Source organism: Molossus molossus, unplaced genomic scaffold (genome assembly GCF_014108415.1).
Source record: "Molossus molossus isolate mMolMol1 unplaced genomic scaffold, mMolMol1.p scaffold_m16_p_2, whole genome shotgun sequence".
In the NCBI taxonomy this organism is placed as follows: domain Eukaryota; kingdom Metazoa; phylum Chordata; class Mammalia; order Chiroptera; family Molossidae; genus Molossus; species Molossus molossus.
The window spans coordinates 136,700,623-136,761,759 of record NW_023425355.1 but is presented as its reverse complement, the minus strand read 5'-3'; the positions used below and the strand labels follow the sequence as shown (position 1 = coordinate 136,761,759).

Sequence of the window (61,137 nt, the reverse complement as noted above, 5' to 3'; positions counted from 1 at the left end):
CCCTTGTAGCCATCCTTCTACTCAGTGTTTCTATGAATTTATTTTTTTTCTTCCTATAGTCCATATTTGTGATATCATACACTTTGACTTTCCCTGTCTGGCTAATTTTACTTAGCATAACGCCCTCCAGGGATATGCATGTTGTCACAAATCTGCTTAGTCTTTGAAGGGTAGTTTTGCCAGGTATGTAGTTCATGGTTAAGATTTCATGTCTTTCCATACTTAAAAATATTTTTGTAAAATTTGGTGAAAGGTCAAACTAGTTTGCAAAGAGCCCCAAAACAACAAATGATGCACTTTTCTTGGAAAACAGCAGTAGCCAACACATTACCTCAGTATGTTGCTGTACTCGTCCAAGTTTCGGTGGGTTTGAAATGATACTTATGAGCGATTGCACTCTTAATCTAAATTTATCAATACTCTTATTGAAAATATAGTGGAAGCTTTTTCTAATTCAGATTTTTATTTTCAACTATATTTAGCTACAACTGTAGTTATAATAAATGGTAAGAAAAATTCTGTATTCTCATTACCCAAATTTTCCCATTCACATGAACTTGCAAAATGGTAGAAATTTATCACCATTGAGATAAATGACATGACACCCTCCAGGTATTGTTGCGATATCCCCACTTTCACTTGTGTTAATGTGTGTATTTAGTTCTGTACAAGTTTATCACATGTCCTCTACCACAGGCAAGATCCCAAACAGTTCCTTCAGCACCATCATCCCTGATATTGCTTTTTTATTAAAAAAAACAACAACTTACCTACCTGTGGATAAAATTTCCTACCAACTCCTTTTTTCTGGCCTGACTCTAGCTGCCGGTAACAATAAATCTGTTTCCAAGATTTATAATTTCTCTCTTTATCAGTATTATATAAATGGGATCCTGTGGTGTTTAAGATGGGCTTCTTTCCTTAAGTGTAATTCCCTGTGTATCATTTGTTCCTTCTTTTTTATTGTTGAAGAGTATTTCATGGTGTGGATGTTCCATTGTATATTAATCTCTTCACCTTTTCAAAGCCTCTGGGTTTCCTGTTTTTAGCTGTTAGTGGTAAAGCTGCTAATAATACCGTTTAAAATTTTTAATCTTGCTTCATTTCATTTATTTTACACTTTCACACAGTTTTCATTTTTCTGTGATAAGTGAACAACAATGCAATTTTTGGTCCTTTGGTGATGTCATCCTTGTTTTTATATTAGAAACTGACACGCTACTTTCAAGTATGGTTTTATAATTTTCCATTCATACCAACAATGTATGAGTGGACCAGTTTCTCTGTATACATATTTGTATGCTTTTCTATGTTCTTTGTCCTTCTTGATGCTCTGTAATATTTTTCTATTGGATCTTTCTGTTTTAAGATGTTCCTTTAGCTATTTTAAAACATGAATCAGTTAGTCACAAATACTTCGGTTTTTCTTTTGTCTATAAACATCTTTATTTTGGCTTTATTACTAAAGGATAGTTTCATTGGCTATAAAATACGTGGTTTCAGATTCTTCTTATGTTATTTGCATAATGTTTACTTTATAGAAGTGAACAAAGCACATACCAATGTGGAAAATAACACTCAGATGATGAGAAACGCACAGATCTTGGGAAATAACACTGATGGACGACATATTCCACGAGTCCTCACCCTGCCTGGCTTTGGTGAGTTTGAAAGGATATATAAAACAAAAAGCACTGTTTGATGCACATTCATTAATATCCTTAGTTTAAGTTAGTGGTAGCTTTTTTTATTTAGTTTCAATTAAAATTAAATAATTAAAAATTAAAAGGTTTATTTTGAGTAAATTTTAACTGCACATGCAATTGTAAGAAATAATACAGAGAGATGTTCTTCTGTACACTTTACCCCAGTGGTAATATAGTGTAAAACTATGGTACAGTAACAGTGATAACATATTGTAAAACTGGAGCACCATGCCACAAACAGGATATTGACATTGATGCAATCCACAGATTGTATTGAGTTTTCTTCAGTTTAATTGTTGTGATTTCTGTGTTTAATTGTTGTGATTTCTGTGCATGGATTTAGATCTATTGGATTTAGTCATATGACTAGGTTTGATTTCCACCACCACAGTGAAGATACAGAAGATTTTCATTTTCATTAGATTGTGTCATTTGCCCTTTTATAACTACATCCACCTCAGCATTAGTGGCATGCATAAGTAGTTCTTTCTTTTATATTGTTAAGGACTGTTCCATGGTATGGAAGTACCACAATTTGTCTATTGGTACTTCCCGTGTTCAGTTTTACAAGGAAAATTATGATGATAGTTCATGTATAGGTTTTTGTGTAAACATAAGTCTCAATTTCTCTTAGGTAAATGCCGAAGAGTATAGATACTTGGTTATACGGTAAAAGCATGTTTACTGTTACAAGAAACTGCCAACAGCATCCCAGAGAGGCTGCCTGTCCCACTTTGTTTTCCAGCCAGCAATGTATGAGTTTGAGTTAGCCTAATTTCACCATTTGTAAGAACTTGCAGAACGGTAGAAATGTTTCACCATTAAGATAAATGACATTACACCATCCAGATTTTGTTGAGATATGTCCAGTTTCACTTGTATTGATATATGTATTCAATTCTATACAATTTTAGCACAAGTCTACCACAGGCAATCCCCCAAACAGTTCCATCAGCACCATGACCCCCAATATTGCTTATTTATAAGCACATCTACCTCCCTATGGCTGACATTCTTCCCCACTCCTATCCCATCTTCTGTCTATGGCTGCAGGTAACAATTCTGTTCCCTAGATTTGTAGCATGTCTCTTCAGGATTATTATATAAATAGAATCCTGTGGTATTTGACATAGGCTTCTTTCCCTTAGTGTAATTTCCTGCAGACTCATGCATGTTATTGTATCACTTGTTTCATCTTTTTAATTGCTGATGTGTATTTCACGTATGGATGTTCCATGGTATATTTATCTGGTCACTTTATCTAAACTTCTGCATTTCCCGTTTTGGGCTGTGAGGGGTAAAGATTCTAATAATACTTGTTCATAGTTTTTAATCTTGCTTCCTTTCATTCATCACACTTTCACACAGTTTTCATTTTTGTGGGTGAATATCCAAGAGTGCAGTTTCTGGTCCTTTGCTGATGATGTGTTTAGTTTTCAATCAGAAACTGAAAAGTGCTTTCCCTTGTGCATTTACCATTTTCCATTTCCAGCAGCAATGTGTGAGTAGACCAGTTTCTCTGTATGCATATTTGTACTCTTTCCTACGTTCTTTGTCCTTGATTCTCCATATTTTTTTCTATTATATCTTTCAGATTCAAGATCTTCCTTTAGCTCTTTTAAAACGTGAATCAGTAGTGACAGATACTTTTGGTTTCCTTTTGTGTGTAAACATCTTTATTTTGGCTTCATTACTGAAGGATAGTTTCATTGGATATAGAATATGAGGTTTCTCTTCTTACATAATTTGAATAATGTTTTCCTTATAGAAGTGGACAAATCTCAGACCAACCGGGAAAAGAACACTCAGATGATGAAAAACCCACAAGTCTTGGGGAAAAACACGGGTGGACGAGCTATTCCAAGTGTCTTCACCCTTTCTGGCGTTGGTGAGTTTGAAATGATACATATTACAAATAACACTGTTTGATGTACATTCATTAATACAAGTAGTTTGAGTTTGTTGTAGCTTTTCCTAATTAAAATAAAATTCTTAAAAAATAAAAGTTTTGCCCTGGCTGGTTTGGCTCAGTGGTTGGAGTGTCGGCCTGCAGACCAGAGAATCCTGGGTTTGGTTCCCACTACGGGCATGGACAAAAAAAAAGTTTTATTTTGAGTAGATGTTAACTGCACATGCAATTGTAAGAAACAATACAGAGAGATCTGTACAGCTTCCCCAGTTTCCCCAGTGATAAAATATTGTAAAACTATAGCACAATATCCCAAGCATGATATTGACATTGATGCAATCCACAGATTTTATTGAGATTTCTCCAGTTTAATATGTGTGTATGGGTTTACTTCTGTTGGATTTTATCACATGAGTAGGTTTATTTTCTACTGCCACAGTCAAGATACAGAAGATTGTCATCCTCATAAGGATGTGCCTTTTGCCTTTTTATAACTACATTTTATTCAGTGTAAGTCTGTGGAAATGCATCTGACTTGTGGCATGCTTAAGTAGTTCTTTCTTTTATATTGTTGAGGACTAGTCCATTATATGGATGGACCACAATGTATGTACTTGTTAACTGTTGATGAAGATCTTCAGTTATTCCAGTGTTCAGTATTATAAATAAAAGTGCTATGACAATTCATATATAGGTGTGTGTGTAAATTAAGTTTTCAGTTATTTTAGGTAAATACCCAAGAATACAGATGCTTGGTTATGTGGTGATAGCATATTTAGTGTTATGAGAATCTGCCATCAGTATTCCAGAGAGGCTGTCCCATTTTGCTTTTCTGCCAGAGATGCATCAGTATGAGTTAGCCATTTTCTAGACCTCCATGTCCCTGCTTCTTTCATTGTTCCATCTTCCTCTTTGATGCTGCAAGATTTATTCTTTCATTGTTCTCTGATCCTATTTTAGTTTTTAGTATTTGATTTTTCCCATCACTTTTTTTGAAATCCTCACTCAAGGATATTTTTCCACTGATTTTCAGATGGAGTAGGAGGGAGGGAGGGAGGGGAGGGGGGGGAGAGAGAGAGAGAGAGAGAGAGAGAGAGAGAGAGAGAGAAACATCGATGTGAGAGAGACACATTGATTGGTTGCCTTCCAAAGGACCCTGACCAGTTTGGACCATGGGCCAACGTTCTAACCGCTGAGCCAAACTGGCCAGGGCTATTTTTCTCATCACTTTTTATGCACTTTATGCCCTCTGCCACTACCTTCAATCACTACTATGTTGTCCGTGTCCATTAGTTCTCTACTTATTTTTTCTTTTGGCTCAATCCCTTCACCCCCAACCCCTTCCTCACAGATCTGTCGGCCTGCTGTGTTTCTGTGAGTATGTCTCTATTTTGCTCGGATTCAGTTTTTTTTTGTTTGTTTGTTTGTTTTTTTATCCTCACCCGAGGATATTTTTCCATTTTTTGTACAGATAGAGTGGGAGGGAGAGAGAGGAAGGGAGAGAGAGAGAGAAACATCGACGTGAAGGGACACATCGTGTGGCTGCCACCCGCACGACCAACCAGGGCCGGGGACAAACTGCAACCGAAGTACGTGCCCTTAGCGGGAACCGAACCCGGGTCTCTCCGGACCGCAGGCCAACACTCTAACCGCTGAGCCAAACTGGCCAGGGCGCTCGGATTCAGTTTTTAATCATATTTTATGTATGAGTGAAATCATGGTACTGGTCATTTTCTGCCTGGCTTATTTCACTTAACATGATATTCTCCACATCCATCTCTGCTCCTTTTTATAGCAGAATAGTATTCTATTGTGTAAACGTAACCCAGCTTTTCAATCCAGTCATCTATTGATGTACACTTGGGCTGTTTCCTGATCTTGGCTATTGTCAATAATGTTGTTGTGAACATAGTGGTACATAAGGTTTCTTGAATTAGTGTCTTGGGTCCCTTTGGATAAATTTTTGGAAGAGTAATGAGAGGGTCATAAGGCAGTTCCATTTTTAATTTTTTTATATTACTCCATACTGTTTTCCACAGTGGCTGCACCAATCTGCCTCCCACCAACAGTGAATGATGATTCTTTTTTCCCCATATCCTCACCAACACTTGTTTTTTGTTGAATATTTGATGATAGCCATACTGACAAGAGTGAAGTGATATCTAATTTTGGTTTTGATTAATATTCCTCTGATAATCCTTTCATATGTCTATTGGCTATCTGTATCTTCTCTTTGGGGAAGTGTCTTTTCAGGTCTTTTGCCCATTTTTTAATTGGGTTGTTTGTTTTTTGGTGTTGGGTCATCATTCTTTTCTGATGAGAGATATTCCTCTAGCCATTCTCAAGTGTAAACTGCCTGATGACATATATATTTAGCATTTCTTTATAGGAGAATGTCTTCATTTAATCTTTATTCTGTTTTTTAAAACAGTTTTAATGCTAATTTCTATTTTCAGCTTTATTGAGATATAGTTGACAAAATTATAATAAATTTATAGTATACAATGTGATGATTTGATATACACTTACATTGTGAAAGGAGTCTCACCAATGAGTTTAGTTATCACATTCATTTCCCCTATTTACCTTTTTATGTTTTGTGGTGAGCACACTAAAGTAATACTCTAAGCTAACTTCAATTATACAATCTTGCATTATCAGCTATAGTCACCTTGTCAACTGAGCTTAGTCACTTTTCAACTGACAGTTTTTACCCTTTTACCATCCTCCTCCTATTTTCTCATTTCCCAGCCCCTGATAGCCATCATTCTACTTTGTGTTTCTATGAATTTAACTTTTTTTTACATTCCACATATGTGATATCATACAGTATTCGTGTTTCTTTGTCTGGCTTATTTTACTTAGCATAATGCCTTCCAGGTCCATCCATATTGTCACAAATCTGCTTGGTCTTTGAAGGATAGTTTTGCCAGGTATGGAATTCATGGTTGAGATTTCTTGTCTTTCCATACTTGAAAATATTTATGGAAATGTTGGTGGAAGGTCAAACTAGGTTAGCAAAATCCCAGAGACAACAAATGGTCCACATTTCTTGGAAAACAATAGTAGCCAACACATTACCTCAGTATGATGCTGTATTCCAACAAGTTTTGGTGGGTGTAAAATGATACTTATCACAGGTTGCACACTTAATCTAGATATAACAACATTCTTAGTGAAAAGATAGTGGCAGCTTTTTCTAATTAAGAATTTTATTTTAAACAATATTTAGCTGCACTTGCAGTTGTAATAAATGATACAGAAATTCTGTGTTCCCATTACCCAAATTTCCCCAATCCTACGAACTTGCAAAATGGTAGAAATTTATCATCATTAAGATAAATGACAGGACACCCTCTAGATATTGCTGAGATATCCCCAGCTTCACTTGTGTTAATGTGTGTATTTAGTTCTATACAATTTTATCACATCCTCTACCACCGGCAAGCCCCAAAAGATCCATCAGCACCATGACCTCTCATTATGCTCTTTCATAAGCACTGCCACCTCCCTTCAGTTGACATTTTTCCCTACTCCTATCTCCTGCCCTGTCTCTGGCTGCTGGTTACAGCAATTAGGTTCCCCAGATTTACTGTTTTGTCCTTTCAGCATTGTTATATAAATGGAATCCTGTGGTATTTGACGTAGGATTATTTCCCTTAGTGTAATTTCCTGCAGACTCATGCACATCATTGTGAATATAACTTGTTTTTTGTTTTTTTTTTTTTTGTTTTTTTTTAATTGCTGCGATGTACTTCAAGGTATGGATGTACCATGATATATTTATCTGTTCACTTTTTTCAAAACTTCTGGGTTTCCTGTTTTGGGCTGTGAGGGGTAAAGCTTCTAATAATACTTTGTTCATAGTTTTTAATCTTGCTTCATTTCATTCATCACACTTTCACACAGTTTTTATTTTTCTGGGGTGAATGCCCAAGAGTGCATTTTCTGGTCCTTTGCTGGTGTGTTCAGTTTTTGATCAGAAACTGAAAAGCACTTTCCCTTGTGCCTTTACCATTTTCCATTCCCAGAGCAATGTATGAGTGCACCAGTTCTCTGTATACATATTTTTACTGTTTTCTATATTCTTTTTCCTTCTTCATGCTCCAGAATTTTTTCTATTATCCTTTCTATTTCAACATATTTCTTTGGTAATTTTAAAGCATGAATCATTTAGTGACAAATACTTTTGGTTTCCCTTCTCTGCAAACATCTTTATTTTGGCTTCATTACTGAAGGATAGTTTTACTGGATATAGAATATGAGGTTTGAGCCACATCTTACATCAATTGAGCAATATTTTCCTTATAGAAGTGGAGAAAGCGCACACCAACATGGGAAAGAACACTCAGATGATGAAAAACCTAAAGGTCTTGGGAAGTAACACTGGTGGACGAGATATTCCAGGTGTCCTCACCCATTCTGGCATTGGTGAGTTTGAAATGATACATATTACAAAAAGCACTGTTTGATGTACATTCATTAATACCCTTATTTTGAGCTAGTGGTAGCTGTTTGTAATTCAAATAAATTAAAATTAAATAATCAAAATTAAAAGTTTTATTTTGAGTAAATTTTAACTGCACATGCAGTTGTAAGAAACAATACAGACAGATTGCAGTTTACGGAGCTTCCCCCGCTGAAAACCTATTGTAAAACTATAGCACAATACCACAAGCAGGATATTGAAATTGATGCAATCCACAGATTTTATTGAGATTTCTCCAGTTTAATTGTAGTGATCCGTATGTATGGGTTTATTTCTGTTGGATTTGGACACATAGGTAGATTTGATTTCCTCCACAACAGTCAAGATACAGAAGATGTCCATTCCCATAAGGAGATGTCATTTTCCTTTTTATAACTACACCTTCTTCTGCATAAGTTCCTGGATATGCATCTGACTTGTGGCATGAATTAGTTCTTTCCTTTATATTGTTGAGGACTGTTCCATGGTATGGATATACGATAGTTTATGTACTGGTTCACTATTGATGGACATCTGAATCTATTCCTTTGTTCAGTATTACAGTTAAAATTTGTGATGACAGTTCATGTACAGACTTTTGTGTAAACGAAAGTTTTGATTTCTCTTAGGTAAATGCCCAAGAGTACAGATGCTTGGTTGTGTGTTAATAGCATGTTTGGTATTATAAGAAACTGCCAACAGTATTACAGAATGGTTGTTCAATCTTACTTTCCTGCCAGTGATGTATGAGTATGAGTTAGCCAGTTTCTAGACTTCCATGTTCCTGCTTCTTTCATTGTTTCTTTCCTCTTTGATGCTGCAAGATTTGTTCTTTCATCATTCTTTTCATTCGTTTGCAGATCCTATTAATTTTATTTTAATTTTTCATTATTTAATTTTATTTTTTCCATCACCTTTTATCCTGCTATGCCTTCTATCACTCCCCACAATCACCACAGTGTTGTCTGTGTCCATGAGTTCTCTCTTTTTTTGTTCAATCTCTTCACCCCTAACCCCTTCCTCACAGAACTGTCTACCTGCTGTCTATCTATTATTCTGTGTCAATTTTGCTTGGTACTTCAGTTTTTTCATTAAATTGCATGTATATGTGAAACAATGGTATTGGTCTTTCTTGACTGGCTCATTTCACTTAGTATAATGTTCTTCATGTTCATTGATGCTGTTGCAAAGGGTAAAAATTTCCTTTTACAGTGCAGTAGTATATTATTGTGTAAATGTACCATAGCTATTTTATACACTTGGGTATTGTTGGTCACTTGGGCTGTTTCCAGATCTTGGCTATTGTAAATAACACTGTAATAAGCATAGGGGTACATAAATTCTTTCCAGTTAATGTCTCAAGCCCAGCTTGTATGGCTCAGTGGTTGAGCATCAAGCCATGCACCAAGAAGTCACTGGTTCGATTCCCAGTCAGGGCAAATGCCCAGGTTGTGGCTCAAATCCCCAGTGGGAGGCATGCAAGAGGCCGCCAATCAATGTTCTCTCTCATCGATGTTTCTATCTCCATCTTTCTTCCCCTCTCTCTAAAATCAATAAAGAAAAACAATTAAAAACAAAGAATTAGTGTCTCCAGTCTCTTCTGATAAAATCCCAGAAGAGGAATCACTGGGTCATAATGCAGTTCCTTTTCTAATTTTTTGATGTAACTCCATACTGTTTTCCATAGTGTCTGTGTCAATCTCCATTCCTGCAAACAGTGTATGAGGATTTCTTTTTCTCCACAACCACTGCAATGCTTGTTTTTATTTATTTTTTATATGGCCATTCTGACAGGAGTGAAGTGATATCTCCTTGTGGTTTTATATGCATTTCTGTGTTGATTACTGACATTAAGCATCCTTTCATGTGTCTATGGGCTCTCTATGTCCTCTTCCGGGAAGGGTCTATTCAGGTGTTTTGCCCATTTTTCAACTGGGTTGTTTGTTTTTCAGTGTTGAGTCATTAGTGTTTTTTCATAAGAGACATTCGTTTAGGCATTCTCAAGTCTAAGCTGCCCAGTGAGATATACTTTTAGTTTTTCTTTCTGGGGAGTGCCTTTATTTAATCTTTACTCCGTTTTTTTTTTTTTTTTTTAAGAGTTTTAATGCTCATTTATATTTTTAGCTTTATTGAGGTGTAGTTGACAAATAAAATTGGAATACATTTACAGTATAAAATGTGATAATTTGATATACACTCATATTGTGAAAGGATTCCCATCATTGAATTGATTTATTATATCCATTATTTCCCCTCTTTACCTTTTATTATTTTATGGGGAGAACACTGAGGTTATACTCTAAGCAAATTTCAAATTTACAATCTTGCATTATCAACTATAGTCACCATGTTATATATCCTCAGAACTTAGTTCACGTTTCAACTAAGAGTTTGTACCCTTTCACTATCCTCGCCCTATTTTCTGACTTCCGAGCCATTGATAGCTATCACTCTACTGTGTGTTTCTTTGAATTTGACTAATTTTCTTTTTCTTTCTACATATGTAATACCATACAGTATTTGTCTTTCTCTGTCTGGCTTATTTTATTAGCATAACGTCCTCCAGGTCCATCCATGTTGTCACAGATCTGCTTAGTCTGTGAAGGACAGTTTTGCCAGGTATGGGTTTCATGGTTGAGATTCGTAGTCTTTTCATCCCTGAAAATATTTTTGGAAATGTTTGGTCAAAGATCAAACTAGGTTCACAAAGAGCCCTGAGACAAGAGATGATCCACTTTTCTTGGAAAACCACAGTAGCCAACACATTACCTCAGTATGTTGCTGTATTCATCCAAGTTTCAGTGGGTTTGAAATGATACTTATGAGAGGTTGCACACTTAATCTAGATTTATCAGCATTCTTAGTGAAAAGATAGTGGCAGCTTTTTATAATTAAGGTTCTTATTTTCAACTATATTTAGCTGCAACTGTAGTTGTAATAAATGATATAGAGAAATTCTGTGTTCTCAATCCCCAAATTTCCCCATTCATGCAAACTTGCAAAATGGTAGAAATTTATCATCATTGAGATAAATGACATGACACCCTCCAGGTATTTTTGAGATATCCCTAGTTTCACTTGCGTTAATGCGTGTGCTTAGTTCCATACAATTTTATCACGTGTTCTCTACTACAGGCAAGCCCCCAAACAGCTCCCTTAGCACCAAGACCCATCATATTGCTCTTTTATAAGCATACCTCCTTCCCTTTGGTTGACATTCCCCCCCCCCATTCCTATCTCTGCCCTGGCTCTGGCTGCTGGTAACAATTCTGTTCCCCAGATTTATAATTTTTCCCTTCAAGGTTGTTATATAAATGGATTACTGTGGTGTTTGAGATTGGCTTCCTGCCCTTTGTGTAATTTCCTGCAAACTCACAAATATCATGCGGTGTATCATTTGTTCATTTTTTTAAATTATTGCTGAGGAGTATTTCATGGTATGGGTGTTTCATGGTATATTTATCTGTTCACTTTTTCAAAAATTCTTGGTTTTCTGTTTTGGCTGTTAGTGGTAAAGCATCTAATAATACTTGTTTATAGTTTTTAATCTTGCTTCATTTCATTCATCATGCTTTTACACAGTTTTCATTTTTCTGGGGTGAATGCCCAAGAGTGCAATTTCTGGTCCTTTGGTGATGATGTCTTTAGTTTTTTTTTTGTTGTTGTTTTTTTGTTTTTTTATCAGAAGCTGAAAACTGCTTTCCCATGTTACCATTTTCCATTCTCAGCAGTAATGTATGTGAGTGGACCAGTTTCTCTGTATACATAGTAAAATGTTACCTATGTTCTTTGACCTTCTTCATGCTCCAGAATTTTTTCTATTATATCTTTTTGTTTCAAGATTTTCCTTTAACTATTTTAAAACATGAATCAGTTAGTGACAAATACTTTTGGTTTCCTTTCTCTGTGAACATCTGTATTTTGGCTTCATTACTGAAAGATAATTTCATTGGATGTAGTATATGAGCTTCGAGTTTCTTCTTTTTGTAATTTTTTTCTTTAACGATAGAGAGAGAGAGGAAGGGAGAAGGTGCGAGAGATAGAAACATTGATGAGAGAGAACATCGATTGGCTGCCTCCTGCATGCCCCACCACTGGGAATCAGGCCTACAACCTGGGCATGTGCCCTGACTAGGAATCGAACTGAAGACCTCTTAGTGCATGGGTCGAAGCTCAACCACTGAGCCACACCGGCCAGGCTCATGTTTCTTCTTAAATTATTATTAGTTTTAAACATACGTGTGTGTCTCATTTAATATTTTTAAAATATGTTTTTATTGATTTATTTTAGAGAGAGAAAGGGAGAGAGAGATAGAAACATGAATATGATAGAGAAACATGGATCAGCTGCTTCTTGCACACCCCTCACTGGGGAGCAAGCCTACAACCCAGGTGTGTGCCCCAAATGGTAATCGAACCAAGACCTCTCAGTCCATGGGAAGACACTATCCACTGAGATACACTTCCCATGCTCTTCTTACGTTATTTGAATGATTTTTTTTTTTTTTATAGAAGTGAACAATGCACAGACCAGCCAGGAGAAGAATACTCAGATGATGAAAAACCCACAGGTCTTGGGAAATAACACTGCTGGACAAGATATCCCATGTGTCCTCATGCTTTCTGGCATTGGTGAGTTTGATATGGTATATATTACAAATAGCACTGTTTGATGTACATTCATTAATACCCTTATTTTGAGCTAATGGTAGCTTTTCCTAATTAAAATTAAATAATTAACCTTTAAAAGTTTTATTTTGAGTAATTTTTAACTGCATGGAAATTGTAAAAAAAAAAAAAATAGAGATTGTACAATTTACCCAGTTTTCCACAATGATAATGTATTTTAAAACTATAGCACAAATATCCCTGGCCAGTTTGGCTCAGCAGCTAGAGCATTGGTCAGCAGACCAAAGAGTCCCAGGTTCGGTCCAGTCAAGGGCACGTACCTCGGTTGTGGTTCATCCCCGGCCCTGATTGGCGTTGTGCAGGAGGCAACCCATCCTTCTCACATTGATGTTTCTCTCTCTCTCCCTCCCTCCCACTCTATCTGAAGATAAATAGAAAAATATCCTCAGGTGAGGATTTAAAAAAACATAAAAACTATAGCACAATACCACCGCAGGATATTGATATTGATGCAATCCACAGATTTTATTGCGGTAACTCCAGTTTAATTGTAGTGATATGTGTGTACTGCCTTACTTCTATTGGATTTTGTCACAGGAGTAGTTTTGATTTCCATTATCACAGTCAAGATACGGAAGATTTCTATCCCATAAGAATGTATTATTTAACTTTTATAACTTCACCTACTTCAGCATAAGTCCTTGGATATGCATCTGACTTGAGGCATGCATCAGTAGTTCCTTCTTTTATATTCTTGAGGACTATTCCATGGAATGGATGTACCACATTTATGTACTGTTTCACTATTTATGAACAACTGAGTTTATTCCAGTGTTCAGTATTACAAATAAAATTGTGATGACAGCTCATGTACAGATTTCTGTGTAAATGTAAGTTTTGATTTCTCCTAGGTAACTGCCCACGAGTACATTAGATGCTTGGTTATGTGGTAATAGCATGTTTAGTGTTACAAGAAACTGCCAACAACATTCCAGAGGAGCTGTCCCATTTTGCTTTCCTGTCAGAAATGCATCAGTATGAGTTAGCCAGTGTCCCAACATCTATGTCCCTGCTTCTTTCATTGTTCATTTCATTTGTTTGCAGATCCTATTAATTTTATTTTAATTTATTAATATTTAAATTTATTTTTCTATCACCTTTTATCTACTCTATACCCTCTACCACCTCTACTAATACTCCTCCACCCCCACAATCACCACAGTGTTGTCCTTGTCCATGAGTTCTCTCTCTTTTCTTTGTTGTTGTTGTCTGTATCCTCCCACCCCCAACCCCTTCCTCACAGAGCTTTCTGCCTGCTGTCTATATATGAGTTTGTCTCTACTTTGAATGGTACTTCAGTTTCTTCATGAAATTCCACGTATGAGTGGAATCATGGCACTGGTCTTTCTCTGACGGGCATATTTCACTTTAGAAAATTTTTTCCAGGTCCATCTATGCAGTTTCTAAAGGTAAATTTTTCTTTTCATTTTACAGCTTAGTAGTATTCTACTGTGTAAATGTACCACTGCTTTTTTATCCACTTGTCTACTTATAGACACTTGGGTTGTTCCCAGATTTTGGCTATTGTAAGTTATGGTATAATGAACATAGGGGAAATACATTATTTTAAATTGATGTCTCCAGTTTCTTCAGATGATTTCTTAGAGGAGGCGTCACTGGTTCACAAAGCAGTTCTATATTTAATTATTTTATGTAACTCATACTGTTTTCCACAGCAGCTGCACCAATCTGCTTTCCCACCAACAGTGCTGGAGGATGTTTTTCTGCCACATCTTCACCAACAATTGCTTTTTGTTGAATATTTGATGTCAGCCATTTAGACAGGAATGAAGTGATATCTCATTGTGGTTTTAATTTGCATTTCTCTGATGATTAGTGACATTGAGCATCCTTTCATATGTCTTTTGACCATGTGTAAGTCCTCTTTGGGGAAGTGTTTATTTAGGTCTTTTGCCTATTTTTAATTGGGTTGTTTGTTTTTTGGTGTTGTCACCATTCTTTTCCATTAAAAAATATTCCTCTAGCCATTCACAAGTGTAAACTGCCTAGTGAGATATATTTTTAGATGTCCTTGGTGGGATACTGTCTTTATTTAATGTTTAGTCTGTTTTTTTGAACAGTTTGATCTCTAATTTCTTTTTATTTCAGCTTTATTGAGGTATAATTGACTAATAAAGTTATATAATTACAATGTACAATGTGATTATTTGATAAACACTTATATTGTGAAAGGCTTCTCACTATTGAATTTATTTATCACATCCATCATTTCTACTGTTTACCTTTTTATATCTTGTTGTGAGAATGCTGAAGTTGTACTCTAAGCAAATTTTAATTATAAAGTCTTTCATTATCAACTATGGTTACCAAGTTATACATCCTCAGCTTAGTTCACTTTTCAACTGACAGTTTGTACCCCTTTACCATTCTCTCCTTATTTTTTCACTTCCCAGCCCCTTACAGCCAACATTCTACTCTCTGTTTCTATGAATTTGACATTTTTTTCTTTTTCGATTCTACATATGTGATACAGTATTTGTCTTTGTCTGGCTTATTTCACTTACCATAACACCCTTCAGGTCCATCTATGTTGTCCCACATCTGCTTGGTCTTTGAAAGTTAGTTTTGCCTAATATGGAATTCATGGTTGAGATTCTTTGACTTTGCATATATGAAAATATTTTATGTATAGAAATGTTGATGGAAGCTCTAACTAGCTTGTCTAAGAGCCCGAGACAACTGATTCTCTTTCCTTGGAAAATAACAGTAGCCAAAACATTTCCTCAGTATGTTGCTGTATTCGTCCCAGTTTTAGTTGGTTTGAAAATTACTTATGAGATGTAGCACAGTTAATCAAGATTTATCAACATCCTTAGTGAAAAGATGGTGTCAGTTTTTTTCTAATTAAAATGTTTATTTTCAACTATATTTAGCTGCTCTTGCATTTGTAATAAAAGATACAGAAATATTATGCATTCCCATTACCTAACTTTCCCCTATGGTACGAACTTGCATAATGATGGAAAATTATCACCACTAAGATAAATGACATGACACCCTCCTGATATTTCTGAGATGTCCCCAGTTTCATTTTTGTTAATGTGTATGTTTGGTTCTATATAATTTTTTCACATATCCTCTACCACAGGCAAGCTTCCAAACAGTTCCATCAGCACCACGACTCCTCATATTGCTCTTTTATAAGCACACCCCCATACCTCCGTTTGACATTCCCCCAGCTCCTGTCCTCTGTCCTTTCTCTAGCTGCTGGTAACAACAAATCTATTCCCCAGATTTATCATTTTTTCCCTTTGGTATTATTATATAAATCAAATCCTGTGGTGTTTAAGATTGGCTTTTCTCCCTCAGTGTAATTCCCTGGAGATTCACTCATGTCAATGGGTGTATCACTTGTTCCTTCTTCCTTCTTTTCTATCGCTGAAGAGTATTTCATGGTATGAATGTTGCGTGGTATATTTATCTGTTAACCTTTTCAATACCTCTGGGTTTCTCATTTTGGGCTGTTAAGAGTAAAGCTACTACTAATACTTTTTCATATTTTTTCATCTTGCTTCTTTTCATTCATTTCATTCTTTCACAGTTTTCATTTCTCTGGTATTAATGCCCAAGAGTGCAATTTCTGGTCCTTTGGTGATTGCATCCTAAGTTTTTTACCATAAACTGACAAATTGCTTTCCAGTGTGGCTTTACCATTTTTCATTCTCATTTCCATTTCATTTAGCAATGTATGAGTAGACCAATTTCTCTGCATCCATAATTGTGTTTTTTTCTTTGTTCTTTGTCTTGCTTTATGCTCCAGAAATTTTTTCTATTGTATTCTTTTTGTTTGAAGATTTTTCTTTAGACACTCACAACCATGAATCAGTTAGTAACGAATTCTTTTGGTTTCCTTTTTTTTTTTTTTTCTGTAAATATCTTTATTTTTGCTTCATTACTGAAAGATAGTTTCTTTGGTTATAATTTATGCAGTTTGGAGTCTTTTCTTACATCATCTGAAAAATGTTTTCTTTATAGAAATGGTCATAGCACAAACCAACCAGAAAAAGAACACTCAGATGATGAAGAGTTCGCTGTCCTCGGAAAACACTAACAATGGTGGTAAAGATACTTCGTGTGTCCTCATCCATTCTAATGGCAATGTGTTTGAAATTATACATATTACAAATAGCACTGGTTTAATGTAGATTCATTAACACCCTTAATGTAAACTTGTGGTGTCTTTTTAAAATTAAAATGAGTTAAATTTAAAAATTGAAAATTAAAAATTTTATTTTGAGAAAATTTTAGCTACACATGCAATTGTAAGAGATAATACAGGGAGAGCTTGTATACACTTTACTCATAGTACAATGCCAGATCAAGGACATAGACATTGATAGAATCAACAGATTTTATTGAGATGTCCTTTGTTTTATGTTTATTTTTAAGTGTGTTTTTTATTTTTATGTTTCTCACTTATATTCAGTTTTATATCATTTCATAACATGTGTAGGTTTTTATGTTATCCAGCGCAGTGCAGATTCAGAACATTTCCATCACCACAAGGATTTCTCATAATGCCCACCTGCCTTTCTTCTTTTCCTTCTTACTTCTGTCCTGCCTTGTCCTTGCCCTTGGCAACTGTTAACCTGTTTTTTTCTTTATCATTTCAAGGGGTTTATATAAAAGGTTATATAGTATGTAACCTCTTGGGTTTGCCTTTTTCCATTCAGCGTAATTTCCTGGAAATTTATCTATATTGCTGTGTATCAGTAATTTATTCTTTTTTATTGCTAAGTACTATTCCATGGTATTGGTATATCATGGTATATTTATCTGTTCATGGGTTGAAGGACATCTGGGTTGTTTCCAGTTTGGCTATCAGGAGTAAACCTGCTATGAATGAACACTCATGTACATGTTTCTGTGTGAACATGTTTTTCATTACTTTGGGATAACACCCAAGAGCACAGTTACTGGGTCCTTTGAAAATGGTAATTAGTGTTTTGTAAAATATTGCCAAACTGTTTTCTAGTGTAACTGTAATGTTTTATATTCCCACCAGCCAGGTTTGAGTAATTGAATTTCTCTGCTCTTTCCATTGTTTTTTCTTCCTTCCTCATGATCCAAGATTCCTTCTTTTATCATATATTTTTGTTTTGAAGATTTTACTTTAGCTGTTATTAAGGGTATGTCAGCCAGTGACAATTTTTTTCCCCTTTGTCTGTGAACGTCTTTATTTCTCCTCCATTATTGAAGGATAGTTCTGCCTGCTATAAAAATTACTGTTGAGATCTCTTATCTTTCAGCACTTTAAAATGTTTTACTTACCAAAATGTCATTCAAACAGACTCCAGTGCAGGAACGAGAACTGAAACAACGATTTACCCAACTTTAGTGCCAAATGACAGTAAACAAGAAGATACTGATTCAAGGTCTTTCTTCTTCACTCCTGGTTATGGTGAGTTTGAAATAATATATATTATAAGTAGCACTCTTTAATCTATATTCATCGATATTCTTAATATTAATTCTTAGTGATAGCTTTTTCAAAATTAAACTTTTCACTGAGATATTTCAGAATCACACATAAGTACAAGAAATAATACAGATAGATCTTATGTACCATTTACTCAGTTTCTCCCAATAGTAATATTTTGCAAAAAAATATAGTAAAATATTACAACTAAGATATTGACATTGATACAATCCACAGATCTATTTAGATGTCCCCAGCTTTACTTGTGTTTATTTTTTTTGTGTGTATTTAGTTCTCTGCACTTTAGTGACGTGTTTAAGTTCAGGTTTTCACCACTACAGTGATGACACAGAACTGGTCCACCACTTCCAGGAACCCTTTTGTTGCCTTTTTATAACCACACCTACCTTCTTCATGTCCTTCCTTCCCTGGCTTCATCTCTAACTCATCCAAGTACTACTGTGTACTCCCTCTTTATAATTTTGTCATCACAAGAATGTTATATTAATGGACTCATATGGTATTTAACCTTTTAAGGTTGCTTTTATTTCACTCAGCATAATTCCCTGGAGATTCAGCCAAACTGCTCCATGTGTCAGTAGCTCCTTTCTTTTTAGTGCTGAGTACTATTCCATGGTATGGGTGTACCATGATTTATTTATCTCTTCTCCCAGTGAAGGATATGGTTTTTCCAGTTGTTGACTATTAGGAGTAAAGTTAATATGAACACTCATGTACAAATTTTTGTGCAAACATACATTTTAATTTCTCTATGATAAATGCCTAAAAGCTCAATTGCTGGTGAAAATGCTAATTTATACATTTAGTTTTATAAGAAACTGGCAAACTACTTTCCGAATGACTCTACTATTTTTTATTCCCACCAGCAGTGTATAAATGATTCACTTTCTCTGCTTTCTCATCATTTGATATTTTTACTATTTTTTTTTATTTTAACTATTCTGATAGGTATATAGTAAGATTTTGTTGTGGGTTTAATATGCATTTGCCTTTGGATAATGATGTACAACATCTTTCCATGTGCTAATTTGCCATCTGTATATTCTTTCTCTGAAATACTTGTTCTGTCTTCTTATAGTAGTGTTTGTGTTTTTACTGCTGAGTTCTTAGAGATGCTTAGATATTTGTAGATACTAGTTTTTTGTTGGATATGTGGTTTGCAAATATTTTCTTCTTGTCTGCAACTTGTCTTTTTGTCCTCTACAGGTTATTTTTGGAGAGAGAGAGTTTTTAATTTTCATGAGGTTTAATTTGTCAGATTTTCCTTTTGTTAGATAGTGCTTTCAGTGTCAAGGCTATGAACTGTTTGCTTAGTCCTCGGTCCCAATTTTTTCTTCTTTCTTTCCCTAAGGTTTTATATTTTACCCTTAACATATAAATTTGTGACCCGACCCATGTAGAGCTAATTTCATATAAGGTAGGAGATAGGTCAAGGTTCTCTCTCTCTCTCTTTTATGCCTATGGATATCCAATTGCTACAGCACCATTATTTGAATTGCTTTCTTTCCTCCATTAAAATTCTTTTATATCTTAATCAAAAATTAATTAGGCACATTTATGTAGGTCCATTTCAGGGCTCTCTATTGGGTTCCAGTGATCTATGTTTCTATTCCCCTGCCAAACCACAGCATTGTGATTACTGTTGTTATGCAGTGAACCTTACTATCAGGTAAAATGATTTCTCCTACTTTATTCTTTTGCAAAATTGTTTTTAGCTATTCTATGTTCTGTGACTTTCTATCCAAATTTTAGAATAACTTTTATTATATTTCTAAAAATCTTGTGGGATTTTTTAAAGAATTTTACTAAACCTACAGATCAACTTGAGAAAAATTGACATCTTTAGAATATTGAATCTTCTCATCTATTCACATTGTATGTCTGTGTATACTTAAGGTTTTCTTTTATTTATTTTATTATTTTGTAATTTTCATAATACAGATCCTTCACATTTTTTAAAATCAATTTTACATGAGTATTTTATTTTCTTTAGATATGTTATAAATGTCAGTACATTTAAAATATAAATGTCAGTACATTTAAAATTTTGGTTTACACATGTTCATTGTTAGTATATAGAAATGAACTTAAATGTTGAGTGTTGATCTTGTATCCCATGACCTTGTTGAACGCAATTTTAGGACTTTTTTTTTTTTTTTAATTCTTTGAGACTCTCTACATAGCCATCTTTCTTGTATTATGCCATGTGTAAATAGGGACCATTTTATTTCTTCCTGTCCAATCTGTATACCTTTTCGTCCTTTTGCTTGCATTATTGCAGTGGCTAGAAATTTCAGTGTTATGTTGAATAAGAGTGGTGAGAATATACATCCTTGCCTTAGGAAGTAAGCATTTAGTCTTTCACCATTGAATATGATGTTAGCTATAGGTTTTTGATAGATAATCTTTGTTAACTTGAGATAGTTTCCCTCTATTCGCTGAGAGGTTTTTTTTTGTTGTTGTTATCATGAGTGGGTATATATAATTAATATTATAAATGGATACATTATTGGTTTGTTTTACAAATATTTGATTAAGAATTGTTGTGTCCAAGTTCATGAAAATATTGGTTCTCTATTTTTCTTTTTCTTGTACTGGTTTTGGTATCAGGGCATACTAACCTCATACAATGAGTAAAGGCTTCAAAGAGTAAGTGAAAAATTAGTGTTAGTTGTTTAAATGTTTGCTTTAAATCTTCAGTAAAATCACCTTGGCTTGAAGATTTTGGGGGGGGAACTTTACAATTGCAAATTCAATTTCTTTGATGAGTATAGGACTATTTAGATTATCTGTGTCATCTTGGTTGAGTTTTGACATTCGTAATTATGGAGGAATTATTTAATTTCTTCTAAGGTATCAAATTTATCTCATATTAAAATAGCTACTCTGTCTTCTCTTCTTTGATTAATGTTTGCTTGCATGGTATATATTTTTCTATCTTTAAATAGCATATAGTTGGGTCTTGTTTTTGTTTTTTATCTACTTTATCAATTTGCCACCATGTAATTGATTTGGTTAGGTCATTTACATTTAAGGTAATTATTGATATCCTAGGGCTTAAGTCTGTCATTTTATTATTTTTCACTTTGTCATTCTTCTCTTTCTCTTTTTTGCCTTCCTGTGAGTTACCTGAACATTTTCTAGTATTCCATCTTGATTTATTTATGTTTTCAGGTGTATTGCTTTGTTCAATTTTCCTAATGGTCACTGTGGGTGTTACTTATATACATTTATTGGTGTCAACATTTTACCACTTGGAATTAAGTGTTGAGACTTTAATTCCACTCAGGTTCCTTTGCTCTCCTCACTTTTAACTATTACTGTTTAAGTGTTGGATTGTGTTTTCATTTTTGTTTCAGTCATCACATATGATTTACAAAACTCATGATAGTTTTGTATTTACCCATATTTATGCTTTTTCGGGTCTTTATTCCTTTTTATTGTTGAATAATATTCTAAGGTACTGGATTTATCACAGTTTAACCATTCACCTATTGAAGGACATATGGGTTGTTTATAGTTTTTGGCTATCCAGAATAAATCTGCTAAGAATACTTATGTCTTAGCATGACACTTAGGCATCATCATGAGCTTGTATTTCTCTGGGATGACTTTCCAAGAGAAAATTGCTGTGTCATGTGGTAATTGCAGGTTTAGTTTTATAAGAAACTGCCAAACTGTTTTCTGGTGTGGCTGTTCCATTTTACACTTCTCCCATCAACGTACAAATGACTGAGTTTCTCTGCCATCATATTTCTCTTTCTATTGTTGTTTCTTCATTTCTGATGCTCCAAGATTCCTTCCATCATCATAAATTTTCTGTTTGAAGATCTTCTTTTAGCCATTCTTTAAGAGTAGGTCTGCTAGGGTCAAACATGTTTAGTTTTCTTTTGTCTGAGAATGTGTTATTTCTCCTTCATACCTGAAGGATAGTTTGCTAGATATAGAATTTACAGTTGAGAGTTTTTTTTTCAGCACTTTTACCTTTAGATATATTTGTAAAAGCAGACAACAGCACGGAAAACAACCATGAAACAATGATTTCCCCAATTGTATTGGAAAATAACTGTATTCGTGTGTCTTCCTCATCATCTGACTCCATCCCTTTACATAGTGGTGAGTGTGAAATGACACATATTACAAGTAGCATTATTTAACCTATATTCTTCAACATTCTTGATATAAGCTACTGGAAGCTTTTCATTTTCTATGTTGAGGGCTGATTTTAGGTGATACAACGATTACTAACATTTATTGAGTGGGTATTATGTGCAAGGCACTGTGCTAATCAACTGACATGCCTCTTCTCCATTAATATTTCTCATGATGTAGGTATTTTTATTACTCCCATTCCCAGAGTCACAGAGCTGGTGAATGGCATTTCTGGAACTCTAACCCAGTTTTCTCTGACTTTAAAGCTTGTGTTCTTTAATAGTCTCCTGTATTGCCTACCAAGCCACAATGGCAGAGATGATGAGACGTCAGGTTTTGTGGCCTCAAAGGGCAAGTCTTCTTAATATTTTATAGTTTGTTTGTATCAGTACTTCTAAGAAGCTAATCTCTTATTAATATCTTAGCGCAGGAATCAGCAAACTTTTTCTGTAAATGGCTTGATAGTAACTATTTTAGGCTTTGTGGGCCATCTGGTGTCTGTCACAATTACTCCGTCTGCTGCTATAGCATCAAAGCAGTCACAGATGTAGGTAAATGAATGGTGTGGCTGTGTGCTAATACAACTTTATTTATAAAAACTGATTGTGGGATTGGCCTGTGGACTATAGTTTTTTGACTCTTGTCCTAGAGACCTGTTTTTTTTAAAAGTTATTTTGTTACCCAAGCTAGAAGAAACTTTAAAAAATGTGCTCTTTGTATTAAATGGGCACTGTGATATGCTGTTGTTAGAAGTATAAATTGGTGAAACTTTCTGAGAGGGTAATTTGTATAAAAATCCATAGAATTACTTACACCAGTTTACTCAGTAATCCTACTTCTGTCTGAAGGAATAATTTAAAAATATTTGTATTAAAATTTTGATACACAGTGTTCTTTACAGAATCTTGAAAAATTGGAAACAGACAAATAAGCCACCATAAGGAATCGGTTAAGCGGCTCCTGGTATATTCACAGTACATGAGGCAGTAAAGCATGGTTTCCGGAGTCAAACTGCTTGGGTTCAAATCCCAACTTTATGTTTTACTAACCATGTGACCTTCAGCCACTTTTCTAACCTAAATATTAGTTTCTCCATCTGTGAAGAGACACAAACTATAGTAGCTACTTCATAGAATTGTGAGGATCAAATGGGATAATTCATTTAAAGCTCCTAACACAATTCCCAGAGCGTAAGTGCAACATAAATGTCACCTTTTAGAAAAATCATGACAGGGATGCAGAGTTGAAAAAAAAAAACAAATTAACAGGAAGAAATGCTCAAATTATAATGTTAACAGAAAAACCAGGATTGAAACTATGTATAAAGTATGATTTAAATTTTGTATTTTAAAAAAGAAATAGAGCCTGGCCGGAGTGGCTCAGTGGATTGAGCATCATCTCATGGACTGAGAGGTCCTAGTTCAATTCCCAGTCAGGGCACATGCCTAGGATGTGGGCTCGATCCCCAGTGGAGGGTGTTCAGGAGGCAGCCAATCAATGTTTCTTTCTCATATAGATGTTTCTATCTCTCTCCCTCTCTCTCTAAAATATAAGTAAAAACATTTAAAAAAAATAAAAATAAATAAATAAATAAATAAATAGAAAATATAATGGAAGACATTAGCAGATTAATGGTCCAGAGCACCTGGCTTATAGACAGACAGAGTTAGATTTTTAAATTGGCTCTATAACCAGCAGTGTGATCTTGTTCAAATAACTTATCTTCTCTGGGCCTCAATTTCCTCATCTGCTAAGTGGGATTAAGTTGTTAGGATGCTGAAACAACTTATAGATGTAAAATATTTAGCACAGTGCCAGATACTCAATAAATGCTAGCTAGTTTTAAATGTTCTTAGTTATACTCATCTATACTTTCCAAATTGTCTTCAGGGAATAAATACTTACTCAGTTATATAGATCTGAGTCAAGTGTTAGAGTGTCAAAAGGAGCAGTGCTATCTCAGAGAAACATGTTTACATATGTACCTATGGCTTAAGAATTCAATTTATTCAAGAGAAGGAACAGATTAGTTTAAGTAGAACAAATTCAAGACTAGCAAAAGTGAAAAATACTAACAATTATGCAGATGACATCAAAGAAATTTATTTATGGAAAATAAGAGAAAAGTATAGAAAAAAATTCACCCAAGTAGACATTTGTGAATTAGAGTCAATTAAGTTAATTTTCTTGGGCACTTTCATGGTAGCCTTGCCTGAAAAAAAACAAGGATTTTACTTGTTTCTTGTGTTTTTAAAGGATATCTTGGTGATCCAAAAAGAAATGTCAGGATTCTTAAAGTGCATTTGATAAACGCACAAAGGAAGCCGGAACCTAAACACGCAGCCCGATACTTGGTTCGTGTTTTGTTCTCTAAGGAAGTCCTGATTCGCAGCACAGTAGGTGACAATTCCTACCTACCAAACCCTAGTTGCCACCAATGCCTAGATCCAAACAAAATGGCTGCATTAAGAGGTATGTAAAAGAATTATGGAATTTATGTTATCAACATTTGGTAATTTGGTGGATGTTATTTGCAGTTTCAGAAATAATGATGAAGTGTTGTTAAATTTTAGAACTGTTCATTTTTTTTACCTGTCTGACCCAGATCTTACAATTTAATAGTATGTAATGAGTAACAGCTTCTAAAGAATAAAACTTGTCTATAGACTGGTGGAATAAGACAAGCTTTATTGATTATAGTTCCTATGGTTAGTACTAAGCCAGTTCTTCAGTGCTGAATCTTGACACTACAAAAAGACAACAACAACAAAAAACAAAACAAAACAAAGAAAAACCCAAAAATTAAATATGAGAAAATAAAACGTATTTCAGTGCTAGTAACTGGCAACACAGAAATAGAATCTCATGATTAATCTACTTTAGCCTCCCGCCTTTCAGAAATATGTATGGAAGTCCTAGAACTCACACTGAGGATATAAGGATTAGTATTTCTGTATTCAAGGAGTTTGTAGTCTAGAAATGGTATGTTGAGGGAAACAATAAATTCCAATCCAATATGGTAATGCTATGAAAGCTCAGAGAGCAGAGAAACTACTTTGAGGGCATTAGGGAAGGCTTACTAAGGACAAGACTTCTAAACTGGATTTGGAAGGATTCCTTACCTAAGTAAAGAAAATAGGAAGGGTAGTCTAGGCAGAGGGAATAGCTTATGGGGAATATAAACAAGTAATGTGCACAAATAAACCATTGTGTACTGATATTTGTGATAATACCATTTCTCTTCATAGATTTCCTTTTATTTTAGTTCTGACTTATCCATAGGGCTATTAAATGGCTTTAGCTTTCTGAAATGTTGACTTTTTTTATACAGTTTTGTTTTAAAGCATCAGAAATCCTTATTACTGGTCTCTGGGCCAGTGTTTTAGGGAATTGCACATTAGAAGAAATGAGATAGTCAGCAAAGCATTGACTTTTGGTAGAATTTCTAAACTCTCCGAAAATGTTAGAGAAAAGAACGACAATTAAAAACAGAAAAGTTCTGCCCTGGCCAGTTTGGCTCAGCAGTTAGAGCGTCGGCCTGCGGTCTGGAGAGACCCGGGTTCGGTTCCTGCTAAGGGCACGTACCTGGGTTGCAGTTTGTCCCCGGCCCTGGTTGGGTCGTGCGGGTGGCAGCCACTCGATGTGTCCCTTTCATGTCGATGTCTCTCTCTCTCTCTCTTTCTCTCTCTCTCTTTCTCTTCCTCACTCTCCCTCCCACTCTATCTGAACAAAAAATGGAAAAATGTCTTCAGGTGAGGATAAAAAAAAATAGAAAAGTTTAGTATTTTAAATTTAAAAAATTCTTGTCAGTTTCTTTGTTAATTTTTTTTTCTAATTTTTGTTAATGCTTTCTGTTATTTGCAGAGTATCTGGCAACAGCTTTTCCCAACCATGATTTGCATGAATGTGGAAAAGACTGGAAAGCCTGCATTTCCTATATCAATTCTCTGATCCGCTATTTATGTTCTGAAGCCAAAAAAACACCAGTAAGTTATTTTTCATCTAAATATGGTCACTGCTGTACAAATGCATACTGTATACAATTCCAGAACTGAAAACATGACACACAGAATCTTAAGGCATGTGGTCAAAATCTTGTTTATTTAATTTGGGGGCAAGATATGTTCTCTCAAAAGCATAATGCCTATTTATTTCATTCTTTGATATTTATGCTCCATAAAAATATCATAAAGATAAAAATAAATTAAATACAGTGTTATAATTAGTATGTTTGAAGCCGAAGGCTATATAAGAAAAAAAAAAAACAACTCAGCTACAAAGATATTTGGCAAATCTTTTTTAGTATCCCACTGAATAACACAGAAAAGAGCAGACTGTGGTACTGTTTAGCTGTTCTAGTGATAGTTAAGGATGGCACAAGAGAAAAGCGAGGCACTTCTTTACTAGTTCACTTTTAGTAATGACAGAACCTGGTGAAAATAATGCATGTCATGGGGTTAAGCTATTGCAGATATTTTATATTCTGTACAGTTACATGGTAAACAAGAATCTGGCTTCTCTCTCATCCATTCTATCTTCAAAATCCATTAGAGATTTTTTTAAATACGAATGGGCCAGTAAGGAAGAATATCATGTTTATTGCCTTCTCCTGAGGAACTTAATGACAATTCCTAATTTCTACCCACCTTTCTAAAAACCCCATTTTCTTCTTTCCACGTCTAGCCACTCCTTTGTCTCTAAAGTAAGTTTATGGAAACTATTTGCCATGAATATTTGTAGCTAAGCTTATGTTTTTCTGGTGAATGACTTGAATTCAGTGATAGCTCAAGCACCATCTGTCTGAAACCAAATTTGCTTATTTTTCCACATTCCCTTTTATAGCCTACAAAAATTGCACCCTAAACATTTGAATGTAAAATTAAGATACTGCCTGGAAAATGGTAATTTGCACATTTGCTTAGACATCAGAAGAGAAGCAGCATATGCCAAGTGCCTCCTGTGTACTTGACTGAGAGTGGGATAGGTCCTTGCCACTCAAAGTGGGTCGGTCCACGGTCCACGGTCCAGCAGCAGCAGCAGTGGAAAATTTGTAAAAAATGCAGTCTTGAAGTGAGTCAAGACTCACTTGAAGCAAAATTTGAATTTTAACAACACCCCAGGAGTTTGAGAAGCCCAGATCTAGAACAGTGGTTGTCAACCCTGTATACATATTAGAATCATGTGAGACACTTAAAAATACATATATATTTTTACATATATATATACACATATGTATACATATGTATATATGTATGTATATGTGTGTGTGTGTGTGTGTCTATATATATATAGACACATACATATATCCCTCACTCTATGCACCAGACATTCTGATTGAATTTACTGAGGGTGGAGCCCAAGCAGAGCTTTCTCTTTTTTATTGAGATCCCTAGGGTAATTCAAATGTTCAAATTTGTAGCCAGTTTGAAAGCCATTGGGGAAAAAGAAAGCAAACAAAAAACACTTTAAAACAAACAAAAGTTGTGATCTTCAAGAGACTCATTTATTTGTTTATTCATGAAATGTTTATTTTCTGCCAGCAATTAGTATTGAGTTCTTTAGCTAGAACTACCAAGTCTGCTAGGAAGCAGCAGTTATGGCAGCTTAAAGAAGAATCCACACTATACTTCTTTGATCGTAGCACACAATATCTTGGGGCTTTAGCCCACCTTATTAGACCGGGTTGCTTCCTCAACAGCCTTGAGGGGGGCCCAGGTAGATGATGGAGCACGTCCATTCTTTCTCACTATTGGGTTTTGTTTATAGATACAATTTTGTGTTTCAGGAGAAAACTGTTGTCACCACCAAACGCAGTACACCAGTGTCTGTAGATTTGAATGATAAAAGGGATGGTAATGGTGGAGAAGGCAGTTCCCAGTTACCTAAACAAGCAGCTGCCTCAGAAACAAGAGCAAGTGGGAATTCTCAGCTAAACAGCAGTGCTGTCCCTAAAGTATTTAAAGAACACTGTACTGGTAATTCAGCGGTACCTTATGGAGCACTGAGTGAGTTTTAAACTAAGTTCTCTTGATGTTGAATCTGGCTGATACTCTTATGGAGCCTATTGTACTACCTTTGTACTTTTATGTATGTTTGAAAGTTTTCATAAGAAATCTAAACAACTTAATCACTTATATTAATTGTTATTGAAATATAGATACTTGGTTTAACATTAAGCAAAATCTATTATTTTTCCTTTGAAAAGCAGTCCTCAGCCAACTACTTTGATTCCTGTGACCTCTCAGGCGAGGCACCCAGCTCTGCAAGTAAAGATGAAGGAGCTATAGCTGGCGGAGACAGAAGCAGTTCAGGGGTCTTGCTCTGTGTGCTGGGCATGTTGCAGTGTTCTGTAAAGAGTTTTTGCATGAATTAATGAATCCCATTCCTCAGAATGTTGTACTCTCATGCAAGCTATCTGCTGTAGATGCACCCTGCTTTATTAGTGTCAAGTGGCAGTTGGTTCTGTAGGTGACTCATGCTTCACAAGGACCCCTCCCCAGAATGCTGGGGTTTGGGAGCATCCGAAGTAGCAAAACTATCTTCTGTCTCTCCCTTGCCTCTCTGTCAACCCTAAGTAAATAATACTTGTGAACCTATTCAAATGAAATTATTTTTTTCTCTCTCCAACTCTATTTCTTTTTCATGAAATTTATTGGGGTGACATTGGATAATAAAATGATATAGGTTTCAGGTGTACAATTCTATAATACATTATCTCTATATTGTATTGTATGTTCACCACCCCAAGTCAAGTCTCCTTTCATCACCATTTATCCACCTTTACCCTTTTCTACCCCCCCTCCCCTTCCCCTCTGGTCTATGAGGTTTTTTGTTGTTGTTGGTTTTGCTTAATCCTTTCACCTTTTTCACCCAACCTGCAACTCTGCTTCCCTCTGAAAGCTGTCAGTCTGTTACCTATCTGAGTCTGTTTCTATTTTGTTAGTTTATTTTGTTCATTAGATTCCACATATGAGTAAAATCATGTGGTACTTGTCTTTCTCTGACTGGCTTATTTCACTTAGCCTAATGCTTTCTAGGTCCACCCATGCTGTCAAAAAGGGTAAGGTTTACATCTTTTTTTACGGTTGAGTAGTATTCCATTGCATAAATGTACCACAGCTATTTTATTCCCTCATGTACTAACAGACACTTGGGCTACTTCCAAATTTTGGCTATTGTAAATAATGCTGAAATGAACATAAGGGTGCATATATTCTTTCAAATTGGTGTTTCGAGATTCTTAGGATGCATCCCAGAAGTGGGATTGATGGGTCAAAAGGCAGTTCCCTTTTTAATTTTTGAGGAAACTCCATACTGTTTTCCACAATAGCTCTGCCAGTCTGCATTCTTACTCCATTGTATTTGCACAAGGGTTCCTTTTTCTCCAGATCCTCACCAGCACTTGTTGTTTGTTGATTTATTGATGATAGTCATTCTGACAGGTGTTGAGGTGATAATCTCATTGCATTTTTAAAAATTTATCTTTATTGTTGAAAGTATTACTGATGTCCCCTCTTTCCCCCATTGACCCCCTCCACCCCACTCCTGCACCCCCCCCATAATTTGCATCTCTGTGATAACTAGTGACATTGAGCATTTTTACATATGTACATTGGCCATTTGTATGTCCTCATAGGAAAAGTGTCCATTCAGGTCCTTTGCCCATTTTTTAAATTGGATTGTTTGTCTTTCTGGTGTTGAGTTGTATAAGTTCTTTTGGAAATTAACACCTTATGAGATGTATCATTGGCAAATATGTTCTCCCATATAGTGGGTTCCCTTTTCATTTTGTTGATGGTTTCCTTTGCTGTGCAGAGGCTTTTTGGTTTGATGTAGTCCCATTTGTTTATTTATTTTTTGTTGTTTCCCTTGCCCTGGGACATATGTTAGCAAAAACATTGCTATGGGAGATATCTTAGATTTTACTGCCTATGTTCAATTTAAGATTTGTATGGTTTCACAATTTACATTTAAGTGTTTTATCCATTTTGAGTTTATTCTTGTATATGGTGTAAGTTGGTGGTCTAGTCTCATTTGTTGCATGTACCTGTTTAATTTTCCAAACACCATTTATTGAAGAGACTTTCTTTACTCCATTATATGGTCTTGTCTCCTTTGTCAAATATTAATTGGCCATGTAGGTGTGGGTTGATCTCTGGGTTCTCTGTTCTGTTCCATTGATCTATATGCCTGTTCTTATGCCAGTACCAGGCTGTTTTGATTACTATGGCTTTATAGTATAGTTTGATATCTGGGATTGTGAAACCTCCAACTTTGTTATTCTTTCTCAAGGTTGCTGAGGCTATTTGGGATTTCTTTTGGTTCCATATAAATTTTTGGAATATTTTTTCTGGATCTGTGAAATATGCCATTGGTATTTTTAAAATTGTAAATATTTCAGTAAGAATCATGGTGCTTATTTTTGAAAAGGTCTTTTTTATAAGCAGAAAAACAATGCATTAAAATGACTTAGAATTTGTTAGTAAATGTAATGAAAATCTGATCATGACCTAAAAGGTAGTAGAACACTGACTTGTCCTCTCAAACAGAGAATGTGTAATCACACCAGCAGTGATTCCTATCTTATTTCTCATGCTATTTCATGATACACTAAAAGTTTAAAAGCTTTAATTTTGCAACTGCTCAAATTCTTGAACCTAAAAATTTAGAAAAATTATTTCTTCTGTTACAACCTTTATAAAAATATTATCTTAACATCTGCCATGAAAATTGACATATGTCTCTTTTGCTTCTAGACTATATTGGACATCCAAGTAGAAATGTACAGGTATCGTATTTAGTACTGAATATTGCGAAAAATAAGGCTTGCCCACAGATGTCAGCCAGATACCTTATTAGACACCTGTTTCCAAAGGAAGCCCTGCTAACAAGTAGCATCTATGGAAATCTGTGGCATGGCCTATGTGCCCTTAACTCCAATAGGATTAACGCTATTCGAGGTTGGTACATGTGAAGAATGTAAAAATAAATAAATGCCAATTTTATAGAAAGAGGAGCACAAAAAAATCCATTCAGTCTGTGTGTGTTCTGAGGAAAGAGCTCTTACATATCCCTTATTACGACATAACAATGAGCAGGTTCATGTATGGTATTTCTTTTTTCATTTGGGTTCTCAGGGTTAATTTCACTGTCTTGAATGGCCTTATTAGAACAGGAAAGACATTATTGACTGTGATTCTCTGGTATGGACTGCCAGTAGTTTGGAAACTCAAACACCTTTATTTACTGAGGATCAAGCTCAAAGCTGTTGGGCTTTGTCAATTTGTAGACATGTCAACAATAGCACAGCAGACTAATTTGCCAGTTTTTTCTTATACATATGCGCATGGTACAGTCTTTATCTGTGATATATATAGATGAAGAAATAAAGCTGCCAAAAGCAATTCTGTGAAGTATTAGATTGGGACTAAGAAGGAAGCAGAGTATTTTTTACTTGTGTCCCTGGTACCCAGCAGACCTAGTTCTGAGCCCCATCCAGCCTGATCTCAGTTGGTTCCCACCTTGACATCACACATTTCATATCCAACAGATTTGAACAACACTCATGTTTCAGGCTAAAGTAAGGAAATCTGGCTTTTAGCACCTTTCATAAGCATTTGCAAGCATCTAATCCAATTTTTTAAAACTTTTTTTTACTGCAATCCATAGTAGGAAATACATTTTACATTGTAACTCAGTATATGTGTGTGATTAAAAAAAAAAAAAAAAAGGAAGTAAAATTTTCACAAACAGTACTTACTCTTTCTATGAGAGTTACCTTCTTTTTTTTGTATTCTATTACAGTTTTTGAAAGTGCTCCTATCACTGATTTCATGACCTAGTTATTGGTCACAATTTGCAATTTGAATACCACTAAGCTAATCCTCCAGGCAAAAAACAAACAAACAACAAAACCAAAACCCAACTCCTCTTTTACTTTATGGTAAAGACAAAGAACATAGTGTTTATAACCAAATTGGAAATTAAAGTGTTTATAGAAGAAATGGTGTCTTTCAAATTAAAAAAAAAAATTAAGTAAGGAGGAAAAGATGACATTTATAGTTCTTTAAATATCTGGACTAGGTTAATTCCTTAAAAGTGGACCAAAATATTATTCTATATATTTCATTTTGTTTTATCTCTTTTTGAATTATATTAAAAATCAAGATGTCTTTTGTAGTAAAAAACTATTCAGCATGAGTTTGACATACTATCCACATAGGGTATATTTTAACAAATTTCCCATAAGACTCAAAGTTCTACTCCTTTGAAGAAAGGTAGCCATGTAAGTTATTTCAGCAAAGAAAATACAGTAAAATCATTGTCCTGGGGGACATAGCCAGGCCACAAGAAGGAAAAGCTGACAAGAAAGTATATTTTACTTTAATATAAGGACAAAATAAACTTGGAGAACAAAAGGAGTTAGAGCAAAGTCTGAGTGAGATTCCTTTACTCACAGGAGGACTGAACTTTATGATCTCTACCATATTTTTAGAAGTATCAGTTCAGTATAAACTACTTAAAACATATATAAATGTACAGAAAATAATATAGTAAAATAAACACCTGTCTACCCAGTACAGATACAGACATTTTGCCTTTCGTGCTCTAGTTTTTAAAAATAATAAAATATTACTGATATTATTAAGACTCCATCCCATCATTTCTTTTCCCTGTCGTTCTCCCAAGAAATCATCACAGTCTTAGAGTTGGGGACCTATCACCCTAATGTATATTTTATACTTTTGCTATCTATGTTGATAGATACATAAATAATGTGATATTGTTTAATAGTTGTCTTAATGTACATGAGTGGGGATGTACAGTACATAACCTTCTGCAAATTTTTTCACTTGACATTATGTTTCAGAGATACACTTCATGTATCTTAATTGCTGATTGGGGTCCTGTTGAGTGAATAAACTAGTTTATTCTTCTATTAATATAATTTGTAATCCTAAGATTTTAATTTTTGGGGGACCCCTTCTGAAAATTAGTAGTCAAGGGTTAATATGTCCAGTAGCCAAAATTATTGATTTCATATAAGAAACTATTATTTGATGCTTTCTGATAAGAGTTCAGTATCGTTTAAGGACTCTTTAGAGAATGATTTAGATGGAGAAAGTTAGTAGGCTGCAGATTTGCAACCAGTGAACAACCTTTACTCCTATACTTTCCCATCCATTGTTTCATATTACAGAACTGTAAAATCTTAGCAATAGGAAGTATATTACAGGTCCTCTAATACAACTTCTTATCCAGAGCAGGAATTCCAATCTCAGCTTTGATATATAGTCACCTTTCCTTGGCTTGAACACTTCCATTGATGGCAGTCCACTATATTTAAAAAAAAAATTAATTTAGTCTCTTGCCTTTTAAAAGGGCTCTAATTCATGAAAAATTCTTCCTCCAAGTGACTCACAATTTATCTCCCTTCCAGTGAAACATATTTGTTGTTCTTATCTCTTCCAGAGCTAATTAGGGTAGAGCCAATCACTTTTCACATGATAGACCTTCAAGTATGTAAAGACAGCCATTACTTCAAGCTAGATCATCAGGAAGTAATAAATACAGCATCTACTCCTTTCAAGTTCAGAACAAAGTGAGACCCAGTAGGGTCTGGCAAGTAGAGAAAAATGTCTCCTGGCCGGTGTGGCTGAGTAGATTGAGTGTTGACCCATGGATTGAGAGGTCCCAGTTCAACTCCTGGTCAGGGCACATGCCCAGGTTGCAGGCTTAATCTTCAGTAGGGGACATGCACGAGGCAGCTGATCGATATCTCTCTCTCACATTGATGTTTCTATCTCTCTCTCCCTCTCTCTCTAAAAAAGCAGTAAAAACATATTTTATTATTTTTTTAATATTGGCTTTATTTTTTTTTTATCATACATGCCCAGTTTTTTCCAAACGTGCTAATGTTGGGATCCCTCCACATGAAAGCATGAGGATTAGAGAATATTCCCAACTTTTCCCTGGCAAGTCTTACACTTTTACAGTTAAATAGTTCCATTTTCTTCAGTAATTCCTCATATAAATGTTTTCCTAATCTTTCACAATCTGATTCAGTGACTAATTTCAGATGTACTCAAGTTAACCCAGACTTTTCAGTGGGGACTATCTCGGGAGTGTAGCTTTTCTCATTTGCACAACTAGAAGCAAACCCCAGGAAACTTTTTTTATGACTAATGTTTCAGCAAACAAACACATTTTGGGAAACACCAACCAATTCAGACTCGCAGCCTGTTGGAAGCTTTGCAGGCACTGTATTAGCCTTCCAGTCTATTATCTGTCCTCACTTTGCTGTCATGGGCAAATGGGAGAAACCTGCTTTCCATAATTTCTTTTTTGTTAATAAAAAGGTTCAGCATGATAAAGCCTAATACCAATCCAGTGGCATACCACTAAAAGCCTCCTTCCAGGCTACCACTGATCTATTAATTAGTCCTTTGAGTATGAAAGCTTTTCTGCTGTTGTTAATCCTCATTGGAGGATACCTTTCCATTGATTTTTAGATAGAGTAGAAAGGAAGGAGGGAGAGAGAGAGAAAAACATCAATGTGAGAGAGACAAATCCACTGGTTGCCTCCCACATGACCCTGACGGAAGCTGGGGATCAAACCCACAACCCAGGCCCGTGCCCTTTACAGGGAATCAAAGTAAATACCCTTTGGTTCACGGGCCAATGCTCTGACTGCTGAGCAAAACCAGCCAGGGCAAGTATGAAAGCTTTTTAACTTTGTTGGCTAGACTCTGTGTTTGTAGCATTGTCCTGATTTCCCAGCCTATTAACAAACAAAAAATTAATGAGATTAATGTAGCACCAGATCCTTTTCTAAGGGCTTAATGGTGCTTAGGAAGTGACCTAAAAATGTATCTGAGGGCAGCTTTGCTCTTGGATTAACATCTTTCTTGCTTACCTTGCCCTTTGTCTGTCCTACCACTTTCTCTGAGAGTGCTCCTTGAGCTGTGCTGCTCCATCACCTTCCCTGTAGAAGCTATGAAACTTTTCCTCTAACTGCAAAATCTAAACGCTCTCATTTTTTTTGTCTGTCATAAACCAAGCAGCACCACCAAATTTAACAGTTATAGCTTTTCGCCTCTAAAGGTATAAAAGACACTGTACCCTCTTGTGTGTTGTGAAACCTTAGCATCTCTCCATTTGATATAACGAATAAAATTCATGTTTGATAAATTTAAGAATAAGAAAAGTTTAAACTGGGTACTGAAGGCAGCAAAGGATTTCCATGCTGGTTATGTAGCAAGATCATGGGATGTTGTTGTTCTATTGTAATTTAAGAATGGTGCTATTTCATATTATTATCCTCTTAGATGAAAATACTAAGCTAATTTAATAATAGTTATAGTCCATATGTTTTAGTTAATTTATCTGAGAAGTGATTACTTAATAACTTATATTTGGGGATTTTACCACCAGAGTTTCTCCAAGATACCTACCCGGCTTGTGATCTATCAGAAAATGGACGTGACTGGAAGTTGTGTGTGACTGCTATGGATTGCTATATCCATACTCTTAGAGAGAATGCAGGAATTTAACATCCGAATCACCACCATCCCCAGCAATGACCTTTACAGTGAAGTCGGAGTCATCGGATACTGACTGACTTAAATGATTAAAGTACTTGAATGTCAGCTATGTTACTTTCATTTATTTTTTTACTGTTACGTTATCCTAAAGTTTCTCAAGCTATAATTTTAAAATTAGCTTGTTGTGGTAGCAATGTATTTCTGCATTCATATCTGAAGAAATAGCCAATATTCTTTTTATGCCCACATAGAAAGGGGAATTGCAGAGGAAGATATGTAATGTTTTATCTCATTAACAAAGTGATGGGCAGGATTGTAATAAGAACCTCTGATTAAGGGAATGTTAGTAAAATCCTAAAGGTTGTTTTCATTGCTGTTTTAATGTAAAATAAAAATAGCACATTTAGCTCTTAATGATACATAAATTCTGAGTGTCAGCGATGCAGATATAGGAGGTAATGAGGTAGAGAGCCATAGCTGGATAGGCAAACCACAATGCTGAATTTAGGAATTTGTAGGTAGTAGAGACTTAGTATTTGTCAAGTGAATTGTCACTACAGAGCTTAGGTCTAATTCAGAAGGGAGGTATGGTTCACATATAACCCAAACACCTATGCTGATTTTTTCCTACACCCATCAGTAGGGGATTCATAGAATTGACATTATATTGTTTGACCTAAGCTTTCTGGAGATGAGAGCTATGTTCTTTAGATTTACTCCTGATGAGAACAGCATTCTTTAAATTACCTCCCAATAATATCTTATCACACAAGTTTAGTAAGAATCAACTTAGAAAACTTATCAGGAGACTTTTTTGTTCCATCAAAGTAATTTGAATTTAAGAAAACATCACTATGAATAAAAAGAATCTGACTAGATTTAGATACTAATTTGGGGGGGGGTTGGAAATGTTTGGGTGAAGGTTTAATGTGTTTTTCTGATTTATTCCACTAGGCAAAATGCATACAGATTTAAATTTTACAATGTTTAAATAAAAAAAATTGATCAGAAATTAAGTTAGGAAAAAAGTGATCTTAAAGGGTATTAGCAGGATTATTGAAGAATTAAAATATAGTTCTATTTTGCTCATGAATAGATTTTTATTTTCAAAGTTCTTGAGTGTTTATTCTATTTTATTTTAAGCACTTTAAAATTATTGAATGTTTCAATTTTAGGAAATACTATATAATTTCATTGTTTGGTCATTTGCATTTAAGAAACTTTTTGTCAGTTATAAGGCCATCTTTCAGTTTTCAACTTATTGAACAGTCCTCAGTTACATTCATTTTATAGCATTCTTAGTTATTGTTCAAAAAGCACATTTTTTCAGTCTTCATTTATGGCCATTTGCTTGTGATCCATGGCTTTGTCACAGATAATTGACTTCAGTTTTTTGATAAGGCAAAGAAATTCAATAGAAAGTAATAAGTAGGGCAGTCAAACAATATGTTGAGTGAAAGTTGACAAGTCTTTTTATCTTTGTGACCTGTGAGATAGCATAAGATGGTTTTATATCATCAGTTTATAGAATAGACACATATTTTCATGTTTTAAAAATTCAACTTTTAGAGTATTTTAGTGAAATATAGTATAGATTTAATTTTTAAGGCTATTCAGCAAATAAATAATTTGCTGTTTGTGGCATTTAGCTTAATGAAACTATAACATTTCTATGTGTATCTTTGTTTAGTCTGTGCCTATAATGGTGTTAGAGAGTAGATAATTTAAGCCAAAAATCTTCCATTGATGATAAAAGAATTTTGACCAGAGTTATTCAGATTGCTTCATCTAAGGTAGTCTTTGGTTTCACCATCCAGTTGTACAAATAATTTTACAAACTGCTGGTAATACAGCTAATGTGGAAAAATAAAATTATATCCTAGACAAGAGTAAATTTCAAATTGTATATGCAGATTTCAAATTTGATTTGTATTTTATGGTATTTGACATATTCCCTGGATTAGAAACAAAATTACAAAAGCAAAATCTTCAAATTTACAAAAATTTTTCAAGATTTATATGGTTAACTTTATTGTGATGGTAACGAGACCATTTCTGTTCAACTGAACTTTCCATTATGTTGTTAATGTTCTATAATTTTAGGTTGTCCAATAGTCATGGCTCTTGAGCACTTGAGATGTGGTTAATTAGACAAAGGAACTAAATTTTTAAATTGTATCTCCTTTTAGCTAACAAAAATTTAAATTTAAATAGCTACATGTGGATAATAGCTACTGTATTGGATAGCACAGTTTAGAATGCCCTTTATTTTTTTAAGTGTTTAAAATGGTCCCCATGGTTTGAATCATAATAATATACACATAACTTCTTTAAAATCACACTGATTGAACAAAATAAATTTCATAAAGGTGCTTCGTATTTTACTTTTTATTAAATGTATTGGGGTGACGTTGCTAATAAAATTATATGGGTTTCAAGTGTAAATTTCTATCATACACCATCTGTATACTGCATTTGACCACCCAAAGTCAAACCTCCTTTGGTCACCATGGTATTTTCTTCTTCTATTTTATTTTATACTAAATTAGACCTTTTCTGTTTTCAAAATTTCACAGGTTTATTATTTTATTGTATTAGTCCAATGTTAAACACTTTAAATGCCTGTTTATGAGACCTATTTTTGATAAATTTATCTTTAGTATATTGTTTTGTTTTCAAAATAAATAAAACAAGTTAAAATTTAAAATGTTCTTATACAACAGATGCTTGGGTTTTTTTAATTAAATACTTTTATAGAACTTTTACTAATGTCATCTACAGTGTTGTTTTTTCTTTAATGAATGATAACATATTTTTCAGCCATATTCATAACTGTGGTACAGTTAGAATGTTTGCTTTCTTGCTTGATAAGCAAAACAATAGTTTAACCCAGTAACAACAATTTACTATTATGAATGTAATTGTAGGTTATTGACAACTTTGGAAGTGTTTTGTCCTTCCTGGGTAAAATGTATGTTACTAAAGCATAATATTCTATACTTCAATATTTGTTTAAGTATATAGTAATATTTTCATTTTGGCCAGCAAGGCTCTGGTTTTCACTTTCTCTAAAGTCCATATCCACATCTAGTAGGGTACAGTAGTCCCTCCTTCTCCTCAGGAGCATGTTCTAAAAACCCAGTGGTTAAATAAAAAGGAAAAGAAAAAAAGAAAAAAAAAAAAACCCAGTGGTTGCCTGAAACTGAAAATAGTACCCACCGATCTCTCTCTCTCTCTCTATATATATATAGATAGATAGATAGATAGATAGATATAGATATAGATATATAAAAGATATATCTATATAGATATATAAAAGATATATATCTATATAGATCTCTCTCTATATATAGATATAGATATATAAAAGATATATCTATATAGATATATATAATATATATATATAAAAGATATATCTAATCTTTTATTTTCCTATACATATATACCTGTGATAAAGTTTACATTACTCTTGCACTTTGGGACCATTATTAAGTAAAATAAGGGTTACTTGAACACAAGCACTGGATACTGCAGTAGTTGATCTAATAACTGATAACCAATTACTAGGTGACTAATGGGTGGGTCAAGTATATCGCATGCTGGACAAAGGGAATGATTCATGTCCTAGGACGGACAGAACAGGACAGTATAAGATTTTATCAAGATACTCAGAATGGCACACAATTTAGAATTTATGAAGTGTTTATTTCTGGAATTTTTCATTTAATATTTTCAGACCTCTGTTGATCATAGGTAACTGAAGCTGTGGAAAGCAAACCCCAAATAAGGTGGGTGCTGCTATAATATTTCTGCAGCATTCTGCAACAGTGGCAATGTGTGGTTGCATTCACTCTTGTCACCCCTTCTTCCTTCACCCTAATTAATTTTAACTCAATAAATTACATTTGCAATGACTTTTTTCACCATGATAAAAAAAAACTGCTCACTCACTTTGAGACAGAATAATTGCTATTGTCAAATAATTAGTAAAATTAATTTGAAAGATTGATGGGTGATAGGTACAAATGTCAGTACACCAACATAGGTGGGCAAGAAATATTTATTTTTCTATAGCAACATAATTTCTATGTTGATTACACAGCTTCCTGGTGGTCTCACCAGCCCTTCTGGTCTTATGGGCCTGGGAGTCCCAGTAGAGGCAGCTATGTTTCAGCCCATTTGCTTTTGTGGGACAGGATGGGGGTATTCCATGCAAATCTCATTTTTTTCAAGCTGGCTTTCCGGTCTGGAGGGACTGAGAGCTATGCTCAGCCTTGCCTAGGTTGATTCCCATGCCTGAATGAAGCAAGGGAACCCTCCACGCCCAGTACTGGCTTTGCTCTTGGGCAGCAGCTCCGCCCACTTAGCTCCAGCCAGGCTTCCGGTGTTCCTAGCAGCCCCTCAGGCCATGGACCTGGGAATCCCTCTCCTCAGTGGTGGGCTGTGACTGGGCTCCTTTCCTGGATGTGGGCAAACCAGGCCCTGAGACCGGTAAAACTCCTTGTTTGAGGACCTTAATCAGACCTGCACCCGAAAGAGTTCCCTAGTCAAAGTGAGCCCTGACAAGCTTCTGCAGATGAGCAAAGTGGCTGGTTGGGATTACTAATTTGGCGTTGCAGGTAGGAACTAATTTAGACAAGATCCGAGTGCTGGTTGTTGTGAACCCCTCCGATTCTCGGTCTTAGTCAGATCCCCAGTGATTGAGGTTGCAGATTCCCCTGTAGTCCCCCCTGGGAAGAGATTAGAGTAAGAGGTTCTATGAAACGCCCACAGTGCTTGGGGCTCTGGCTGTCTCTTGGGCTTTCCTCCTGCTGGAGGAACCAGAGGCTGGGGAGACCTCTCCACATGGTGCTCTGATGGCCTGGGAGTAGGCAATGTGGTCAGTCTGTAGGGGCTTCTCCTACCCTCCTAAAATGGTCTGTGTTGGTCTCTGTTGGCAGGATGCTTCAGCCTCACCTTGTGTCGTAGGATTCTCCCAGTGGTGTCTACTTCATGAGTTGTTAGTTGTTCTCAAGGCAGTGGGGGGAGGGGACAAGTCTAGAAGGAGCTATGTTGCTATTTGACAACATCACTCTGAATTTCCAATTTGAGTCTCCATGCACTGGGATTAAAATCTTTGCCATAGCCATTCAAGGCTTTTTAATTTCCCAGGCATGCAAGGAAAGAACCCAGGAAGTGAAAGACCGAAGTTTGGGAGACTATCAATGGGTGGGATTTTCATCCTTTTTTCAATTGCTTCTAAGTTTTAAGGGCTTTATACAATATCAAAGCTGGGGAGAAGGCTTCAGAATCAGGTTCTTGTTATTTTTCCTCAGTCATCAAAAGCAGTCCACAAGAGCTGTTCACATGGAGCAGCTCCTTTCCCTGCTTCTTCCAGGTCCCCCTCAAGCTCATGGGAATTGTTTTGTTGTAGCTTCATTATTTTGGGTCACAGGAAACTGGTGTTATCCAATTCTTCAAATACTTCCATGCAGGACTGGCTACATATTTTGCAGGGCCCAGTGCAAAATGATTACCTCAATTTTTATACTATTTAAATAGCAGTTTTATTTTTTAATGTTTTTATTGATTTTAGAGAGAGGAAGGGAGCGGGGAGAGAGAGGTATATATAGAGAAACATCAATCGGCTGCCTCCAGCATGCTCCCTATTGGGTATTGAGCCAGAAACCTGGGCATGCACCCTGACCAGGAATCAAACTGGTGACCTTTTGGTGTATGGGATGATACTCAACCAACTGAGCCACACCGGCCAGAGCATCAATTTTATTTTGGGATAATTTTGGATTTAGAGAAGAGTTGCAAAAACAGTACAGACAATTCCCATATGTTCTTCACCCAGCTTCCCCTAAATGGAATAGCTTTCATAACCATGGTACACTGATCAAAACTCAGAAGTTAATATTGGTGCAATACTATTAACTCCAGACTTTATTTGTATTTCACCAGGTTTTCCACTGAAGCTCTTTTTCGCTTCCAGGATTCAATTCAAGATCCCATGTTGCATTTAATTCTCATATCTCCTTAGTTTCTTCCAATCTGTGGCAGTTCTCAGTCTTTCCTTGTTTTTTCATGACCTTGATACTTTTGAAGAGTACTGGTCAGTCATTTTGTAGAATTTCCCTCAATTTGGGTTTGTCTGATTTGTTCTCATAATTAGACTGAGGTTATATATTCTTGGGAAGAACACATCAGAGATGATGTGCTTTTCTCAGTATCACAGTCTTTTGAATTTTTCAGTAAAACAGTTTCAAGAAAGTTCAGCAGTTTGCCCCAAACCATAGAGCTGCTAGCACCAAAGTCAGGACTAGACCTCAAGTCTCACTTTTATGGCTAGAGTTGTTAGCACAAACCTACAAATCCTTTCATATATTTTTCAATACTAATGAATTATTCAGCAGTTGTCTTCTATGATTGTGCCTGCTGGCTGGGTGATGGACAGAAGTCCTAGGAGGAAAATAGTATACTTTCCAACACCAGGAAGTTGAGCTCTTGCTCAGTGTCCCTGCTGCTTCATGGATGGCAGTGAGGATGATCACCACTTAGTGAGCCCCAGCTGTGTATAAGGGCTCAACTCAGCATTACCGCCTCCCTCTTCTAGAATCTCTACAGAAGAGAAGCTAAGAACCACATCTCCTAGAACCGCTGTCTCAGTCTGGTTTTGGTTTAGAGTTTGTTAAGAGGAACTTGCATTAAATTTGAAGGCAGGAGGAAAGGAGAAGCCATTTTTCTTCCTACAACCAGGACACATGGTGGATGTGAGATTTACAGAAGCTCCCTCAAGAACTCATTAGAATCACATACTTTGCTTCTGCAGATGGGTAGGGTAGCATGAGGGAGTTATCAGAGTTTATTCAGCAGCTTCCCAGTAATCTTTCAAGAATTTTCTGTTTGGTGTTTCAAGTTGAGATCTCCAGTGTCTGCTTCCTTGATCTTTGGTGGCACCTTCTTTGACCTTGTTTTTCCTAACTCTTTTTAAAAAATCCTTACCTGAGGATATGTTTTTTACTGATTTGGGGGTGAGGGAGAGAAACCAATCCATTGCCTCCTGTATCCCACGGGGATGGAACCCTCAACCTAGGTATGTGCCCTGATGGCGAATTGAACCAGCAACCTTTTGGTGTATGGGATGACACTCCAACCAACTGAGCCACACCAGCCAGGGATCCTACCTCTTTTAAAAGTCCTGTAAACCACTAATTTCTATGTTAAAACTCTTTATATCTGATATACATAGCATAGTTCTGCTTTCCCATAAGTAGTACAAGAAGTATTAATGCATTTAATCCTCTCACCACCACAGGAGTTGGGTGCCATTAGAAATGAGGGACCTAGTAAGTAGATTGCAACTTAATGACTATTTCAGATATTTTCTTAGCAATAAAGCTGAACATCTTGGTTATCAGAATGGGTGTTTTTATGTGAAAAAAATGAAGATCAAGACTTTGTCTTTTATCTTTCAAATGTAAAAAGGCTATTTCCATATGAAATCATTTCCAACACTCTGAAAGCTTTCAGAGGCCATAACTAGAGGACTAGAGATTGATAAACTCCCTTTCCTCCAGTCGGTGCATTAGAGCACACAGAGACTGTCTTCACATCATTTAATTGCTTAAGTATTCATCTCCCCCTCTAGCCTGAGCTTCCTGAAGGCAAAGATTGTGTCTTCAGTGCCTAACACACTGATCTGGGAGGTGCCTAATACACAAAGGCATTTCTCATTCATTCTGCCTTGCCATGACTGAAATTCCATCATTAGTTTGATTTCTTTGGTTTGAGCCTAATTTGATCTTTTCCCCTGTTAAAACATAAGTTCTATCTGTATTCATCCCCTGTGCCTTCATGTAGCTGAACTTGTTAAACCCATTCTTCAAGTTGATTTGATTGGACTGTGAAGGCATGAGGACTTCCTATTCTTTAAAGAGACTTATACACAAACGTGCAATGCTGGAGTACTCTTGTAGGGGAATGAAAGCTGCAGGATTCAGCATCAGGAGGAGTTGAGCTGTGATACTGTCCCAACAAAGATCTCAGCCTAAATCACAGGAGCTCTGCAGCTGGGCTTGTCCTTTTCAGCTGTCCTCCTTGTTGCAAGGGTGCTAGGGCTTTATCCCTCCTCATCCACCAGTCATTGAATGTGAGCTACCCCAGGACAGGGGTGTGACCTTGCGTGAATCTCTTTGGCTGACAGGCAGTTCCCAGATAGGGCTCAGCTGGGAACTGCCAGACTCAAACACTCACAGCTGTTAGGGAATGGGTATGTCGGTGTAGGAGGAGGGAGGATAAGAGGGGTAGGGGTGGGGGTCTGGGTGCTCACCACAGCATCCACTACAAGCTTTCTTTATGACATATTAATTTGTTTATTGGAGTCATACTCTTATAAATGTGTCATTATTTTGGAAGGTTACAGTTTTTTTTTTTTTTTCATGTGTTTTTGTTTAGTTTAGTTTTTTTGTGTGGTAATTCAGGCCTATGGCTTACTGTGCATGTAAAACACCATCCCAACCCTGGCTGATTTAGCTCAATGGTTGGAGCATTGGACCATGGACCAAAGGGTCTCAGGTTTGATTTCTGGTGAAAGGCACATACCTAGGTTGCAGTTTCGATCCTAGCCCTGGTAGGGCTCATGCTGGAGGCAACCAATCATTCTGTCTCTCTCACATCGATGTTTCTCTCTCTTCCTCCCTCCCTTCCACTCTAACTAGAAATCAATGGAAAAATAGCCTAGGGTGAGGATTAAAACAAATAAACAAACAAACAAAAAACACCATCCCAGCTCATGTGTACTGCATTCAATTAAATGTCCTCATCCCCAAATAACAGAACTTGTAATAGCTTTCATTATATTTCTTTTAGGTTTGTTTTTGTTTTTTTCTCTCCTATTTTTTCTTTTCTTTTCTGTCTCTTTCTTTCCTAGGTTGCAGATTTAATCCCAGGTAAGGGCATGTATAGGATTGATGTTTCTCTCTCATATCAATGTTTTTTTCTCTCTCTCCCTCTTCCTCTCTCTCTCCCTTCCCTTTCTCTCTCCCCTTTTCCCTCTCTCTAAAAAATCAATAAGTAAGTCCATGGGTAAGGATTTTAAAAATTTAGACAAATAATATATTACTTTTAAATCTGCTTTTCATGTTGAAGATTCAAATAGGATCCATTTTACACAAAAAGGAAGTTGCCCCTTGCAAACCATTGGTCTACAATTCCTCACTAGTCTCTAGCCAAGGTGAGACAGTGCTAAGCTTCCAAATATGGAATGTAAGGTGTGAAAACAATAAAAAATAAAAATAGCCTTGGCTGGTTTGGCTCAGCAGTTAGAGCGTCAGCCCGCAACCAAAAACTCTCGCGTTCAATTCCCGTCAAGGACTTATACCTCGGTTGTGGTTCAGTCCCCAGTCCTGGTCCGGGTCGTGTGGGAGGCAGCCAATCGATGTGTCTCTCTCACACCAATGTTTCTTTCTCTCTCTCTCCCCCTCTCCCTCCCACTCTATCTGAAGATAAATGGAAAAATGTCCTCGAGTGAGGATTTTTTTTAAAAAAAAAAGATAAAAATAAAAGGTTTGTAATGATAAGCATAATTGGAATCTGACTGCTGAGCCTCCATCCTGATCATAACTGAGCAAGAACACTACCCTTTCTGTCTGCACTAGCCACTTTTTGGGACAAACACAAGAAAGAACAAGGCAAGTTCTCCTCTGGTTTGTATTTTAAGCACTTGTTTCCTTCTGATTTTCCTGTTTCCCTCCTTGCCACAATTATTAATATGTGCTTCATTTATTCCAATAAGGGGTCAATATTATCCCAGTGGAGAAGAAAAACAATAGTCCCAGAAGCAGAGCCCACACATTGCAAAGTACTCAGAGTTGCCTTTCCTGGTGATAAAGCCTTATTTATCTTAGAATGGATTTGGCCTTTTAAAACATAGATACAAAGCAGGAGTGGGGATTTAAATATAACCTCCAAACCTCTATAAAGCTATTTAAACTACACAGTGGTGAAACAAGATCTTAAATTCTTTCAGAAAATAAAAAATCTTTCTGAACTATTTTTCATATTCCTATCTGTCACTTCAAAGGAAGATTTGGCATGATCTTTAGAGATTTTCTTCTGTCTGAGGAAGGGTGTGAGGATGCTGGAAGGGGTCATTTGGACTGACTAACTTATTCACAAATTTCCCAGCTTTCCCCTGCATTTCCTCATTGACCTAGTATGGAATGAGCAATGGATAGTTGCAAATCATCTTGAAAAGAATAAAGGGCAGAAGAAATGTTCCTTAATAACTTCCTCCATTAGTGGCATGAGCTGTAGAGTTGGGGAGTCTGGGGTCAAGCAGGTCTCTGATCTTACAGAGAATGGGCAGGTTTGCTCAGATGAGGTTGCTGATTTCACGGAAGGTCTCCAGGGAAAGACCAGTCCCTAGGAAAGTAGCAGCGATGCTGGGTGTTGCAATTTCCACCTGGAATCAGTGCCATGCAAAACCCTGCTGCAGTCTCAGGGAGCCTTTGGAAAGTTGAACTGGGTTACTTTTTAGAGCTCACACAGACAAATCACTTGTGACACACATAATGTGAAGAATTGTGAACTTTTCCCTGGCCCCACGTCCTTACTAAATTTCAGCCTTAAATATTCGACTTTTCCTTCCCCTCTGCAGTAAGCCCAGTATAGCACTTACTCTGTGGTGCTCTGTTGTAAATAAGGCCATTAGTACCCAGCTATGCACACTGGGGTGCACACTAAATACCGTGTTCATTGGTTTTATTTTTACCATGAATTCTCTACATTTGAGGAGATTAAAAGCAAATGTCGGCCTGGCCAGTTTGGTTCAGCGGTTAGAGTGTCAGCCTGCGGTCCAGAGAGACCAGGGTTCGATTCCCGCTAAGGGCATGTATTTCGGTTGCGGTTTGTCCCTGGTCCTGGTTTGGTCATTTGGGAGGCAGCCACTCGATGTGTCCCTTTTCTGTCGATGTTTCTCTCTCTGTTTCTTCCTCTCTCTCCCTCCCACTCTATCTGAACAAAAATGGAAAAATGTCCTTGGGTGAGGATAAAAAACAAAACAAAACAAAAGCAAATGTCAATGTCTCAATTGTCTCTAATGTTAAGCAATAAGTAGATATTGTGCAACATGTGCTGCAATTTTTTTTCCAAAGGAAAGATTGTCTTAGTTTAGAGTTCTTGCAGAAGTAGAGCCTGAGGCAGGGATTCAAGTGCAAATCATTTAATTGGACGGTGAAGGAAACATTGGAGGGGGTGGTTCAGGGAAATTAGACAGGCAAGGGGCCAATATAGGGTGCTACTGGAACTTAAGTCTGCTGGGGTCTCTGGGAGGTGGTATAGAAAACATGCCTCAGAGTTCTCCCATCTGAGGACAAAGAAGCTGAAATGGTTATATACCAAATCCTATTAGTTTTGGGGTGAGAATTGTATGAGGAGCCTTAATTTTTCAGCACCTTCAGCCTGCTGCCCTGGTGACAAAATAGGCTTTATGCTGGTGGGCAAGGGATATGGGTGGGGGCTACAAAGATGCTATTGGTTATCCAGAATAACTTAGATATTTTGCAACATGATTTGGCACTTCTATCACCAAATAATCGTTTTTGCTGGTGATGGGTAAGAGGCAGGTTTCATTTACTCGAGATAGTAAATAAGAATGCTAATACTTTTTCAACTTCACAGGTCTATCATGAGAATCAAAAGAATTAATAATATTTGTAAAAATACAACAGAAATGAAAGATGGCAGTTGAAATGATTAGACAGTTTGCAACCAGATAGAAAAATGAATCAAAGCAGTAACTGGAAAGTAAAACTATCATATTCATTTCTCATTTTGGCTTATAAGTGGTTTTGCTTCTGAACCTCAAAATGTGGCATATCCAGTGATTTAATTCATGTCATATCTTTTTTTAACAGATTCCTAATTTTTATTTGTTGCATTAAATCTTTCTTATTTTTTTAAATTTATTTTTTAAATTAATTAATTAATTAACTTTTCTTACAGATATTTCTCCTTTGCCCCCCACTGATTCCCCCTCCCCCATACTCCCCACCCTGTCCCCACCTTTGTTGTCCATGTACATTGTTCATGCATACATGCATGTAGTTCTGTGGTTTATCTCTCCCCCACCACCTCCTCTACTGAGGATTGTCAGCCTGTACCCTACTTCCACGTCTCTGAGACTGCCCCATTCCTCAGACTGTTATGTTCACTATATTCCAAAAATAAGTGATATTATATGATACTTGTCATTCTCTGTTTGGCTTGTTTCGCTTAGAATAATACTTTCCAGGTCCCTCCATGTCGTCTCAAAGGATAAGAGATCGTTCTTTCGTACACCTGCATAGTACACCATTGTGTATATGCACCACTGCTTTTTTATCCATTTGTCTACTGATGAACACTTGAGCTGTTTCCAGATCTTAGCTATTGTAAATAGTGTGGCTATGAAGATGGGGGTACATATATTCTTTCTGATCGGTGTTTCAGACTTCTTAGGGTATAGTCCTAGAAGTGGGATCACTGAGTCAAATGGCAGTTTAATTTTTAATTTTTTGAGGTAACAACATATTGTTTTCCATAGTGGCTGCACCAGTCTGCATTCCCACCAGCAATGTACTAGAGTCCCCTTTTCTCCACAACCTTGCCAACACTTGTTGTTTGGTGATTTGTTGATGGTGGCCATTATGACAGGTGTGAGGTGATACCTCATTGTTTTAATTTGCATCTCTCTGATGATTAGTGATGTTGAGCATTTCCTCATATGTCTCTTAGCCATTTGTATGTTCTGTTTGAAGATGTGTCTATTAAGTTCTTCTGCCCATTTTTAATTGGGTTCTTTGTTTTCCTTTTGTTGAGTTGTCTGAGCACTATATATATATATATATATATATATGAAGTTAACCCCTTATCTGATATATCATTGGCAATGATACTCTCTCATACAGTAGGTTGCCTGTCCATTTTGATGATTGTATCTTTTGCTGTGCAGAAGCTTTTGAGTTTGATGTAGTCCCATGTGTTCATATTCTCCTTTGTTTCTGTTGCCTTAGGTGATGTGTCAGTGAAAATTCTGCTGTGTATGATGTCTGAAATTTTGTTGCCTACAGTTTCTTCTAGGATTTTTATGGATTCATGAGTCACGTTTAAGTTTTTGATCAATTTTGAGTTTATTCTTGTGTGTGGTGTAAGTTGATGGTCTAGTTTCATTTTTTTGCTTGCAGCTGTCCAATTTTCCCAACACCATTTATTAAAGAGGCTATCTTTACTCCACTGTATGCTCTTGCCATCTTTGTCAAATATTAATTGAGCATATTGCCTTGAGTCAATTTCTGGGTTCTCTGTTCTGTTCCACTGGTCTGTATGCCTGTTCTTGTGCCAGTACCAGGCAGTATTGATTACAGTGGCTTTTTAGTATAACCTGATGTCTGGTAATGTTATCCCTCCAACTTTGTTCTTCATTTTCAAGATTGCTGTGGCTATTTGAGGTCTTTTTTGGTTTCATATGAACTTTTGAAGTATTTGTTCTAGTTCTGTGAAGTATGTCATTGGTATTTTGATGGGGATTGCATTGAATCTATAGATTGCTTTAAGTAATATGGACATTTTAATGATGTTAACTCTTCCAATCCATGAACAAGGTATGTGCTTCCAATTTTTAATATCTTCCTCTATTTCTTTTTTCAATGACCTGTAGTTTTCTGCAAATAGGTCCTTTATTTCTTTTTTTTTTTTTTTTATCCTCACTCGAGGACACCTTCCCATTTTTTTGTTAAGGTAGAGTGGGAGGGAGAGAGAGAAACAGAGAGAGAGAGAGAAACATCGACGCGAAAGGAACACATCGAGTGGCTGCCACCCGCACGACCGACCAGGGCCGGGGACAAACTGCAACCGAGGTACGCTCCCTTAGTGGGAACCGAACCCGGGTCTCTCAGGACCGCAGGTCGACGCTCTAACCACTGAGCCAAACCAGCCAGGGCGGTCCTTTATTTCTTTGGTTAAGTTTATTCCTATGTGTTCAATGGAAATGGAATTGCTTTCTTAGTTTCTGTTTCTGAGAGTTCATCATTGGTGTATAAGAATTCCATTGATTTCTTGATGTTAATTTTGTATCCTGCTACTTTGCCAAATTCATTTATTCAGTCTAGTAAATTTTTGAAGGAGTCTTTGTGGTTTTTTATATATAGTATCACGTCATCTGCGAATAATGACAGTTTCACTTCCTCCTTTCCAATTTGGATCCCATTTATTTTTTCATGCTGTCTGATTGCTGTGACTAACATTTCCAGTACTATGTTAAATAAGAATGGCGAAAGTGGGCATCCTTGTCTTGTTCCTGTTCTTAAGAAAAATGCTTTTAATTTTTGCCCATTGAGTATGATATTGGCTGTAGGTCTTTCATATACGGCCTTTATTATGTCGAGATATGATCCCTCTATTCCCAGATTGCTGAGCATTTTTATCAGAAATGAGTGCTGGATTTTGTTGAATGCTTTTTCAGCATCTATCTATATGATCATATGACTTTTATCCTTCATTTTGTTTATGTGGTGTATCACATTTATTAATTTGTGAATATTGTACCAGCCTTGCATCCCTGGAATAAATCACACTTAGTCATGGTGAATACTTTTTTATTTATTTATTTATTTATTTATTTATTTATTTATTTATTTATTTATTTACTGTATTGCTGGATTCGATTTGCTAGTATTTTCTTCAGGATTTTGGCATCTATGTTCATCAGGGATATTGGCCTGTAGTTTTCTTTTTTTGTAGTGTCTTTTTCTGGTTTTGGAATTAGAATTATGCTGGCCTCATAAAATAAGGTTGGAAGACTACCTTTTTGTTGAATTTTTTGAAATAGTTTGAGGAGAATGGGTATTAGTTCTTCTTTAAATGTTCAGTAAAATTTCACCATGAAGCCGCCCAGACCTGAGCTTTTGTTTGCTGGGAGAGTCTTGATTACATCTTCAATTTCGTTTGTTGGAATAGGTCTGTTCAAGTTTTCCATCTCTTCCCCGTCCAGTTTTGGGAGACTATGTGTTTCTAGAAATTTGCACTTCGCTTAGATTGTTGAATTTGTTGCCGTATAATTGTTCATAATATCTGTTAACATTCGTTTGTATTTCTGTGGGGTCAGTTATTATTTCTCCTCTTTCATTTCTGATTTTGTGTATTTGGGTTGTCTCTCTTTGTTTCTTGGTAAGTCTAGCTAAGGGTCTATCAATCTTGTTTATCTTTTCAAAGAACCAGCTTCTTGTTTCATTGATCCTTTGTATTGTTTTTTTGGTCTCCATGTTATTTATTTCTGCTCTCATCTTTACTATTTCCTTCCTTCTACTTGCTCGGGTTTTCTTTTTGTTTGCTTTCTAGTTCTTTAAGTTGTAAGGTTAGGCAGTTATTAGAAATTTTTCTTGCTTCTTGAGATAGGACTGTAGTGCTATGAACTTCCCTCTCAGAACTGCTTTCGCTGAATCCCATAGATTTTGTGTTGTGTGTTTCCAGGAAGTTTTTAATTTCTTCCTTGATCTCCATGGTAACCCATTCATTGTTCAATAACATGCTGTTTAGCCTCCATGTTTACAAATCTCTTTGCATGTTCTTGTTGCAATTGATTTCTAGTTTCATGTCATTGTGATCTGCGAAGATGCTTGATATGATTTCAATCTTCTTGAACTTGTAGAGACTTAGTTTTTGCCCTAACATGTGGTCTGTCTTTAAGAATGTCCCATGTGCAATTGAGAAGAATGTGAATTCTGTAGTTTTGGGGTGTAATTCTCTGTAGATATCTATTAGATCCATTTGATCTAGCGCTTCATTTAAGGTCTGTGTTTCCTTGTTAATTTTTGTGTAGAAGATCTATCTAGTGATATCAGCATGGTATTGAAGTCCGCTGCTATGATTTTATTGCTGTTGATTTCTCCTTTGAAGTCCTCCAGAAGATTTTTTATATATGTTGGTGGTCCTATATTGGGTGCATATATGTTTAGCAAGGTTATATCTTCCTGTTGGATAGATGCTTTCAATATTATGTAGTGGCCTTCTTTGTCTCTAGTTATGGCCTTCATTTTGAAATCTACTTTATCAGATATGAGTATTGCTACCCCAGCTTTTTTTTTGCTTTCCGTTTCCTTGAAAGATTTTTTTCTATCCCTTCACTTTCAATCTATGTGAGTCTTTTGTTGTGAGGTGGTTATTTTGTAAACAACATATATGTGAGTCATGCTTTCTTATCCAGTCAAATACTCTGTCTTTTTATCAGAGCATTCAAGTCATTTACATTTAAGGTGATAATTGATATGTACTTATTTATTGCCATTTTTGTTTAGTGTGGTTCTATTTTTCTTCCTATTTTTTCTACTAATTACAGCAGTCCTTTTAGCATATTTTGCAGTGCTGGTTTGGTGTTAATATATTCCCTTAGCCTTTTTTTTTTTTTTTTTTTTAGTTTGGGAAGCTCTTTATTTGACCTTCTATTCTGAATGATAGCCTTACTGGATAGAATAGTCTTGGACACAGATTCTTTTTTTTCATGACCTTGATTACTTCATGCCACTCCCTTCTGGCCTGTAGTGTTTCTGTTGAGAAGTCATCTGAGAGCCTTATGGGGGTTCCTTTGTAGGTAACCTGTTGCTTATTGCTTGCTTCCTTTAGGATTCTCACTTTGTCTTTAAATTTTGGCATTTTAATTACTATGTGTCTTCATGTGGGCCTGTTTGGGTTCTTACTTGGGACTCTTTGTGCTTCTTGAACTTGAATGCCTTCTTCCTTCACCAAGTTAGGAATGTTTTCTGTCGCTATTTCTTCAAACATATTCTCTAACCCTTGCCCATTTTCTTCCTCTTCGGGGATTCCTATGATGCAAATATTATTACGTTTCCAGTTGTCCCACAGTTGTCTTAAGCTGTCTTCCTGTTTTTTAATTGTTTTTTTTTTTTTTTTCCTTTTGGTTTTCTGACTGGTTGATTTTTTTCTACCCTGTCTTCTAATTCTCTGATCCGGTCCTCTGCTTCCTCAACTCTGCTGGTTAGTCTTTCTAATGTGTTCTTTATTTGTGCTATGTCGTTCTTTATTTCCACTTGGTTGGTTTTCAATGTTTCTATATCTTTACTCATGGTGCTGATGTCCTTACTCATGCTGTTGAGCTTCCTCAAGAGCATAGCTCTGAACTCTACCTCTGATAATTTGCTTAGCTGCATTTCACTTTTCTCATCTTCAATAGAGTTCTTTTGTTCTTTCATTTGGGATTTGTTTCTTTGTTTCACCATTTTGGCTATCTCGGTGGGTTTTGAAGCCTGCCAAATTTTTCCTGTAGGTGTTAGTGTTCTGCTATTTGTGGCTCCCTCTACTGGGTTTAGGTGATCCTGGGTGGGCACACATTAAACACCACTGTCAAGTCTTACTTTTCTGAGTAGAATTGCAAGCCCAGGTAAGGGTCAGTTATCCTCCAGTTTTTTCATGGTGGCTTGTAGTCTCAGTTACTCAGTGCCTTGGAATGTAGCCCTGGTGTTCTGCATAAGAGGATTTCCAGAGGGTGGGATAGATGCTGGTTATTAATGATCCTCAATTTTCATTCTTTTGCCTCACCTGGGAAAGGCTGAATCTCCAAGAGGCAGGGGAGCTGCTGCTTTTCCCCACAGTTCAGGGAAGGAGCACACTGGTTATAGTCCTTTGTGGTCGCAACTCAGCAAAAACTCTGAGTGCCCTCCAAATCCCAGGTGTTTCCACAGAGTTCCAGCCCAGTCTGCTCTCCCTCTGCTGTAGCCCCCAGGTGAGTGGCTGTGGCTATTTTAGCATCCTGTCTGGGCTCTCTGCACTGTGGAGCTGGCTTGGTCTTTATTCCCCAGGGGTGCTACTCACAGCTAAGACTGCTGCTGTCCCTTGCCTCCCAACCTGCCACCCTCTTGTGCCTCTGCAGATCCTACCAGTGTCCCTGGTTATTTGGTCCTGTCCTGCTGCTTTTCTGTTGCTTTTTTTCTGAGGATTTGTCTTTATTTTAGTTGTAATTCCTGTTTGGTCCTGAGAGATTATCTGCGTAGCTTCTATTCACTCTGCCTCCATTTTCCATCCTCTATGCCTATCTTGTGAGCAGCTGGGTTGCAGAGGCCTTTCCGGTGTCCCCGCACCCTGCAGGTCCCGAGGGTAGCTGGATTGCACAGTCCCTTTGGGGACTGGCTCTATGCTTATGTTATGGGCTTCTGGGTCACACAGGCCTCTCTGATGCTTTAGCACCCCACAGGTCCCGCGGGTGACTTGGTTTCAGTCTCTGCTGGGTGGCACAGGCCTCTCTGGTGCTTCAGCACCCCACAGGCCCTGGGGGTAACTGGATGGCACAGTCCCTGCTGGGTCATACAGGTCTCTCTGGTGCTTTAGCACCCAGCAGGTCCTGGGGGTAATTGGATGGCACAGTCCCTGCTGGGTCACACAGGTCTCTTTGGTCCCCCTGCACCCTGCAGTTCCCACAGGCGGGCAGCTGGATAGCACCAGTCTCTCTCAGGCTCAGGCTTCCCATTGCTTTTGTGAGCTACTGGAATGCACAGGCCTCTGTGGAGCCCCAGGTCCTGCAGCTGGCGGCTGGGGAGTGCTGCTACCCTGTGGGGCTCAACTCCTGCTCAGCTTTTGCTGTAGTTTTTGGGGATGGGTCTCAGCTTCTGGTCTGTGCTTCTGTTGCCTGGGGATAAATGTCTGTTCCCCAGCCTCTTGCTGGGGGTATATCTTGACTCTGATAAGGTTTCTACTATGGGGGATGGTGCTGGGCTTCAGGTTGTCCCTGGCTTCTGCGACCAGCACCTTTGGAGCTCCCCTACTGTGCACTGGTCTGTGTTGACACAGAGTGTCCACTGGTCCAATGGTGCCAGGTGTACTGGTGGGCTTAGGTTGCTGGGCTCTAGCAGGTCCCACTGCCTTCTCCCAGGGAAGGCCCAGGATCTTCAAAAATGGTAGGACCTCCCCATGGGGCAGGGAGAAGTGCCGCCTACCAGGGTAGCCGGCTGCTCCTGTCCACAGCACAGGAACTTTCTGCTCTGAGGCTCTGCACTGCTCAGGTTTGGTCGTCCACCTTCATGTCCACTCACACTCCCTCACACACTCGCTCACTCTCTCACACACTCACCCTCCCTCCGGTCTTGCCTGCCACCATCTTCTCTGAATTCTTCTGTGTCATATCTTTTGATTCACCAGAAAGCCTTCTTGGAATATGAACATGATCATAGTTTGGGACAGCTGACCAGTTGCTCTTGACTTGGCCACGTGGAGGCTCAGATTGTCCCAGTTGCTAGACTAAAGAGAACCAAGATTGTTAGCAGATCTCTCTCCAAGAATGCAAGGTTAGAATTCTCTTTATAGCCTACTTAATATGTAGTCAGTTTTTGCAAATGTTCCATATGATCTCAAAATGAATGTGCATTATTTATTTGTTGAGTGCAGTAATCTGTGTATAAATATTAGGTCAAGCTGTGTTTTTAGTGTAGATGAAATCTTTGCCATTATATATGTATATATTTCTACCTTATTAATACTATTTTGAGAGAAGTTACCTAAAATATCCTATGATGGTGAATATTTTATAAAAATATTGCTTTATGTATTTTAAAACTACATTATTTAATGCATACAGTTCAAAATTGTTATAGCTTCTTGGTGGTGTGGGGGTGGAAAATAATTTTCTTCTCACCTTTCTAAATTGGACTAGACTAATAATCAAATTAATGTGAGACAGATTAATAGGAGAAAATGACCACATTTATTACATATGTATAAGAATATGAGACTTGAGGAGATATTGTGCACTTGAGGCTTATATGCCCTTCTGGAGTAAGGAGAGATAGACAGGGATCTGGGACTTCAAAAGGAAAATAGACAATTCCAGAAGGAGCAAACATTTGGTAAACAAATTCTAGTTGGGCCACCCAGAAACAGTAGAGCACAGGGGAATCTAACAAGCAGACTTGCTTGGATCCTCTCTGTTGGCCACACTTGGTGTTATGTGCTGAGGTGAATATTCTGAGGTTCCCTTCCTGAAGCAGGTTTTTCTACCTGAATTCCTTTAGGCCAGTAAAGGGGAAGGTTGAAAAATAAAAATGCCCTGGCCAATTTGGCTCAGCTGTTAGAGCGTCAGCCTGTGAACCAAAGAGTCCCGGGTTCAATTCCAACCAAGGACACATACCTCGGTTGTGGTTCATCTCTGGGCCCAGTTGGGGTCATGCAGGTGGCAACCAGTCGATGTGTGTCTCTCACATTGATGTTTCTCTCTCTCCCTCCCACTCTGTCTGAAGATAAATGTAAAAATATTTTCAGGTGAGGATTTACAAAAAAAACAACAACAAAAACTCTTCTTGAGCTTTCATTGTTTTCGGCATGAAATAATCTGCATGCCAAGGTGGCTGGCATATTCTGGGGAGACTCATTCTGAACCCTAGAGTTAATGTTTTGTTTTTGTTTTTATCATTGAGTAATGTGCTTCTTTATTCCTACTGTCTTTCCCCTTCAAATTCTATTTTGCCTGATACTGATTTTGTTAGATAGATTTTTTTTATTGTTCTTTGTCTAGTATTTTCTCATTCTTGTTTTTTTTTAATCTTCACCCAAGGATATTTTTTCCATTGATTTTAAGTTAGAGTGGAAAGGGAGGAGGGACAGAGAAAGAAACATCGATGTGAGAGAGAGACATCGATTGGTTGTCTTCCACACAATCCTAACCAGGGCAGGGAATCCAGTCTTCAACCCAGGTACATGCTCTTGACCAGGAATTGAATTTGAGACCCTTCGGTGCACAGGATGATGCTCTAACTACTGAGCGACACCAGCCAGGGCTATTTTCTCATTCTTTTCATTTTAGCTTATGTATGTCATGTTTTAGGTGTGCCTTTTTATAAATAATTAATGTTTAGCTTTTGTTTTTCATCCAACCAATATACACAGATTACTCATCTATTAAAGCTATTGATGAAAATATATAGATTACTGATATATTTAGGTTTAATTTTTGTTTTATTGTTGTTCCTATTTATTTATTTATTTTTTGCTTTCTTCTGGTTTAGAAGTTATCCATTCTGTTGTTTTTTTTTCTTTATCAATCCATTTCATGCTCTTGTTTTCCATTGCCTCTTGACCTTTAATGTTGCTGATGTTTTTTGCAAGTTTAACTGTCTCTCCTTTGCTTGGACTAGAATAAGAACATGATATATACTTATCTTGTATAAAAACATTCATTACATATTTGGAGGTTGTTGCTGTGCACCTGACATACAGTATATATGTTGCTTTACTCCCTGCTCACAGAGAGTGTGGGGCAAGCTAGTGAAATCTTCCCAGACTTTCTTTAGCATTTCTATACATAGAATTCACTGACCCTCTCTCCTCTCCCCTTCCTCTTTTCTCATGGTTTTCCTCCAGTAGCCTTTGAAAAGGAGCCTTAAAAAGTGTTGACAGAAGTTGCAAGAGGTAACATGAAGGAAAGTTCAATATATCAAGTCATGAAACCTCAGCCCCACCCCCAATTCTGTTAAGTAATTGTTTTTACGGGGAACTTATTTTTTTGTTGCTCTCCATTTGTGACTGCTTTGTCCTGTGACACATGCAACTTCAGCTGACTTTTGAAAGCCTGCTATTTTGGTCATAATTTTGACTGATGGGCCTATAATTAGTAAGTGCTCATTAAGTACCCTGTCCTGAGTATTTCTGTGGGGAGGAAGAGAATGTTTTTAGCAGCTGCCAGAGTGATAACAGTCCTGCAAATTGGCATGATTCCAAAAGTAACCAAAGGACTTCATAAAGATTAAAAGCAAACAAACAAAAAAGCATAGCAGCAGCTGTAGCAGTAGCTACAGCAAGGGAAATAATAGTATGAAGGCTGCCTGGATACCAGATCTAAGGACCCTCCCTACTTTTGTCTTCTCCATAGTGTTCAAAGCTTGATACTCTCTCAGGTTTCCTCCCACCCATCTGAAGCCATGACTTTCTCTACTGGCTCTTTGTCCTCCTGCCTCCTAGCTACAGGTGTTTTCCAAGTGTTGATCTGAAGTCCTCTTCTCTCTACTGTGATCCTCCCCCACAAAAGCATTCCATTCCAGTGGCTTTACATATAAGCTTTGTGTTGATCACTCCCAAATCCACATCTCTGGCTTCTACTCAGACTCCAGTCACACAGTTTTGTTTTTATTTTTAATATGTCTTTTATTTGTTTGTTTGTTTTTTTTAGAGAGAGAGAGAGAGAAACATCAATGTGAGAGATATACATCGATTGAGCCTGCAACCCCTGTATGCGCCCTGACTGGGAATCAAACCGGAACCTCTCAGTCCATGGGACGACACTCAATCCACTGAGCCACACTAGCTGGACTAGTCTCACAGTTTTAATTGCCTGCTGCACATTTCCCCCTAGAGCTTTTCCTGAAACCTTGACTCAGTGCACTGAAAGCCATACTCTTTCCATAACACCAACTTCCACTCTCTATGACCCAGCAATTTCATATACATATCTCTCTAAAAGAAATGTGTGCAGAGTTCACCAAAAGACATATAAGAATGTTCATAGAACATGATACAATATGACCAAATAGAGTTTCAACCAGGAATGCTAAGTTTGATTAAAATTAGAAAATAGAACACTGTAATTCATCAGAATAACAAAGAGGGGGAAATCACATGATCATTTCAATAATTGTAGAAAATTCATTTGATAATATTAAATATCCTTGCATGATAAATACTCTTAACAATGAAGGAGTAGAGGAGAATATCTGTAATCTCCAAAAAACCATCTGCAAAGATAGTAAATGACAAAATGTTGAAATCTTTCCCTTGGAAATTAGGAACAAGACAAGTATGCCCCTGATAACAACTGCTATTTAAGATTGTTCACAGTGCCCGGCCAGTGTGGCTCAGTGGATTGAGCGTCGTTCCATGGACTGAGAGGCCATGGTTCGATTCCTGGTCAGGACACATGCCCAGGTTGCAGGCTCAATCCCCAGTGAGGAAATATGCAGGATGCAGCCGATAGATGTGTCTCTCTCACATCGATGTTTCTGTCTCTCTCTCCTTTCCTCTCTCTTTAAAAGATAAATAAAAACATATTAAAATAAAATAAATGTGCAGTGGTCTGCCCAGTGCACACAACAAGAAAAATGAATAAGAATTGGAAAGAAACAGAAAACTCATTATTTGCATGTGATATGATTATAATCATAGAAATCCAAATAATTTGGCAGACAGACTATTGGGATTAATAAGAGAATTTAGCCTGGCTGGTGTGGCTCAGTGGATTGAGGGTCTTCCCATGGACTGAGAGGTCCTGGTTCAATTCCTGGTCAGGGCACATGCCAGGGTTTCAGGCTCGATCCCTAGTAGGGGGAGTGCAGGAGGCAGGCGATTGATGTATCTCTCTAACATTGATGTATCTCTCTCTCTCTCTCTAAAAATCAATAAAAAACATATTTTAAAAAATAATAAGAGAATTTAGCACAATCCCGGCATATAAAAGCTCAGTATTCAAAAATTCAATATATTTCTCCATACCAGCAACAAACAGAAAATTAAATTAATAGAAAATACTGAGGAATAAATCTAATAATTGATGTGCAACACCTCTACAGAAAAATAATAAAAATTTATTCTGAGACAGAGAAATGTTAAAAAGGGGAGCTATATCCTAGTAAATATGAGCAAAAAAGATGCCAGTTCTCTCCCAATATATTTATGAATTTAATACAACTCCATTACAGGTTTTTTGGTGGGACTTAACAAATTGATTTCAAAATTCATATGGAAATACAAAAGGCCAATGATAGCCATTACCCTTTGAGGAAGAAAAATAAGGGGGGAAACTTGAAAAAGTGGATAAACAGACTGTTATAAGGCTATAGTCATCAAGACAGTATATTATTTTTTCAGGGCTAGAAAAATAGACCAGTGAAATAGAATGAAGATACCAGAAACATATCCACATATGAGGTCAATATTTGACATACATTGCACTATAGAACAGAGGAGAAATGTCAGTCCTTAGAATAGATAATACTGAGTCAATGGGGAAAATTAAATTAAACCTGTATCTCACAGTACCCTCAAACCAATTTTAGATGTATTAAAAAACCTAAACATGAAAGGAAAAGTAAAAATAATTGAAGATAATGTAGGAAATAGCTTCATGATCTTGGGGATAGGGAATGATTGCATAAACAAGATTAAAAAAACAAACAAACTAACATTAGGAAAGGGAAAATATTGATAAATCTGACATTACCTTTAAGAGCTCCTGTTTATCAAAAATACTGTAAAGAGTGAAAAGATAAATCACAGACTGAGGAAAGGTATTTGCAATTCACAAAACTGAAAAAAACTAGTATTTTGATGTATTGAAAACTCTCATATAGGCATGATCTAGGGAAAGGATGAAAGGGATGCTGAAGACAAATTTGAGAAAAATAAGAGACCAGGGACGTTTTGCATCATTCATTGTTGGAAAGTCTTTTAGGAGTCTGCTGCACAGAGACCTCTTTACCAACATGGGATGGTTCAGCCTAGTAAAGAGAGGCATAGTGAGTATCTTTGGTCATGTTCACTAGAAGCAGAGCTTGAGACAGGGATTCTGATGTCTGCTGTTTATTGGAGAAATGCTCTCAGGAGAGAGGCAGTAAGGGAATTGGTACCAGGCAGTCGAAGTTGCTAAGCAATAATGTGTTCTTAGCTTCAGCCTGATCCCATAGGCTGAATTATACCATTGAGTTGTTTCCCCTTGAGGCAAGGAGGCCAAAATTTCACACCCCTGAGGCATTTAGTAACTGATTATGAGCTGTACCCTAATGGTGAGGGTAGGCCTAGCCTCCAGAACAAAAGCGGCTCCCCTCAGCTGGGGGAAATTCTCCAAAGAAGGGGACATTTGTAGCCTGGCCAGTGTGGCTCAGTGGATTGTGTCACCCCATAGATTGAGAGGTCTCTCTTTGATTCCTGGTCAGGGCACATGCCCAGGATTTTGGGCCCCATCCCCAGTAGGGGTGTGCAGGAGGCAGCTGATTGATGTATCTCTCTCACATCAATATTTCTATCTCTCTCTCTCTCTCTCTCTCTCTCTCTCTCTCTCTCTCTCTCTAAAAAATCAATAAAAACATATTTTTTAAAATGAACGGGACATTTGTAAACTGTTAGCAACCAACTCAACATCTGAAGGGTTGAGTGATTGGTTGGTAAAGGGGATCACTGTCGAGCATCAACAGTGTCTTCTG

At 36.7% G+C, this 61,137-nt stretch overlaps 1 protein-coding gene across 1 annotated transcript; it reads left to right on the top strand.

The window, feature by feature from the left end:
• Positions 1–1,582: 1,582 nt before the first annotated feature.
• BEND2 (BEN domain containing 2) lies at positions 1,583–35,938 on the top strand. Its single transcript, XM_036270183.1, has 10 exons — positions 1,583–1,661; positions 3,475–3,594; positions 7,927–8,046; positions 12,596–12,715; positions 18,084–18,194; positions 24,642–24,857; positions 26,250–26,371; positions 28,171–28,390; positions 31,142–31,345; positions 35,820–35,938. Exons 1-10 carry the CDS (start codon positions 1,583–1,585, stop codon positions 35,936–35,938), a joined length of 1,431 nt encoding a protein of 476 aa, XP_036126076.1.
• The last annotated feature ends 25,199 nt before the right edge of the window (positions 35,939–61,137 follow it).

What these genes read in the sequence shown, in the direction of transcription:
- BEND2 (XM_036270183.1), top strand. Translation starts at nt 1,583, where the DNA reads ATGATGAGAAACGCACAGATCTTGGGAAATAACACTGATGGACGACAT. An exon ending in CCTCACCCATTCTGGCATTG is followed by an intron (nt 8,047 to 12,595) that starts GTGAGTTTGAAA and finishes TTTTTTTTATAG; the next exon opens with AAGTGAACAATGCACAGACC. An exon ending in CTGAAGCCAAAAAAACACCA is followed by an intron (nt 26,372 to 28,170) that starts GTAAGTTATTTT and finishes TTTGTGTTTCAG; the next exon opens with GAGAAAACTGTTGTCACCAC.